This window comes from Palaemon carinicauda, chromosome 3 (genome assembly GCF_036898095.1).
Source record: "Palaemon carinicauda isolate YSFRI2023 chromosome 3, ASM3689809v2, whole genome shotgun sequence".
Classification (NCBI taxonomy): domain Eukaryota; kingdom Metazoa; phylum Arthropoda; class Malacostraca; order Decapoda; family Palaemonidae; genus Palaemon; species Palaemon carinicauda.
The window spans coordinates 60,736,318-60,808,406 of record NC_090727.1 but is presented as its reverse complement, the minus strand read 5'-3'; the positions used below and the strand labels follow the sequence as shown (position 1 = coordinate 60,808,406).

The window sequence follows — 72,089 nt, the reverse complement described above, 5'->3', positions numbered from 1 at the left end:
GATTCACCATCGTCCTGAAAGAAGTGAGGGGATTAGTGATGAAGGAGAAGACCGTTCTCAATAAGTAATGCATACATAAATCCGGATCAAATTCAATCATCGCCCAAGTATACCAAATAGAAACATTAGAACCAACTTAACTCATGGGTCAGGAGTAGGGAGGACAGCTCGTAGCAGATCATGCATGACTCCGGGAACCATACTATGTAGGCGGACCTTCTGTAATAGAAAGGAGACATAAGTCTGGATGTTCCTTGAAACTCTGGTTAGTGATCCCATTCACAGGCTGGGATCAACCAAATCAGTATAACTAAAAATAATGGCTATTTTTATGCATATATTTGATTATAAATATGAAGTATAAACTAGAAATAACGGTTATATTTATGCATATATTTAATTATAAATATGTATAAATATGTACAAATATGGATAAATATCCATACTACATCGTGTTCAAAATAGAAATAAATTTCTACTCAGTACTTGGGATCGAACGCTAGCCCCTTCTAATGAAAAGCCAGGTCGAAACCAACCATGCCATGAGAGGCTATCTACTGTTCCTTGAGACTCCGGTCAGTGAACAGATGAATCAATAGTGTACTAATATCCAGTAACCACGTAACATGTAATTATAAACCTCATCGGTAAAATAATGTTAACCCCGGTTCTGAACGTCTGAGTCAGGGGTGGCCAACCTATGACTCATGCGCCAACAGTGTCGCATTGTGCGATTACAAGCGGAGCACTATACCCCATAGATAGTAAATTGAATGACATTTCTTTAAAATTGCTAAATATGTTCATATATTTTCATTAGGACTTTCAAGAATAACTAATGAATATTATCAACGCAAATTCAAAGTGTCATTAAAGTAAGTACAGTTTACTTTGTATTCATGTTAAATCCTTTCCTTTACACCTAAAACAAAAGATTGGGCACCCGTGGTCTGAGTGGTCTCTGTTGCCACCGGAGACCCTGTGACAAAGGTCCGTCATAGTGAAAACGTGAACATCAGAGGTAAGATAATATTAACCTCAATGCTGACATCTGTGTGATATCCGGTTAAGCCGGAGATTCGATAAAAAGGACCGTAATAATGAAAGGTGATTATTCATGAAAAGGGGTTCGTACCCTGGTTCTGATCGTCTGATTGATCTCTGCTTGTACCGGAGATCCGGTAACAAAGGTCCGTCACCGTGAAATCGTGACCCTCATCGGTACGATAACATTCCTCCATACTGAATGCCTGTGTTATCTCCAGTGAAGCCGGAGATTCGATGAAAAAAGGGCCGTTATAATGTAATTGGGATCAATCATGACAAAGGTTCGTGTGCAAAAGGCCTCAGCCGGAGTCTGAGTGGCGGATTTCACCGTTGCACTCCAAATATCTGACTAGTTCTCACCCAATGAGTATCCATTATAGCGGAGTATAACTCAAGGCGGAGCTAAGGGTGTCGTCATAAAGCGACCCCAAATAATGACTCATACACTAACGTAACCTATTAATAGTGCTAGCTCTATTAACAGTAACCACATCAATAAATCGTGAATATCATTAAACGTAATATCATCCACTCGGAGAATAAGAGAAGGCATGAATAACTTGTGATCGTATAAAACGGAAAACGGGAAATCCACCTCCTCTACTCGAGCTTAATAAAGAAAACGAGAGAAGGGGTAACTCGTTTCTGTAGAAACAGAATACGAGCACTCTATGCTCACGCTCTCAAGGTTACATAATAAAAACCAAAATCACACAATAATATGAGAAGAATAATGATAAAATTGTAATAACCAAGAACGAAGAATAACGACAACGTAACAATTAAACATAAAGATATAGTCTAAATCAAGCACCTTCCTGAGGCGTGAACATAACTATAACAAAGACTATATCGATATTCTTCGTCCAAATTGGACTTGCTAGCAAATAAATACCATAGTAACAAACAATAATAAATAATGATAATAATATTGGTCATAAAACGTAAGTGATATAACCTAGATGACAGAGTACCAGAAGGGCAATATCAACTTGAAAAACTACCGAATCGAACAAAACCAAAATGGCTGCCGATACCGAAGACGGCCAAGCCTCTTCCAAAATTAAAATCCACATTACTGGAACGAGAACAAATGCCTGGTACTGAAAAAACTGTCAAAACAAACTATGGTACTTAACATTGGTGAAGGTGAAGTAGCAACGTCAGTCATGTTGAATTAACGACAATCACTTCCGAAACACACCTAACAAAATAAAAACAACTTAGCGGGCAAGTCCAAAACAGAAGGATGACCTGGAGAGCGCGAGTAGTAGGTGTCGATAGGGTAGCCCAACTGTATTCTCTATGGCCTGTCACGGCCCTCCCCTTTGATGAAAGGATTATCTAAATGGAAGACAGCCTGTGAATAGTGGTTTACACACGCCCTTGTTAGATATACGACACCAACAAGGTGCTCGCGCGAGGGTTGTAACCTCTGCATTCCATGCTTTTATCTTTCTCTAGTATATTTGGTAGATTTATATTAGAAAAGGACTTTCACCGGCCGTCACAGATCGACCCAGAAATTGTATATTTGTCTTTTCTCTCAAGACAGATACAAGGTAGTAGGTTGGCCAGGGCACCAGCCATCCATTGAGATACTACCGCTAGGGAGTTACGGGGTCCTTTGACTGGCCAGACAGTACTACATTGAATCTTTCTCTCTGGTTACGGTGCACTTTCCCTTTGACTACACATAGACCGAATAATCTGGCCTATTTACAGATTTTCCCGTCTTCATATACCTGACAACGTTGAGTTTATCAAACAATTTTTCTTCACTCAAGGGGTTAACTACTGCACTTTAATTGTTCAGTGGCAACTTTCCTCTTGGTAAGGGTAGAAGAGAATCTCTGACTATGGTAAGCAGCTCTTGTAGAAGAACACCAAAAGCAAACCATTGTTCTCTTACAATTAGAAATACAAAGAGAACACTTACAACCTATATTTAATAATGTACTAACCATACTGTATTTTTATCATGTAAATTACTTTTAAAAAATTGATTTAGATGAAAGAAAAACCTATTTTTGGGAAGGTACTGTGTTAAAAAATTGATTTAGATGAAAGAAAAACCTATTTTTGGGAAGGTACTGTGCGGTCACCAAGGATTTCATGTAAAATTCTAGAACAGAGAATCCAATACAACATAAAAATATTATCTCCTCTGTTCTAGAACTTCACAGCACATTAACCCCAAAAATGGTATATTGACCTCGGAGCAATATTTCTGTAGCTTTTACCTTTGCTACACGTTACATTTAAGTGATGGTAAAATTGAACAATTTTATAATGAGCAAAAAGCCAAACCAATATATAATTTATCAATTTGTGACACTACCTCAACTGTAAGATTGCTGCATAACATTACATAAAATGTGCAACTGTAAGTTTATGTATATTCCCAACATTTTAGGAATCTGTAGCTCACTAAACAGGATGAAAATTATTTTTCCGTTAACTCAGAAGATTGATAAACATGTATCTGTAAATTGACAACATAGTAATACACTTTATTGATGATATTCAGTTGCAATATTTTGTGCCCAAACTGTTATTGATAAAAACTTAATGGATAATCTGATTTTAATGTTATCTACAAAATCTATGAAAATATTATATAAACAAATTCTGATACTGTATATTTTTTTCTGTACACATCACTAAAGTTCTCTATTGACTTTTCAAAGACTGTTTCCTTTTTATGACCCCTCTTTAACACGTATATCATCTTTCCAGGTTGTTTAAGAAACTCAAAGTTTATCCATATATTGTACTCCCTATTCGCATTACACACATATGCCATATCCGTACAGGGAAAAGCATCTACAGTGCCTACTTTGGCACATTATAGACACTATTAATGACACTTTATATCATTCCTTCAATCCACAGCTGCGTTTACGTCCTTCCGTAAAGTTGTAATTATTGGCTCCCTTTATACTCTATCTAAATTTCTTTAACTTTACCTTGGCCAAATTTTATCCTCATCTGAAGAACAAATCTTTTGGGAAAACCCTGGAGTAAAGGAATGTAACTCTATTGTCTCATTAGTATATATAGTTCTCTTTACTAAGGATAATACAATCGTCATTTGTTGTCAACTGTTTATATATTCTCTTATCTATTTGCTCATTTGGTACAATCCCTTTAAAAACTTGTGTTTCATATCTAAAGCAAGGTTGACTCGTTCGTTTTTAGCGTATCGTTTGATTACATGCTCATCTAACATTGGAAATATTTAATCGTAATCTGAAGACCTCTGTGATGTACATCCTAATCAGTAATGCATTTCAGATTTTTATGAGATCATTTTTAATTTTTAAATATTTAACTTAGCCGGTGAATATATAATAGCTGCAACTCTGCGGCTCGACAGAAAACACACTCAAACAACTCGCGAGCGATCGCTATGAAGGTTGCGGGTGTGCCCACCAGCGCCAACTGGCGGCCAGATACCACTCTTGTATGTAAACAAAACCTTCAATTCTTCTCTGTCGACGTTGACGACAAGACGTATCAATACTCGCTGTAGAACCTGGAGTTTTCTCAACATATTTGGCGAAGTACTTCATTTTGGCTTGAGCTTTCGCAGTGCAGGTGTTTTATCTTCATCTTAAATCTTGAACTCGTTTTTGGATAGATTTAATTTTTGATAACAAAGAGAGTATGGACTTTCTTTGACTTTTAAATGGCCGACCCTTCCCTTAGACGGAAGTGTGTTTAGGCTTTTAGCAATTATCTTATCACGTTATAAATTAATTATAGATTTTCCTCTATATATTTTATATCTCACCGCCTTTATTAGGCCTCTTCGATTAACTTTCCATTTATAATAAACATCAAAATAAATTTTAATGATTTGTTTATATGCGACCTTTCCTGAGAGTAGGCGGTCCTAACTTGGAAACCGAAGTAAACAATGTTGAGCCCTTTCAATCGTAAATAGCTTTTAAAGAGCTAATGATTTAAAACTTTTTAAATGAATATTTTTTAATAGATATTTTATGAAAGATTTTCTTTGAATAGTCTTCGTACTGTTTCAAAGATGAACTAACGTTTAGTTTGTTTATGCTACGCAGTTTGCGCTCTATCGTTACGATAGAGAGAGAGAGTATCACGGTTTCACTTTGCAGAAAGAGTAAATCGATTCTGACGTTTTGTTCATTCTTCTTTCAAAGCTTAAATGTTTTAAATTCTATTTTAAAGGAACTTTTTAATTGAAAAACCTTTCAGTTTTTTTTTTTCCTTTGGTCAAATAACATGTTTTTTTGACGAAACGTAAGTGGGCTCTTCTCTTAGGTGCGAAATCAAGAGAGAGAGAGAGAGAGAGAGATAGAGACGGAGGGAGAGAGAGGAGAGAAAACGTTCCGTTCAAGCGGGTAACGTTGTTCTCGAGTTACTCTCGTCCCTAGTCTCTGTACGGGGAGAAAGGATAAAACGTTTTTAGTTTTTTATTTTCGTCCCCAGGCAATGTACGGTGAGAGATTGAAAACGTAGTTTTGAATGAACTAGTGTTTAGTCTCTTCCCCAGCCACTGAATTTTTTATCTTAAAATATGTTTACTGTTTTTTGCTGGTATTAATGTGCTTGCATTATATGACTGATTTCGCAATTACAACCTTTTGATGAGGGTAGAATTGCGTGCTTCAGGTAGAAATCAGTTTTATTCATACCTGATGTGAATTGTTAAAAGATTCGATTTCAGTGAAATAAGTGCAAAACAGAAAATCGTAGTGATAAAGTGATATTGCGCAGTGTTATCACTGTTGCGACCGAGGGTCCGTCTGTTCGTGCCTGTCGTTCGCCTTGTCCGGGACCTCTTGCAAGCTCTCAAGCCCAGGGGAGAAGTAATGTCGTACGACTTCTGGGTTCGAGAGGCCTTGATCAGCGAACAGACGTTCCCTCTATGGTATCGGGTGTATCTTACCAAGATCACCCCTACCATAAGGCGAGAGAGACGATTTTCTCCTCGTCATCCGAAGGCTTTTCGCATAAGAAACCGTGAAACAAGGTTTCGAGGCCCTTTAAGCGAAAGTCAGTCCTTTCAGGACAGGTCCAGCGTCCTGGTTGTAGCCATTAGGACAGCTCTGACCCTATGCAGTCATCGGAAGACTGCTCGCCGCCTAACAAAAGCGTAACACAGACTCCGAGAGTCTTTTTGTAGGCAAGGTTTTGCGGTCACAGACGTTACCCTTGTCTCTTACCGCAACCATTCCCGTTGATCCTAAATGGGTTGTACGGCAAGACATGCAGAATAAACTTGCCTCCCTTATGGAAGACTATTCTGCCGATAGGTCCGTTGAGCCTAGCCGTTTATCTCATCGAGATCCTGGCTTTCAGCCACCCTAACGTTTCTTTGTGCGTCCTGTTGACGTTGGCGTAGCTAAGTCACGTCAGTCAGGTTGTTTCGAACCACACTCGATGCGTTCTCGTGTGGATTTTCAGCCACATTTGGACGTTAGGCCACTTGCTGATGCTCCTGTTGACGTTCAGGACGTTCGCTAACAATCGGAGTTGACTTGTTTTGACGCTGAGCGTCAACCTCCGCATTCTAGAGTTGTTTTGACTGCTCAGTCTAGGCGGTCAAAGCAGTCTCGAGTGGACGCTGTGAGTCCTCACGCACCTGTTGTTGTTGACAGTTCACAGACTGTCAAGCAGTTACATGACATTGCGTCCTGGTCTCTCGCACCTGTTGTTGTTGACAGTTCACAGACTGTCAAGCAGTTACATGACGTTGCGTCCTGGTCCGCTACTAATGCACCAGTGCGTGTGGACTCTGCTTGTAAAGCATTGCCACCACGGTAGGTCTCTCCCTTGCTTGAGACTCAGCTATTATCGGACAAGGTTCCTTCAGATGAGGATGTTGCTGTTCCCCCTCCTACTGATATTCCCTTGAGGACTCTGTCAGACGGAGAGGAGCCTAAAGCTGCTTAGCCCTCTATGGACTTTAAATAAATCATGCTGATTTTTAAGGATCTTTGTCCGGATCTTTTTGTAACTGCTGCTCCTCGTTCGCCTAAACGTCAGAGCTTACACTAGGCCTAGCTACTTCGAAGCCGTTGTTTTATAAGCTAGTGCTCTCTCGCTCTCCTAGAGAGCTTTACGTTTGCTAGGCGACTGGTTTATCACCAGGAGGAGTTTGGGGGATACAGCCTTTGCTTTCCCTTCTTTTAAACTGGCTTATAGAGCGAGAGTCTGATATGACACGAGAGAAGTTCTCGGCTTGGGAGTTCCTGCCTCTGCCCAGATAGACTTCTCAAACCTCATAGACTCTCCCTGGCGCCTGGCCATGAGACGCTCCTAGATTTTACAGGTCAACTTCACAGATGTTTTCGAGCCTTTGAAGTTTTGCTGTACAATTATGTCATGCATAAACAAGGCTTTCAGGGATGGCTCCAATGATCTGACAGCCACGTTCTCTGCAGGAACAAGTCCCTCAGGGATGGCTCCATGATTTGGCAGCCATGTTCACTGCAGGAGTACGTAAGAGGCAAGTGCGCTCAATGTGTTCATTGTCAAGACAAACTTCACGATGAAGTCTACCAGGCTGTCTTGACAGCATTTATGGAAGGCGACTGGATGGTCTCTCTCGACCTTCAGGAGGCATACTTCCACATTCCTATACACCCGGATTCCCAACCGTTTCTGAGGTTTGTTTACAGGAATGTGGGGTACCAGTTTCGAGCCCTGTGCTTTGGCCTCAGTCCTGCGCCTCTCGTGTTTACGAGGCTCATGAGGAATGTGGCAAGATCCCTCCATCTATCGGGGATCCGAGCCTCCATGTACTTGGACGACTGGCTTCTCAGAGCATCGTCCAGCCTTCGCTGTCTGCAGGATCTACATTGGATGTTGAGTCTGGCCAGGGAGTTGGGACTTGTGGTCAACCTAAAAGTCCCAACTGATCCCATCCCAGATTATTCTATTTCTGGGCTCGAACCTGTGCCGCCCAGTGAATAAGCTCCATTTAGCACTTATTCTTAGGTAATTTACTGCTAAATATACCAGAGAAAAAATGTAAAGGAGTGCTAGGTTAACTAGCTCGCTCACCTATTGGTGTCGGTATAAAATTGGGCGTATAATCCAGAGGTCCCGCACTATTTAGATTCATCCACGACAGAAACCCCAATAGAGGAGAGCCGTTCAACCTCACTCGGTACTACTAACACTGCATCCGCTCAGAACCCAACTCCTTTTAGCACGTCTTGTGTTGTAACCCGCTTTTTTGTTGTGCTCTCGTTTTTCCACTTATTTTCATTGGATTATGGCTTCTTCGTCGGTTTCCCAGGAGACACCGTCTAAGTTAAGTACCAAACTTGGTTTTGCTGTGTTTTGAGCAACCTAGATCGTTTAATATTTGAATTATAGGAGTTTATTCTCTTCGTTCATATCGATCTTGCTTGATTCCACTTACAGTTGGTACTCCTGTTTTGAGAGCTTTTAGTTTCACTCGCGGTGTTACTATATGTATTATTTTTATTATTTTTATTATTAAATTTTATTTGTTATTGTGGATATTCTTTATTTAGCGTTTAGAACCCTCGTGGTTCACTTTTTGGGCCGATATCATTTACGTATCGTTATGGCTGCCGACCTTCGTTGCTAGGCGGCAATGTTATTTTTTAAGCCATCAGGTGTGTCTTTTGTGATTTAATTATTATGTTGCATGCCTTGCCCAAAAAATTTTTATGTGTTTATTTTATATTATCAACGCTATCACTATTATAATGAATATTGTGCTATTACTCCGTTTGATCTGTCTGGTTGGGGATCGTCAGTTGGTAGCCCTGCTGCTCCGTATCACGTGATCCTCCCCCATGCTCCCCCTCTCGCTAGGTGGGCGGCTAGGCTTCTCTCCCCCCCTCCCCTAGGGGACCGTTGCCTTCCCTCCTTTTAGAGGGGGTAGTTCAGTGTTTATGGACTTTGTCCTCCGGGTGTCCCGGCGGGTTCGTCTCTGTCTAGTCTGGTTGGCCACCGGTCAACAGAGTTGGATCCCGGTGCACCCTATTTTATATTCACTTATCACACTGGTTTATGTTATATGAAACCCTCTGGGTTCGGTTGGCGGTTCTTATCTACAGTTCCGCCCCCCCTATTAATTTATAACAGTTCCTATGATTATATATAATGATTATATGACAGATCACTATCCCGGAGTTCCTATACGAATTGGTTTTGGATACTTTTATTTCCCGGCCCGGGGCTTAGCCTCGCCCCGGGAAATCAGACACCATGTGTCTTAATTTCTTGTTGTTGCATCCTTTTTTATGCTCCCGGCTCGACCGGAATGGATGGCTATACTTTAGTCTTAAGCTAGACTTATGTTTAGGCCCGGGTCCTCAGGACCCGCCCCTACTTAAGAATATTACAGTTAAGCTCTAATCTTGTGTTAGGCTTATGTTAGGCCCGGGTCCTCCGGACCCGCCCCTACTTAAGAGAATTACAGTTTCTCATATACTATTCTTTTTATAGATGGTGCATTGTCAGACGACGGCCTGTGCAGCTGTTCTACATCAGCCCTGCGGCCATACCGTCTGTCGGTCTCACGCCCTCTGCGGAGTGCAGCTGGAGGATGTCGTGGTATGGCACCCGGATAACTGTGTGGTCTGTTTTGACCTCGTTACCACCCTTGGATCTGACTCGGTGAGTCCCGTTGGCTATGTTGCCTTCTTATTTATCTTACCTTTTTTGGCATACATACACTATTTAGTAAGATATCTATGGTCTTGAAGGACCACTGGGAGTCTCCCCTTTTTAATTCCCACTATTATTTCAGGCATCCCCGGAGCAAAAGTCTGCGGCTCGGGCCACACTGAAAGTGTGGGTTGGTGGTTTTGCCCGGAACGTGAAGTCCAAGCGGCCGTACGTCCTCTCCGAGGACTACTGTTCCTTGATTTACCCCAACGCCAAGTCTTCAGCCGCTGTGGCTAGGCATGTTGCAGCTCCCATCATTGCCCACATTGATGCCACCATAGCGGGGTTCATTGATCCAGAGCAGGATCCGTCGGACGCCCCCGGAGATCTAGAAGACAATGTTGCCTCCATGAACCTTGACGTGGAACCCATGTTATTGGATGATCCAGATACAGGTAGGGTGGTAAGTGAGGCAGGTGTTTCCGGCGCTGAGATTCCTATCCTCAGCCCCTCTCTTTCTTCTTCATCTGATCGCTCTTCCTTTCATGGTTTTTCTGGGGACCGTGATTCGTCCCAACGATCACACTCGGTTCCCCCCAAGAATAAGTCTAGAACCTTACCTAAAGCTCGTAAGCCTCATAAGGCTTCTCATGGTTCTAAGCAGAATACAAACCTGTCATCTAAGGCCTCTGGCTCCTCCTCTAAGTCTCGCGACCCGGGAGTTCATTCCGCCACTCCTGCTGCTAGCCCGGGCCTTTCCGTATCAGCCATGCTTCGCATCGTGTCGGAGATGCAGGCTAAGTTGGTATCAGAGATGCAGTCTAAGATGGACACGATGTTCTCTAACATCGGTCAGAGACTTGGGGCATTAGAGCAAAGTGCTCCGGAGCGAGTCGAAAGCTCTCTCATCCCGGATGCCTCTAAGCTCCCGCTGTTTGCCAAGAATAACCCTTGGCGTATGGCTCTTCATTCCCCGTTCTCAGACGGAATGTTAACTTTGGAGGGTCTTGGCACTCGTCCCCTAGAGGACTTTGAATTCTTTCCTCCTGGTCTGGCATTTCCATTTCATGGTTATGCCAGGCTTACCGAGGAAGCTTTGGTTCGGTTAGACAAGGTCCCCAAAGAGACAGTCATCTTCCCTAAAGAGCAAGCCCAATCTGTGTGGGCCAGATTCCTGAATGACATCGGCTGCACCAACACCATGTTGACGCCTTATAAGAGCTCCTTCACAATGTTCTTAATGGACAAAAACACCGTGACTCCATGTGTCAATAAGGTAGCAGAGCTTGCCTTCTAATATGCTCTGGAGGAGAAGCCCTTGCCTCCCATCCGAGAGGTGGATCCAATCTCCCTCCTTCTTCCTTCAGGCATTGAGTGTTGGGACAACGTCCATACCACCTTTACCTCTGGCAAGCTAGCAGCAGACTGTGCTTCAGTAATGTTTAGTGAGCGGCTTCCCCGTCTCCCGGAATCCCTCATTAAACAGGAGTATGATTCCCGCCTACGCGTTGGCCGTACTCTGAACTTGGCCACTTCCACGGAGTCGATAGCCTTGACTTACGATACTGAGAGTATTTTTAAGTCTCTCAACAAGGCTACGTTGCAGTCATTATACTATGACCTGTATGACTTCGCTACTGCTAAACGCAGGTGTCGCAAACATGTCCTGGCAGAGGCGACTATTAGGCATGAACCTAATAAGCTCATCCGGTCCTCCTGTTGGGGTCCAAATCTCTTCCCTGAGGTTCTTGTAGAGGAAGTCTTGGCGGAGGCCACTAGAGTCAACCAGAGCCTTAAAGCCCGTTGGGGTTTGACTCCTAAACGTAAATATGACCCTGCAAATTACCAAGCCCGGGGTAGGAAGAAGCTCCGTCCATATACCTCCACCCAGTTCAGGCAACAGCAGAGTGGTTCGTCCAATTTCCGGCTGCCTCTTCCCCCATCTCCTGTTGCCCCTGCACAGCCTTCCACCTCTCAGGCTCCTTCGGACGACTATGTCACCGTTCTGCTCCCTAAGAGCCAGCTTTCCGGTGCCTCCGCCACTTCTCCTGCCTTTAACCAGTCTTATGAGGCTCATAGCTCTTCCCAGAGTTATGGTAGAGGTAGAGGCTACCACCGTGGTTCTAACCAGAACAAAGGCAGGGGAAGAGCCTTTCGCAGGGGAAAGAACTTCCGAGGCGGACGTGGAGGCAACTCCTCAAACCAATACTGAGGTGCAGCAGGTAGGGGGGAGGCTCTATGCCTTCCGCAACAAATGGAGGTTCAGTCCCTGGGCTTTCAGTATCATCTCCAAGGGACTGGGGTGGAGTTGGATTCAAGGACCTCCTCCTCCGAACAAATTTCATCAATATTCCACTCCGGACCTGGTCGAATTTGTCCAGGATCTTTTACAAAAGAACGCCATACAAGAAACGAAACACCTGAAGTTTCAAGGTCGGCTGTTCAGTGTCCCGAAGAAGGATTCAGACAAGAGAAGAGTGATTCTAGACCTATCCCTTCTCAACTTGTCCATTCAATGCGACAAGTTTCGAATGCTTACCGTCTCGCAGGTGCGGACCTTACTTCCCCGTGGGGCCGTCACCACCTCTATCGCTCTTACAGACGCCTATTATCACGTCCCGATAGCGAGACACTTCCGTCCGTATCTAGGCTTTCGCTTAGGGGACAAAAGTTACTCCTTCAAGGTGATGCCTTTCGGGCTCAACATCGCCCCAAGGATCTTCACAAAGTTAGCAGAAGTCGCTGTTCAGGAACTCAGAAATCAAGGGATTCAAGTAGTAGCCTATCTGGACGACTGGCTCATTTGGTCAGACACCTCCCAAAATTGCCTAAAAGCCACTCACAAAGTCATCCATTATCTTCAATCTCTAGGCTTCCAGATCAACTTCAAGAAGTCCCGTCTTCTTCCAAAATCGAAGTTCCAATGGCTCGGCCTGCAATGGGATCTTATATCTCATACTCTGTGTCTTCTCAAACCCAAGAGGTTAGAGATTGCAAGGAACACCAAACGCTTTCTCAAAGACAAAGTAAGTTCCAGACGACTCCAAGAGAGGATTCTGGGGTCCCTTCAGTTTGCCTCAGTGACGGATCTTCTTCTGAAGGCAAAATTGAAAGATATCAATCGTGTCTGGCGTTCGAGGGCAAACCGGAAGCTCCGGGACAGGAAAGTCCGCCTTCCTCCCATTCTACGGGAAAGACTTCTTCCTTGGACAAGAGCAAACAGTCTGTCAAAGTCAGTTCCCCTTCGATTTCCGCCTCCGAAGTTATTCATTCACAAGGACGCATCCTTATCAGGTTGGGGCGGCTATTCTCAGCTCAGGAAAGTTCAAGGTCTTTGGTCCCCCTTGTTCTGCCAATTTCACATCAATGTGCTGGAGGCCATGGCAGTTCTTCTAACCCTGAAACGTCTCGCTCTTCCCAAGAGACAACACCTTCGTCTGGTCCTCGACAGCGAAGTGGTGGTCCGCTGCCTCAACAGAGGCGGGTCAAAGTCAGGGCCTCTGAACCATGTTCTAGTAGCCATATTCTCCCTAGCAGCCTTGAACCGTTGGCATCTTTCAGCTGTCCACCTGGCGGGAGTCCGGAATGTAGTGGCAGACGCCCTGTCCCGGACCTCCCCTCTAGAATCGGAATGGTCACTCGATCTAAAGTCATTTCGGTGGATTCTCTCTCAGGTTCCCGGTCTCCAAGTGGACCTCTTCGCCACGGAGTCCAACCACAAATTGAGAGTATATGTGGCTCCCAATCTAGACCCTCAGGCTTACGCCACAGACGCCATGTCTCAGAATTGGGACATCTGGGAAAAGATTTATCTCTTTCCCCCGGTGAATCTTTTGCTGAAAGTTCTAGACAAGCTGAGATCCTTCAAGGGACAAGTAGCCTTGGTTGCACCCAACTGGCCCAAGAGCAACTGGTATCCTCTCCTGCGAGAGTTGAGACTATACCCTCACCCGATACCCAATCCGGTTCGGTCTCAGATAGTACAAACACGCGTTGTGTACGCTTTCTCAAACATTCAGAGCGCCCTAACTTTATGGACTTTATGAAGTTTGCGGCCATGCATGGTGCCAATATTGATCCTCAAAACACCCTGTTCCTAGAATCGGATAAACGGGATTCCACCATCCGCCAGTATGACTCTGCAGTTAAAAAGTTGGCAAAATTTTTGATAGACTCAGACGTGAACTGTATGAACTTGAACCTTACAGTCACTTTCTTTAGATCTTTATTAGAATCAGGTCTGGCAGCCAATACTATCACCACTATTAAATCTGCTTTGAAAAAGATCTTCCTAGTGGGTTTTAACATAGACTTAACCGACTCTTTGTTAGCTTCAATTCCGAAAGCCTGTGCCAGACTGAAACCGGTTACTCGTCCTACCCCGGTGACCTGGTTCCTTAATGATGTACTCAAATTGGCTTCTGATACCCTTAACAGTTCTTGCGATTACATTCCCCTTCTCAGGAAAACACTTTTCCTGGTGAGCTTGGCTTCCGGGGCAAGAATTTCTGAACTGGCAGCCTTGTCGAGAGACCCGGGTCATATTGAGTTCCTGCCTTCGGGAGAGGTCCTTCTTTCACCTAACAAATTCTTTTTGGCTAAGAACGAAGACCCTCAGAACAGATGGTCCTCCTGGAAAATTGTTCCCCTCACGCAAGATCCGTCTCTGTGCCCTGTTACTACTCTTAGGTCTTATTTATCCCGGACCTCCTCTAACTCCTCGGGGCCTCTATTTGTTAGAGAACAAGGCGGTACCATTACTATTAAAGGGATCAGGCAACAAATTTTGTATTTTATTAAACAAGCTAGCCCTGACTCTTTTCCTCTTGCACATGATATCAGAGCGGTTGCTACTTCGGTGAACTTTTTTCACCACATGAATTTTACGGACCTTTCCAGGTATACAGGGTGGAAATCACCGTCAGTGTTCAAGAAACACTACCTTAAACATTTGGAAGCCCTAAAATTTTCTACAGTAGCTGCAGGGAGCGTAGTTACTCCAAGGTAACTCACAGGTTAATGCCTTGTCTCTTTATCTCTCCCTCTTACCTGCCTCATTTATACCCTATTGTATTCGTTGGTCTCGCACCTGAATACTGTTATTATATTTGTAAATTTTTAAAACTCCTGAGTATCTGTATATATTATCACTCACGGCATTATTATACCTACCTTATTTGTCAATTGTCTACCAAGTGGATTTATGTTCATATTTAAGATACCCTTATAATTGTTTTTTGGTACTCATCTCTGATTAAAGCATCCTGTATTTCCCTTACGCTTATGTTTTTTCCTTTATTTTGCAAGTTTGGTGACATTTCTCTTGTATAGATTCACTGGGCGGCACAGGTTCGAGCCCAGAAAAGGGATTTTGACGTAGGAAAAATCTATTTCTGGGCGAGGGACCTGTGCCGCCCAGTGAACCCTCCCAGCTCCTCTCCCTTGGAGTCCCCAAACTTTGGGTGCTAAGGAGTTGGGTTCTGAGCGGATGCAGTGTTAGTAGTACCGAGTGAGGTTGAACGGCTCTCCTCTATTGGGGTTTCTGTCGTGGATGAATCTAAATAGTGCGGGACCTCTGGATTATACGCCCAATTTTATACCGACACCAATAGGTGAGCGAGCTAGTTAACCTAGCACTCCTTTACATTTTTTCTCTGGTATATTTAGCAGTAAATTACCTAAGAATAAGTGCTAAATGGAGCTTATTCACTGGGCGGCACAGGTCCCTCGCCCAGAAATAGAGTTTTCCTACGTCAAAATCCCTTTTTTGGGGATGGAGATTCGCAGTCAAGCCCTGCTCGAAGTCCAACTAATGCTGAAAAGAAAACGTTTATTCAGTCAGGAGTTGGAACAGTCTCGTAGGGACTCTCTCATCCCTGGAGCAGTTTGTCTCACTAGGGAGACTACCCCTTCTGCCTCTCCGGTTCCATCTAGCCTCTCACTGGAACTAGGACAAGACATTAGAGACGGTATCATTCCCAGTCTCCGAACCAATAAAGGCATGCCTGAAATGGTGGGACAGCAATATCAGTCTGAGAGAGGGACTATCCCTAGCAGTCAAGAACCCAAACCACGTGTTGTCCTCAGACGCGTCGGGTTGGGGTTGGGGTGCGACCCTGGACGGTCGGGAATGCTCGGGTCTGTGGACCTCAAGTCAGAAGAGCATGCACATCAACGGCAAGGAGCTATTAGCAGTCCACTTGGCCTTGATGATATTAGAAAGCGTCTTCGAAACTAAGTGGTAGAGGTCAACTCAGACAACTCCACAACTTTGGCGTACATCTCCAAGCAAGGAGGCACACACTCCTTCACGCTGCTCGAGATCGCAAGGGACCTTCTCTTATGGTCTAGAATTCGAGGCATCTCCCTGTTGACGAGATTCATCCAGGGGGACTTGAACGTCTTGGCAGACTGTCTCAGTCGGAGGGGTCAGGTGATACCCACGGAATGGACCCTCCACAAGGACGTGGGCAAGAGTCTTTGGGCTTCTTGGGGTCAACCAACCATAGACCTCTTTGCCTCCTCGTTGACCAAAAGGTTACCAATCTTTTACTCTCCAGTCCTAGATACAGAAGCAATCTACATAGACGCGTTTCTACTGGATTGGTCTTTTATGGACTTATATGCATTCCCACCATTCAAGATAGTCAACAAGGTACTGCAGAAGTTCGCCTCTCATGGAGGGACAAGGTTGGCGTTGGTTGCTCCCCTCTGGCCCGCGAGAGAGTGGTTCACCGAGGTACTTCAATGGCTGGTAGACTTTCCAAGAAGTCTTCCTCTAAGGGTAGATATGTTACGTCAGCCCCACGTAAAGAATGTCCATCAAAGCCTCCCCGCTCTTCGTCTGACTTCCTTCACACTATCGAAAGACTCTCAAGAGCTAGAGGTTTTTCGAAGGAGGCAGTCAGTGCGATTGCAAGAGCTAGGAGAGCTTCTACCATTAGAGTATACCAGTCGAAGTGAGAAGTCTTTCGAGACTGGTGCAAGTCAGCATCTGTGTCCTCGTCCAGTACCTCTGTAGCCCAAATCGCAGATTTTCTTTTACATCTGAGAAAGGTTCGCTCCCTTTCAGCTCCCACGATTAAGGGCTACAGGAGCATGTTGGCTTCGGTCTTTCGACATAGAGGCTTAGATCTTTCCAACAATAAAGATCTCCAAGATCTCCTTAAGTCTTTCGAGACCTCTAAGGAACGTCGTTTGGCAACTCCTGGATGGAACTTAGACGTGGTCCTAAGGTTCCTCATGTCAGACAGGTTTGAGCCATTACATTCAGCCTCCCTGAAGGATCTCACCCTCAAGACACTTTTCCCAGTGTGCTTGGCTTTGGCTAAAAGGGTCAGTGAACTTCATGCCTTCAGTAAGAACATCGGCTTTTCTACAGAAAAAGCCACATGTTCACTTCAACTTGGTTTCCTGGCCAAGAATGAACTGCCTTCTCGTCCTTGGCCTAAATCTTTTGATATTCCTTGCTTATCAGAGATCGTAGGCAACGAACTGGAAAGAGTATTATGTCCTGTTAGAGCTCCTAAGTTCGATTTAGCTCGTACTAAGTCATTACGAGGGAAATCTGAGGCATTATGGTGCTCAGTTAAGAAACCTTCATTGCCTATGTCAAAGAATTCTTTGTCATATTTTATCAGATTTTTTTAATACGAGAAGCTCATTCTCACTTGAATGAGAAAGACCGATGTTTGCTTAAGGTTAAGATACACGACTTTTTGGAGAAACAAGTCAGTGTTCGCGTCATTTTACTTAAAAGATGTCCAGACTCTTTACGAGGACTGCTACACACTGGGTCCATTCGTTGCAGCGAGTGCAGTAGTGGGTGAGGGTTCTACCACTACACTTCCCTAATTCCAATATCCTTTTAATCTGTCTCTTGAAATGTTTTTAATATTGTTTTATGGGTTGTTCGGAAGGCTAAGAAGCCTTTCGCATCCTGATTGATTTGGCGGGTGGTCAAAGTCATTTCTTGAGAGCGCCCAGATTAGGGGTTTGATGAGGTCCTGTTGTATGGGTTGCAGCCCTTGATACTTCAGCTCCTGGGAGTCTGTCAGCATCCTAAGAGGATCGCTGGGCTCCGCGAGGAAGACAGACTTACAAGGCAGAGTAATCGTCTAAGTCAATTTCCTTACCAGGTACCTATTTATTTTGGTTTTGTTATATTGATAACTGTCAAAATGAAAAAACTCTTAGCTTTTACGCTGTAAACATAATTAACTCTGGTCTCTACCCACCTCCTTGGGTGTGAATCAGCTATTATATATTCACCGGCTAAGTTAAATATTTAAAAATGATATTTTAATTATAAAATAAATTTTTGAATATACTTACCCGGTGAATATATAAATTAAATGACCCTCCCTTCCTCCCCAATAGAGACACAGCGGGACGAGAAGAATTGAAGGTTTTGTTTACATACAAGAGTGGTATCTGGCCGACAGTTGGCGCTGGTGGGCACACCCGCAACCTTCATAGCGATCGCTCGCGAGTTTTTTGAGTGTGTTTTCTGTCGAGCCGCAGAGTTGCAGCTATTATATATTCACCGGGTAAGTATATTCAAAAATTTATTTTATAATTAAAATATCATTTTTCAGAATCTGCTGTTGTGTGCAACTCAGTCGATATTCTTGTGTGACTCATCCGGAGCTCAAAAGGCCTCCCCTACATTAGGCAGTGGTCAACAACTTCCTGCTGATCCTAAGATTAACCCACCATCGTTCACTTTCATCCAGGGTTGGCAGTTCCTAGCCTTAGCCATTTCCCTCTTTGTGCCGAAAAATAATAAGCTCCTGTGGTATCTAAAACTCCACTTACAGAGAAATGCAGACACAAAGTGAGTACTTTCAAATGTAACTTTCAGTTTGGCTGCAGTGGGTTTTTGTTTGAGATCCAAAATATTACAATTTATTACTCAGTACAGTACTGCGTTCTATTTTCAGAGTTTGTATATTCTCGTAAACACAGATATAAAATGTATTTTGTGAACAGTGCAAACCATAGCTTATTTTTGTTCAAGAATAATGAAAAAATAATAAGTAAAGAAATACTGTAAATATTTGTGTAAGGTAAACTATTGTTTCATTAAAGTCAGTTCCTGTGTTTGACCAAAAATGTATATATATACTGTACTGTACACCGTTTTTATTCTCTACCAAGGAAGTAATGATTATCTAAATTAGGAATTTAGTCCTTATTTTACGTGATGTAGCCACAGTTAAAAAATATTAATTACAAACTTTATAATCATATTAAAATTAATAATTTGCCTATTCAGTAAAATACTGTAGTCTTTTGGCAAATTACTGAATAAAAATGTTCCTCTGTTATGCATTATTGATCACAGATCCTTTGCCTTATTTTACCCCTTTATTCATTGATACCGCTTTATTTTCCCTGAGATTATGTTTTCAATTTAATAACTTCTAGTTATTCTTTCGTTATCTTGACTAATTACCCTCGGTATATTAACAGGTCTGAAGTTGGAAAATATGCTGCATATTGTCAGCGAGCTCTAGAAAGAACCCTGGAGCTCGGAGGGCGAGAGGCAAAGCCTTCCCGAATGGAGGTTCTGTCTATTTTACTAAAAAGTCCCTATCATCATTCATTGCCTCATGCTATACCTGTCCACTTCATCAATGGCACCTACCAGGTAAGAAAGAGCGGAATTATTACAATAGAAATATGCCTTGAAAATATCATAGATCATTAACCGCCTTCGTTATCGTGTAATCCAATCCTTATTTTCAATTCTAGGTTATTGGTTTTGATGGGTCTACTACTATTGACGAATTTCTTACTTCTCTAAATCAAGAAATTGGGTGTCGGGATGTTCACCAATCTGGGTTTGCTCTCTTTTCTGACGATCCTATTGAAAAAGACCTAGAACACTGTCTTAATCATAATGCAAAGGTTTGTATTCTTGTTTGTGGTGTTTTATTTTTTCTATATAAGAAAAAGTGTGTTATCCAACAAATTACAAATCAAAACAAACAATTTTGAAAATTACAGTACAGTAGTTAGTGAAAATTCTCTTGGTCCTTTTATACTGTACATACTGTAACTTCCTGGAAGGATATAGTATAGTACTGTATGTCTTGCAGTCATTTCCCTCGTGTTATGATGTAGTAGCTAAAGAGCATTAAAATTATGGAAATAAAATATAATGAATGTAATGAGAAGTTACATGTCAGTCAATATTAAGTTATGAAGATCCTTTTCATTCTATCTTGCAGTGAATGAGATTTTTAAACACTTGAGAAGCTTTCAACTTGACAAAAGGATTAAGAGCTATTTCTTACGTTCAAGTTCTTTGGGAATCAACTAGAGTTCTATCACCTATTTTTATGCATGTGTTACTTCTTTTCCCACCTTCAATCGCTTTCTATCTAAAAAAAAAAAAAAATATCTTCATCAGGTTTTGTAGTTTGGTAATTAATGTATTTAAGTAATATTTCAGTAAAGGGTGTCTTTTTCATCTTACTTCATTATCTTTCTCTTAATTATCCTTAAAGATTTGGACAAGATAAAAACGTGAATATAATGACTTACTTATTTGTTTCTAACTTCAAGCTGATTTTGTCCTGCCCATACTGATTTTTCAATATTTAACTTAGCCGGTGATTATATAAGCTGCAACTCTGTTGCTCGACAGAAAACTCTACGTTAAAAATCCGCCAGCGATCGCTATGCAGGTAGGGGGTGTACTTCAACAGCGCCATCTGTCGTGCAGGTACTCAGTACTCAATGTAAACAAAGAACTCAATTTTCTCTCTGTCGGGCCACCGGCAAGACCTACTAATTCGCTGTTGCTAACTGGATTTGTTTTCACAACTATTGGTGAAGTACACTATTCTAGTTTTGAGCTTTCGCTATGCAGGTGTTTTATCTTCATCTCAAAACTTGAACTCGTTTTGGATAGATTTAATTATGGTGACAAAGAGAGTATGGACTTTCTTTCACTTTTAAATGGCCGACCCTTCCCTTAGACGGAAGTGTGTTTAGGCTTTTAGTAATTATCTTATCACGTTATAGATTTTCCTCTATATATTTTATATCTCTCCGCCTTTATTAGGCTTCTTCGATTAACTTTCCATTTTATAAACATATAAAAGGGATTTTGACGTAGGAAAAATCTATTTCTGGGCGAGGGACCTGTGCCGCCCAGTGAATAAGCTCCATTTAAGCACTTATTCTTAGGTAATTTACTGCTAAATATACCAGAGAAAAAATGTAAAGGAGTGCTAGGTTAACTAGCTCGCTCACCTAATGGTGTCGGTATAAAATTGGGCGTATAATCCAGAGGTCCCGCACTATTTAGATTAATCCACGACAGAGAACCCCAATAGAGGAGAGCCGTTCAACCTCACTCGGTACTACTACAATGCATCCGCTCAGAACCCAACTCCTTAGCACCCAAAGTTTGGGGACTCCAAGGGAGAGGAGCTGGGAGGGTTCACTGGGCGGCACAGGTCCCTCGCCCAGAAATAGATTTTTCCTACGTCAAAATCCCTTTTCTGGGCTCGAACCTGTGCCGCCCAGTGAATCTATACAAGAGAAAAATGTCACCAAACTTGCAAAATAAAGGAAAAAACATAAGCGTAAGAGAAATACAGGATGCTTTAATCAGAGATGAGTACCAAAAAACAATTATAAGGGTATCTTAAATATGAACATAAATCCAATAAGGTAGGTATAATAATGCCGTGAGTGATAATATATACAGATACTCAGGAGCATAAAAATTTACAAATATAATAACAGTATTCAGGTGCGAGACCAACGAATACAATAGGGTATAAATGAGGCAGGTAAGAGGGAGAGATAAAGAGTCAAGGCATTAACCTGTGAGTTACTCGGGAGTAACTACGCTCCCTGCGGCTACTGTAGAAAATTTTAGGGCTTCCAAATGTTTAAGGTAGTGTTTCTTGAACACTGACGGTGATCTCCACCCTGTATACCTGGAAAGGTCTGTAAAATTCATGTGGTGAAAGAAGTTCACCGAGGTGGCAACCGCCCTGATATCATGTGCAAGAGGAAAAGAGTCAGGGTTAGCTTGTTTAATAAAATACAAAATTTGTTGCCTGATCCCTTTAATAGTAATGGTACCGCCTTGTTCTCTAACGAATAGAGGCCCCGAGGAGTTAGAGGAGGTCCGGGATAGATAAGACCTAAGAGTAGTGACAGGGCACAGCGACGGATCTTGCGTGAGGGGAACAATTTTCCAGGAGGTCCATCTGTTTTGAGGGTCTTCATTCTTAGCCAAAAAGAATTTGTTAGGAGAAAGAAGGACCTCTCCTGAAGGCAGAAAGTCAATATGACCCGGGTCTCTCGACAAGGCTGCCAATTCAGAAATTCTTGCCCCGGAAGCCAAGCTCACTAGGAAAAGTGTTTTCCTGAGAAGGGGCATGTAATCACAAGAACTGTTAATGGTATCAGAAGCCAATTTGAGTACGTCATTAAGGAACCAGGTCACCGGGGTAGGACGAGTAACCGGTTTCAGTCTGGCACAAGCTTTCGGAATTGAAGCTAACAAAGAGTCGGTTAAGTCTATGTTAAAACCCACTAGGAAGATCTTTTTCAGAGCCGATTTAATAGTGGTGATAGTATTGGCTGCCAGACCTGATTCTAATAAAGATCTAAAGAAAGTGACTGTAAGGTTCAAGTTCATACAGTTCACGTCTGAGTCTATTAAAAATTTTGCCAACTTTTTAACTGCAGAGTCATACTGACGGATGGTGGAATCCCGTTTATCTGATTCTAGGAACAAGGTGTTTTGAGGATCAATATTGGCACCATGCATAGCCGCAAACTTCATAAAGTCCATAAAGTTAGGGCGCTCTGAATGTTTGAGAAAGCGTACACAACGCGTGTTTGTACTATCTGAGACAGAACCGGATTGGGTATCGGGTGAGGGTATAGTCTCAACTCCCGCAGGAGAGGATACCAGTTGCTCTTGGGCCAGTTGGGTGCGACCAAGGCTACTTGTCCCTTGAAGGATCTCAGTTTGTCTAGAACTTTCAGCAAAAGATTCACCGGGGGAAAGAGATAAATCTTTTCCCAGTTGTCCCAATTCTGTGACATGGCGTCTGTGGCGTAAGCCTGAGGGTCTAGATTGGGAGCCACATATACTCTCAATTTGTGGTTGGATTCCGTGGCGAAGAGGTCCACTTGGAGGCCGGGAACCTGAGAGAGAGAATCCACCGAAATGACTTTAGATCGAATGACCATTCCGATTCTAGAGGGGAGGTCCGGGACAGGGCGTCTGCCACTACATTCCGGACTCCCGCCAGGTGGACCAGACGAAGGTGTTGTTTCTTGGGAAGAGCGAGACGTTTCAGGGTTAGAAGAACTGCCATGGCCTCTAGCACATTGATGTGAAAATGGCGGAACAAGGGAGTCCAAAGACCTTGAACTTTCTTGAGCTGAGAATAGCCGCCCCAACCTGATAGGGATGCGTCTGTGTGAATGATTAATTCCGGGGGCGGAAATTGAAGGGGAACTGACTTTGACAGACTGTTTGCTCTTGTCCAAGGAAGAAGTCTTTCCCGTAGAATGGGAGGAAGGCGGACTTTCCTGTCCCGGAGCTTCCGGTTCGCCCTCGAACGCCAGACACGATTGATATCTTTCAATTTTGCCTTCAGAAGAAGATCCGTCACTGAGGCAAACTGAAGGGACCCCAGAATCTTCTCTTGAAGCCGTCTGGAACTTACTTTGTCTTTGAGAAAACGTTTGGTGTTCCTTGCAATCTCTAACCTCTTGGGTCTGGGAAGACACAGAGTATGAGATATAAGATCCCATTGCAGGCCGAGCCATTGGAACTTCGATTTTGGAAGAAGACGGGACTTCTTGAAGTTGATCTGGAAGCCTAGAGATTGAAGATAATGGATGACTTTGTGAGTGGCTTTTAGGCAATTTTGGGAGGTGTCTGACCAAATGAGCCAGTCGTCCAGATAGGCTACTACTTGAATCCCTTGATTCCTGAGTTCCTGAACAGCGACTTCTGCTAGCTTTGTGAAGATCCTTGGGGCAATGTTGAGCCCGAAAGGCATCACCTTGAAGGAGTAACTTTTGTCCCCTAAGCGAAAGCCTAGGTACGGACGGAAGTGTCTCGCTATCGGGACGTGATAGTAGGCGTCTGTAAGATCGATAGAGGTGGTGACGGCCCCACGGGGAAGTAAGGTCCGCACCTGCGAGACGGTAAGCATTCGAAACTTGTCGCATTGAATGGACAAGTTGAGAAGGGATAGATCTAGAATCACTCTTCTCTTGTCTGAATCCTTCTTCGGGACACTGAACAGCCGACCTTGAAACTTCAGATGTTTCGTTTCTTGTATGGCATTCTTTTGTAAAAGATCCTGGACAAATTCGACCAGGTCTGGGGTGGAATGTTGACGAAATTTGTTCGGAGGAGGAGGTCCTTGAATCCAACTCCACCCTAGTCCCTTGGAGATGATACTGAACGCCCAGGGACTGAACCTCCATTTGTTGCGGAAGGCATAGAGCCTCCCCCCTACCTGCTGCACCTCAGTATTGGTTTGAGGAGTTGCCTCCACGTCCGCCTCGGAAGTTCTTTCCTCTGCGAAAGGCTCTTCCCCTGCCTTTGTTCTGGTTAGAGCCACGGTGGTAGCCTCTACCTCTACCATAACTCTGGGAAGAGCTATGAGCCTCGTAGGACTGGTTAAAGGCAGGGGAAGTGGCGGAGGCACCAGAAAGCTGGCTCTTAGGTAGCAGAACGGTGACATAGTCATCCGAAGGAGCCCGAGAGGTGGAGGGCTGCGCAGGGGCAACAGAAGATGGAGGAAGAGGCAGCCGGAAGTTGGATGAAGCACTCTGTTGTTGCCTGAACTGGGTGGAGGTATATGGTCTAAGCTTCTTCCTACCCCGGGCTTGATAATTTGCGGGGTCATACTTGCGTTTAGGGGTCAAACCCCAACGGGCTTTAAGGCTCTGATTAACCCTAGTGGCCTCCGCCAAGACTTCCTCTACGAGATCCTCGGGGAAGAGATTTGAACCCCAACAGGAGGACCGGATGAGTTTATTAGGTTCATGCCTAATCGTCGCCTCAGCTAGAACATGCTTGCGACATCTGCGTTTAGCAGTAGCAAAGTCATACAAATCATAATATAACGACTGTAACGTAGCCTTGTTGAGAGACTTAAAAATACTCTCCGTATCGTAAGTCAAGGCTATCGACTCCGTGGATGTGGCCAGGTTTAGAGTACGGCCCACACGTAGGCGGGAATCATATTCCTGTTTAATGAGAGATTCCGGGAGACGGGGAAGCTTCTCACTAAACAAGACTGAGGCACAGTCTGCTGCAAGCTTGCCGGAGGTAAAGGTGGTATGGACGTTGTCCCAACACTCAATACCTGAGGGAAGAAGGAGGGAGATTGGATCCACCTCTCGGATTGGAGGCAAGGGCTTCTCCTCCAGAGCATATTGAAAGGCAAGCTCTGCCACCTTATTGACGCATGGAGTCAAGGTGGTCTTGTCCATTAAGAACATCGTAAAGGAGCTTTTATGAGGCGTCAGCATGGTGTTAGTGCAGCCGATGTCATTCAAAAATCTGGCCCAAACAGATTGGGCTTGCTCCTTCGGGAAGATGACCGTCTCTTTGGGGACCTTGTCTAAACGGACTAAAGCTTCCTCGGTAAGTCTGGCATAACCATGAAATGGAAATGCCAGACCCGGAGGAAAGAATTCAAAGTCCTCTAGAGGACGAGTGCCAAGGCCCTCCAGAGTCAACATTCCGTCTGAGAACGGGGAATGAAGAGCCATCCGCCAGGGGTTGTTCTTGGCAAACGGCGGGAGCTTAGAGGCATCCGGTATGAGAGAGCTTTGGACTCTCTCCGGAGCTCCTTGCTCTAAAGCCCCAATTCTCTGACCGAAGTTAGAGAACATCGTGTCCATCCTCGACTGCATCTCCGAAACCAACTTTTCCTGCATCTCCGACACGATGCGGAGCATAGCTGATTCGGAAAGGCCCGGGCTAGCAGCAGGAGGGGCGGAAGGAACTCCCGGGTCGTGAGACTTAGAGGAGGAACCAGAGGTCTTTGAAGACGGGTTCGTACCATGTTTAGAGCCATGAGAAGTCTTATGAGGCTTGCGAGCTTTGGGTAAGGTCCTTGAAGTAGACTTATCCTTAGGGGGAACCGGGTATGAACGTTGAGACGAATCACGGTCCCCAGAAAATCCAAGAAAGGAAGAGCGATCAGAAGAAGAAGAAAGAGCGGGGCTGAGGATAGGAATCTCAGCGCCGGACACACCTGCCTCACTTACCACCCTACCTGTATCCGGCTCGTCTAGCAACATCGGTTCGACGTCCAGGTTCATGGAGGCAACATTGTCCTCCAGACCTCCGGGGGCGTCCGATGGATCTTGCTCTGGGTCGATGAGACCCGTTATAGTGGCATCAATGTGGGCAATGATGGGAGCTGCCACATGCCTAGCCACAGCAGCTGAAGACTTGGCGTTGGGGTAAACCATGGTGCAGTAGTCCTCAGATAGGACGTACGGCCGCTTAGACTTTACATTCCGGGCAAACCCACCAATCCACACCTTCAGTGTGGCCCGAGCCGCAGACTTTTGCTCCGGGGATGCCTGAAATAATAGGGGGAATTATAAAAGGGAGACTCCCAATGGTCCTTCAAGACCATAGATATCTTACTAATAGTAAATAAAATAAGAAGGCAATATAGCCAACGGGACTCACCGAGTCAGATCCAAGGGTAGTGATGAGGTCGAAGCAAATCACACAGTTATCCGGGTGCCATACCACAACGTCTTCCAGTTGAACCCCACAAGGGGCGTGAGATCGGCAGACGGAGTGGCCACAAGGCTGGTGCAGAACAGCTGCACAGGCCGGCGTCAGACAATGCACCGGGCCTAACATAGGTCTAACACAAGATTAGACTGTAAAAAATAAAAAATAAAAAATAATTTTTTTTTTTTTTTTTTTTTTTTTTTTCTTTTAGGGGCGGGTCCGGAGGACCCGGGCCTAACATAGGTCTAACGCAAGGTTAGAGCTTAACTGTAATATTCTTACATAGGGGCGGGACCGGGGGTCCCGGGCCTAAATATAAGTCTAACTTGAAACTAAAGTATAGCCATCCATTCCGGTCAAGCCGGGAGCATAAAAAAGGATGCAATAACAAGGAATTAAGACACATAGTGTCTGATTTCCCGGGGTGGGGTAGACCCCGGGCCGGGAAATAAAGGTATATTCAATACCAATTCCTTTTTAGAGACTCCGGGGTAGTGATCTGTCATATATAATCATCATAGGAAATGTTATAAAATAATAGGGGGGCGGAACTGTAACTAAGAACTGCCAATCGAACCCGGAGGGTTTCGTATAACATAAGCCAGAATGAAAAGTGAATATAAAATAGGGTGCACCGGGATCCAACTCTGTTGACCGGTGGCCAACCAGACTAGACAGAGACTAAACCGCCGGGCCACCCGGAGGACAAAGTCCATAAACACTTAACTACCCCCTTTAAAGGGAGGGAAGGCAACGGTCCCTTAGTGGAGGGGGGAAGAAGCCTAGCCTCCCACCTAGCTAGAGGGGGAGCGTGGGGGAGGATCACGTGATACGAGGCAGCAGGGCTACCAACTGACGATCCCCAACAGACAGATCAAACGGAGTAATGGCACAAATATTCATTATAATAATAATAATAGCGTTAAATATATGAATAAACACATAGAAAATTTTTGGGCAAGGCATGCAACATAAATAATTAAATCACAAAAGACACACCTGATGGCTAAAATAACATTGCCGCCTTAGCACGGTCGGCAGCAATAGCGATACGTAAATGATATCGGCCCAAAAATTGAACCACGAGGATTCTAAACGCTAAATAATGAATATTCACAATAACAAATAATATTTGATAATAAAAATAATACACATAGTAACACCGCAAGTGAAAATTAAAAGCTCTCAAAAACAGGAGTACCAACTGTAGTGAAATCAAGCAAGATCGGTATGAACGAAGAGAATAACTCCTATAATATAAATATTAAACGATCTAGATTGCTCAAAACACAGTAAAACCCAGCTTGGTACTTAACTTAGACGGTGTCTCCTGGGAAACCGACGAAGAAGCCATAATTCACTAGAAAATATCCAAAAATCGAGAGCACAAGAAAAATGCGGGTTACTGCACAAGTCGTGCTAAACGGAGTTGGGTTCTGAGCGGATGCATTGTAGTAGTACCGAGTGAGGTTGAACGGCTCTCCTCTATTGGGGTTCTCTGTCGTGGATTAATCTAAATAGTGCGGGACCTCTGGATTATACGCCCAATTTTATACCGACACCATTAGGTGAGCGAGCTAGTTAACCTAGCACTCCTTTACATTTTTTCTCTGGTATATTTAGCAGTAAATTACCTAAGAATAAGTGCTTAAATGGAGCTTATTCACTGGGCGGCACAGGTTCGAGCCCAGAAAATAATTTTTAATGCTTTGTTTATATAGACCTTTCCTGAGAATAGGCGGTCCTAACTTGGAAACCGAAGTTAATCAACATTGAGCCCTTTATATCGTCTTTAGCTTTTAAAGGATTTAAAACTTTTTAAATGTAATATTTTATGAAAGAATTTCTTTGATAGTCTTCGTACTGTTTTCAAAGATGAACTAACGTTTAGTTTATTTATGCTACGCAGTTGTTGACGTTCAGGACGTTCAACATGTGCTCTATCGTTACGATAGAGAGAGAGTGTATCACGGTTTCACTTTGCAGTAAGAGTAAATCGATTCTGACGTTTTGTTCATTCTTTCTTAGCTTAAATGTTTTAAATTCTAATTTAAAGGAACTTTTTATTTGAAAAACCTTTCAGTTTTTCCTTTAGTCAAATAACATGTTTTTTTGACGATATATAATTGGGCTCTTCTCTTAGGTGCGAAATCAAGAGAGAAAGAGAGAGAGAGATAGAGACGGAGGGAGAGAGAGGAGAGAAAACGTTCCGTTCAAGCGGGTAACGTTGTTCTCGTGTTACCCTCGTCCCTAGTCTCTGTACGGGGAGGAAGGATAAAACGTTTTTAGGTTTTTATTCTCGTCCCCAGGCTATGTGCGGTGAGAGATTGAAAACGTAGTTATATGAACTAGTGTTTAGTCTCTTTCCCAGCCACTGATTTTTCTTTTTATCTTAAAATATGTTTTCTGTTTTTTGCTGGTATTATGAGCTTGCATTATACGACTAATTTTGCAATTACTACCTTTTAATGAAGGGTAGAATTGCGTGTTTCAGGTAGAAATAAGTGCAAAACAGAAAATCGAAGTTATAAAGTGATATGCGCAAAGTGTTACAGTGTTGCGTCCGAGGTGCAAAGTGTTACAGTGTTGCGTCCGAGGGTTCGTCTGTTCGTGCCTGTTGTTCACCTAGTCCGGGACCTCTTGCAAGCTCCCAAGCCCAGGGGAGAAGTAATGTCAAAAGACTTATGGGTTCGAGAGGCCTTGACCAACGAACAGACGTTTTCCCTCTATGGTATCGGGTGTTTCTTACCAAGATCTCCCCAACCATAAGACGAGAGAGACGTTGTTTCTCCTCGCCATCCGTAGGCTTTTCGCATAAGAAACCTGTCACAAGGTTTCGAAGCCCTTAAGCGAAAGTCAGTCCTTTCAGGACAGGTCCAGCGTCCTGGTTACAGCCATTAGGACAGCTCTGACCCTATGCAGTCATCGGATAACTGCTCGCCGCCTAACAAAAGCGTAACACAGACTCTGGAAGGGGTTGTATGGCACAACATGCAGTATATGCTTGCCTCCCTTATGGAAGACTATTCTGTCGATTAGTCCGTTGAGTCTAGCCGTTTATCTCATCGATATCCTGGCTTTCAGCCAACCTAACGTTCCTTTGTGCTTACTGTTGACGTTGGCGTAGCTTAGTCACGTCAGTCAGGTTGTTTAGAACCACACTCGATGCGGTCTCGTGTGGTTTTCCAGCCGCATTTGGACGTTAGGCCACTGGCTGATGCTCCTGTTGACGTTCTAGACGTTCACTAACAATCGGAGTTGACTTGTTTTGACGCTGTGCGTCAACCTCCGCATTCTAGAGTTGTTTTGACTGCTCAGTCTAGGCAGTCAAAGCAGTCTCGAGTGGACGCTGTACGTCCTCACGCACCTGTTGTGGTTGACAGTTCAGTTGTTGACAGTTCACAGACTGTCAAGCAGTTACATGACGTTGCGTTCTGGTCCGCTACTAATGCACCAGTGAGAGACTCAGCTTTTATCGGACAAGGTTCCTGTAGATGAGGAAGTTGCTGTTCTCCCTCCTACTGATATTCCCTTGAGGACTCTGTCAGATGGAGAGGAGCCTTAAGCTGCTTAGCCTCCTATGGACTTTAATTAAATCATGATGATTTTTTTTTAAGGATCTTCGTCCGGATCTTGTAACTGCTGCTCCTTGTTCGCCTAAACGTCAGAACTTACACTAGGCCTAGCTACTTCGAAGCCGTTGTTTTTAAGCTAGTGCTCTCTCGCTCTCCTAGAGAGCGTTACGTTGGGTAGGCGACTGGTTTTTCACCAGGAGGAGTTTGGGGGATACAGCCTTTGCTTTCCCTTCTTTTAAACTGGTTTATAGAGCGAGAGTCTGATATGACACGAGAGAAGTTCTCGGCTTGGGAGTTCATGCCTCTGCCCAGATAGACTTCTCAATTCTGGTAGACTCTCCCTGGCGCCTAGGCAGGAGACGCTCCAAGTTGTTTACAGGTCAACTTCTCAGCTGTTGTCGAGCCTTTGAAGTTTTGCTGTACTATTATGTCACGCATAACAAGGCTTTCAGGGATGGTAAACGGTTCCGCCTCAGTCGCTAACCCCGTCTGTTGCCACACCTGCTCCCGTAGACCCTAAATGGGCTTTGCTGCAAGACATGCAGTCCAAACTTGCGTCCTTGATAGAGGACTTAAATGCGGAGAAGAACCTTCTGGCCAACAACCTTCCATCCGGTCGGTTGTGCGCCCTGTTGACGCTGAGGTAACCTACTCGCGTCTGCCAGTTGAGGTGGTTCCTCCACCGATGCGACCCAGTGTGGGTTGCCAGCCGCACGTTGACGTTAAGCGACGCTCGGAGGTGGTTGTTGACGTTCAGGACGTTCAACAACCAGCAGAGGTGACTTGTTGTGACGCAGTGCGTCAACCTCAGCAACCCGGTAGGGTGTTGACTGCACAACCCAGACGGTCTAGACAGTTTCGGGTTGACGCTGTGCTTCCTCGCGCACCCATGGTTGTTGACAGTTCACAGACTGTGCAGCAGTTCCATGATATTGCGTCCGGCTCCGTCACGCATCCACCAGTGCGACCGGATTCAGCGAGTCAGACGTTGCCCACTCCGTTGCCGTTTCCTCATCAGTTTCGGATGAGGAACCCTCTGATGAGGACGTTGCTGAACAAGACGATCAGCCCCCAGCCCTGCTATCCATCCAGAAGATGCTGAAGAAGGAAAGCTGCTCAGTCAGGCTGTGGATGAGTCTGGTAGGGACGCTGTCATCCGTGGATCAATTTGTGTCACTAGGAAGACTACACCTCCGTCCTCTTCTATACCATCTAGCTTTTCACTGGAAAAAGTACAAGACGCTAGAAGCGGTCTCGATCCCGGTTTCCGAAAAGATAAAGTCTTGTCTGACTTGGTGATATGACTATATCGACCTAAGAGAGGGTCTTCCCCTGACTGTTCAGACTCCCAACCACGTTCTCTTCTCGGACGCATCGGACGTAGGCTGGGGTGCGACATTAGATGGACGGGAATGCTCGGGATTATGGAACTCGAGTCAAAGGACAATGCATTTCAACTGCAAGGAGGTACTGGCAGTACGTCTGGCCTGGAAAAGCTTCAGGTCTCTCCTTCAAGGCAAAGTGGTGGAGGTGAACTCGGACAACACCACGGCTTTGGCGTACATCTCCAAGCAAGGAGGGACCTACTCTCTGACGTTGTACGAGATCGCAAGGGACCTCCTCACCTGGTCAAAAGGTCTAAACATATCACTAGTAACGAGGTTCATCCAAGGCAACTTGAATGTCATGGCAGATTGTCTCATTCGGAAGGGACAAATAATTCCAACAGAATGGACCCTCCACAAGGATGTATGCAAGAGACTTTGGGCCACCTGGGGCCAGCCAACCATAGATCTCTTCGCAACCTCGATGACCAAGAGGCTCCCAATATTTTGCTCACCAATCCCGGACCCAGCAGCAGTTCATATAGATGCCTTTCTCCTAGATTGGTCACATCTAGATCTATATGCATTCCCTCCGTTCAAGATTGTCAACAAGGTACTGCAGAAGTTCGCCTCTCACGAAGGGACAAGGTTGACGCTAGTTGCTTCCCTCTGGCCCGCGAGAGAATGGTTCACCGAGGTACTTCGATGGCTAGTAGACGTTCCCAGAACACTTCCCCTAAGGGTGGACCTTCTACGTCAGCCACACGTAAAGAAGGTACATCAAGGCCTCCACGCTCTTCGTCTGACTGCCTTCAGACTATCGAAAGACTCTCGAGAGCTAGAGGCTTTTCGAAGGAGGCAGCCAGAGCGATTGCTAGAGCAAGGAGAACATCCACCCTTAGAGTCTACCAATCGAAGTGGGAAATCTTCCGAAACTGGTGCAAGTCAGTATCCGTATCCTCGACCAGTACCTCTGTAACTCAAATAGCTGACTTCCTCTTATATCTGAGGAAAGAACGATCTCTTTCAGCTCCCACTATCAAGGGTTACAGAAGCATGTTGGCATCAGTCTTCCGTCACAGAGGCTTAGATCTTTCCAACAATAAAGATCTACAGGACCTCCTTAAGTCTTTTGAGACCACGAAGGAGCGTCGTTTGGTTACACCTGGTTGGAATTTAGACGTGGTACTAAGATTCCTTATGTCAGACAGGTTCGAACCGCTACAATCAGCCTCCCTGAAAGATCTCACCTTAAAGACTCTTTTCCTGGTATGCTTAGCCACAGCTAAAAGAGTCAGTGAGATTCATGCCTTCAGCAAGAACATCGGATTCTCATCCGAAACGGCTACATGTTCTACAACTTGGTTTTCTAGCCAAAAACGAGCTGCCTTCTCGGCCTTGGCCAATATCGTTCGATATTCCAAACTTATCGTATGGTTGGAAATGAACTAGAAAGAGTCTTATGCCCTGTAAGAGCTCTTAAGTTCTATTTAAAACGAACTAAACCTTTACGAGGCCCATCTGAAGCTTTATGGTGTTCAGTTAAGAAACCATCTTTGCCTATGTCAAAGAATGCTTTATCCTATTTTATCAGACTGTTAATACGAGAAGCTCATTCCCATCTGAATGAGGAAGACCAAGCTTTGCTGAAGGTAAGGACACACGAAGTTAGAGCTGTCGCAACTTCCGTGGCCTTTAAACAAAATAGATCTCTGCAAAGTATAATCGACGCAACCTATTGGAAAAGCAAGTCAGTGTTCGCGTCTTTTTATCTTAAGAATGTCCAGTCTCTTTACGAGAACTGCTACACTCTGGGACCATTCGTAGCAACGAGTGCAGTAGTGGGTGAGGGCTCAACCACTACAATTCCCTAATTCCATAACCTTTTTAATCTTTCTCTTGAAATGTTTTATTATTGTTTTTGGGTTGTCCGGAAGGCTAAGAAGCCTTTCGCATCCTACTTGATTTGGCGGGTGGTCAAAGTCATTTCTTGAGAAGCGCCTAGATTAGAGGTTTTGATGAGGTCCTGTTGTATGGGTTGCAACCCTTGATACTTCAGCTCCTAGGGGTCGCTCAGCATCCTAAGAGGATCGCGAGGCTCCGTAAGGAAGACATACTTAAAAAGGCAGAGTAATTGTTCAAGTCGACTTCCTTACCAGGTACTTATTTATTTTAAGTTTGTTATTTTGATAACTGCTAAAATGAAATAAAAAATCCTTAGCTCATAATAATGTAAACATTTATTGCTGGTCTCTACCCACCCCCCTGGGTGTGAATCAGCTTATATAATCACCGGCTAAGTTAAATATTGAAAAATGTTATTTTTATAATAAAATAAATTTTTGAATATACTTACCCGGTGATTATATATTAAAGGACCCTCCCTTCCTCCCCAATAGAGACGCAGTGGACCGAGGAGAAAATTGAGTTCTTTTTTTACATTGAGTACTGAGTACCTGCACGACAGATGGCGCTGTTGAAGTACACCCCCTACCTGCATAGCGATCGCTGGCGGATTTTTAACGTAGAGTTTTCTGTCGAGCAACAGAGTTGCAGCTTATATAATCACCGGGTAAGTATATTCAAAAATTTATTTTATTATAAAAATAACATATTTCCAGATGCTTAGAATAATGAAATGCGTAAAATAGCACAAGGAAGCCACAGTTGGGTGGCAGAAAGACTGCATTCTCTGAAGAAACTGCCTATTTTAGTGTTGCATTGGCTGTTATTGTGGGGAAGTGCTAGTTTCTTCACATGATTATTTCTAACCAAATCAAGAGAAAGTTTGATGTATTTAAAGTTTATTATGATAATGATTACTATATAATGAATTATGCATACCTTCAATTTTAGAATTATGTTAATTATGGCATAGTTTATGAATGGTACATATTATTTTCTGGTTGTGGACACTGAAATTGGATTCTCTTTAATGCTTAGGAGACTGAAAGGATTTATCAATAATATACCCTGTAAAAAGTATCCAAAAAAAACAAAACAGTTAATGGAAAAAGAAATATGATTTTGGATAAATTATAGAGATAATTAATTAATTCTGTTGATATGATTGCTCACATTCATATATAGTGTGAAGTTGGATTAATTAATGTGTCCACGGTCAATAGTCGAATGCAGAATTTCTACTTTCTGCCATGTTGTAGACTGTCATTGCATTAAGACCCTTTTTATTTGCAAATTTTCTTTTTCAATATTAAACTTACCCGATAATCATGTAGCTGTCAACTCCGTTGCCCGACAGAATTCTATGGAGGGATACGCCAGCTATCACAATACTAGAAGGGGGTGTACTTACCAGCGCCACCTGTGGCCAGGTACTCAATCATTTGTTGTTGACACCTCCTCAATTATTCCTCTGTCGTGCTTCCGGCTAGACGTTCTGGGATACGCTTATGGTCTTCGAGTTTATTCACGGATATTTGGTGAAGTATTCTCTCAGATTAACGGCTGTCGCTTTACTGGAATCCTTTTTATATTAGCTAGATAGCTTTTATATAATTCTGATATAACGGTTAACGAATTTTGCTTGTTTTTGGATCACCCTTTGGCTAACTCTTTGAAACAAGATGTCTGACGTTTCGCAAGCCCCCTCCCATAGACGATGTAGGTCTTGCAATAGGCGTATTCCGAAGGCCTCGGTAGATCCTCACACCGCTTGTTCTGACTGTAGGGACAGGCCCTGTCTTTTAGAAAATCGGTGTGAGGAATGCGCCGGACTTTCGGAATTGGAATTTGTCCGTCTTTTAAAATATTCATCTAAGTTAGAGAGAGGTAGAGTTAGGAGAAGTTCTTCTCACTCTTCTATGTTTTCCTCACCTCATGATCCCCTACCTTTTCCTACCCCTGTAGTGGCTACTCCCGAACCTACTGTGTGCCCTCCGCCTGATATGTCAATTGTTTTGCGTGCTATTCAGGCTTTAGGCGATAAAGTAGAATCAGTGGTAAGTGACCATAAGTCTCTGATGGCCGAGGTTAAAGAACTGAAGGTCAAGAGTGCAGTGGGTGGAAATAGTGCCAGTGCTGTGACGAGTGCTAGTGTCGGTGCAGTGCCAAGTGCTAGTGGTGCCAGTGTGGTGCGTGAGGATTTTTCTGTGCGAGCCAGTCGTCCTCCCAGTCCGGGACCTCTTGCAAGCTCCCATGCCCAGGGGAGAAGCAATGTCGAAGGGCTTAAGGGTTCGACAGGCCTTGTTAGGCGCACAGAACTATCCTCGGTGGTTGCGGGCGTGTCTTCCTTAGACCGTCACTCCCACCTGCAGACGATTGAGCCCGTCTTATTCTCGTCCGCTGATCAACTAGCAGGGAAGAAACGTTGGTCTCAGGTCTCGAGACCGCTTAAACGTAGAGTCCAGTCCGCGAGTGCTCAGCCAGGTTGCAGTCATTGGCTCAGCTCTGACTCGCCTCAGTCATCTGTCGACTGTACTCCGCCCAAGAGGAGTAAGGTTCTGCCAAAACAGAGCCCGACTGTGACTGTACCTCAGTCTGTTATCGTTTCTGCCGATCCCAAGTGGACCCTGCTTCAGTCCATGCAAGCTCAGCTTTCGGACTTGATGCGTGAGTGTCGGGCTGAGAGTGTTGCACCTCCTCCTCCGCCTACACTCCCTCCGCCTGTTCTCGCTCCGCCTGTGCTCGCCCAGCCTGCACTTGCTCCGCCTGGTCGCAGCACCATCTGCCAGGCGTACGATGTTGAGCCACTTTCGGAGTTCGCTGTTCCCAGTGGTGTTCAGCCTCAGCCTTCTTTAAGGCAACCCTTGCTTTGGGATCAGGAGAGTTATTCCACTCTTCCTCCGCCTCCCCTTGCTGCTCCACCAGTGGTGCAACTCTCGGTTGGGGTACAACAACCTCTCCCCTCCGTGAGTCTGTCTGCTCAACCATCGCTGCAGCGAGCTCAACCCTCCTCAAGGCAAGCTCCTCTACACCCTGGACTTGCGCCTCAGGAGCCTCAGCTTGCGAGAACTTTACCTTGTTCTGCGCAGCCTCAACCTCATCATGCTCCGCTCATCTCACAGGAACAGGAACGGACTACTCCGCCTCCGTCCTCCGCTCAGCTTGTGCAATCCTTGGGTTCAACCTCTCTTGCTAGGAGTCAACCTCCTTCACCCATGCGCCTGCCTTCTGCTTCGTCTGTTGTTCAGCCTTTGCAGTCTGAGCCTCAGGTTTTCCCTCAACAGTTACTGGAAGAGGAAACCTCTGTTATTGTTCCTACCCGTTCTGACTCTGCGGTTCAGCATTCTGGTCCGATCGCTTCGCTACCCTCTGCTGATGAGGTGTCGGATGATGAGGAGGCACACCTTGATCCCTCATCAGACGTGGACGAATCTAAGCTTTCTCCATTGTCGATTGATTTTCGTAAGGTCTTGGCTCTACTCAGGGAGATTTACCCAGACCACTTCGTCTCTGCTATTCCCCGCTCTCCACCATCTGAGTTTTCGCTGGGCGTACAACAAGCTAAGTCCAACTATACTAAGCTTGTCCTAGCTAGATCCTCCAAGAGGGCTTTAAGGATCTTAGGGGAGTGGCTGCAGTCTAAACAACACCTTGGCAAGACTTCCTTCATGTTCCCTCCAACGAAGCTCGCTTCGAAAGGTTGCGTTTGGTATGCCACAGGGGAAGCACCAGGCTTGGGAGTACCTGCCTCTGCCCAGGCTGACTTCTCAAGTCTGGTGGACTCGCCTCGGAGAACTGCTATGAGACGCTCGAAGGTTTGTTGGACCTTCTCAGACCTGGATCATTTTCTGAAAGGGTTGTTCAGAGCATTTGAAATGTTCAACTTTCTCGACTGGTGCCTGGGAGCCCTCAGCAAGAAAACCTCTCCTGCGGACAAAGATTCTGCCATGCTAATAATGTCCTGCATGGATAAGGCCATCAGAGATGGATCGGGTGAGCTAGCGTCGTTATTTGTATCAGGGGTGTTGAAGAAAAGGGAACAACTGTGTACCTTCCTTTCCGCCAGCATTACACCTTGCCAACGGTCACAACTCCTTTTTGCTCCACTCTCAAAGTTCCTCTTTCCCGAGGAGCTAGTTAAGGACTTGTCGGCTGCCCTGATACAAAAGGACACGCACGATCTTGTAGCCTCATCGGCTCGTAAGTCTAAGGTTGCCACCTCAGTCCCCAAGACTTATCGCTCCCCAGTTGCTGATACCCCGGCTACGAGGTTCATACCGCCCTTTCGTGGTAGAGCCCCCAGCCGAGGAAGCTCCCGTCCAGACTCTCACAGGAGCAAGTCTAGGAAAGGATCCAGGACATCTAAGGGAAAGAACTGACTCTCAGATTCTCCAGACAACAGTAGGAGCCAGACTCAAGATCTTCTGGCGAGCCTGGGAGAAGAGAGGTGCAGACGCACAGTCTGTCAGTTGGCTGAGGTACGGTTACAGGATTCCATTCTGCCTCAAACCACCTCTGACCACATCGCCCATCAACCTCTCTCCCAACTACAAAGAAGAGGACAAGAGGCTAGCATTGCAACAGGAGGTGTCGCTACTTGTGCAGAAGAAGGCAGTGGTTATAGTCCGGGACCATCAATCCCCGGGCTTCTACAACCGTCTCTTTCTTGTGGCCAAGAAGACAGGAGGTTGGAGACCGGTGCTGGACGTCAGCTCTCTCAACGAGTATGTCACCAAGCAGACGTTCACGATGGAGACGACCAAGTCGGTCTTAGCAGCGGTCAGACAGGAGGACTGGATGGTCTCGTTGGACTTGAAAGATGCATACTTTCACGTTCCCATTCATCCAGACTCCCAACCTTTCCTGAGATTCGTTTTCGGAAAGGTTGTCTATCAGTTCCAAGCCCTGTGTTTTGGCCTAAGCACAGCTCCTATGGTCTTTACTCATCTGATGAGGAATGTAGCGAAATTCCTACACTTATCGAACATCAGAGCCTCCCTCTACCTAGACGACTGGCTGTTGAGAGCCTCCACGAGTCGTCGTTGTCTGGAGAACCTCAATTGGACTTTAGATTTAATCAGAGACCTAGGTCTATTAGTCAATATAGAGAAATCTCAACTCATTCCCTCCCAATCCATTGTGTACCTGGGAATGGAGATTCAGAGTCAGGATTTTCGGGCTTTTCCATCGGCCCCCAGGATAAACCAAGCCCTAGAGTGCATCATGAGCATGCTGAAGAGGAGCAATTGCTCAGTGAGACATTGGATGAGTCTCACAGGGACCCTCTCATCACTGGCCCTGTTTGTCGAGCTAGGGAGACTCCACCTCCGCCCTCTTCAATTCCATCTTGCTGCTCATTGGGACAAGGGCTCGACTCTAGAAGCAGTCTCTATCCCTATCAACCAAGAGATGAAGACCACTCTCCTGTGGTGGAAGCACAATCTCCTTCTCAAGGAGGGTCTATCATTGGCCATCCAGACCCCCAATCTTCATCTCTTCTCAGATGCATCGGACTCGGGCTGGGGTGCGACCTTGGACGGACGGGAATGCTCAGGAGTATGGAACAAGGAACAAGGATTACTCCACATCAACTGCAAGGAACTGTTAGCAGTTCATCTAGCCCTGTTGAACTTCAAGTCCCTCCTGCTAGGCAAAGTGGTGGAGGTGAATTCAGACAACACCACAGCCTTGGCTTACATCTCCAAGCAAGGAGGGACCCATTCGAGGAGCCTTTACGAGATCGCAAGGGACCTCCTCATTTGGTCAAGAGGTCTAAACCTCACTCTGGTCACGAGGTTCATCCAGGGCGATATGAATGTTTCAGCGGATCGCCTCAGCAGAAGGAATCAGGTCATTCCCACGGAATGGACCCTCCACAAGAGTGTGTGCAACAGACTTTGGACCTTGTGGGGTCAACCTACCATAGATCTGTTTGCCACCTCCATAACCAAGAGACTTCCGCTTTATTGTTCCCCTGTTCCAGACCCTGCAGCGGTTCATGTGGATGCTTTTCTTCTGAACTGGTCCCATCTCGACCTGTACGCATTCCCTCCGTTCAAGATATAAACAAAGTTCTGCAGAAATTCGTCTCGCACGAAGGGACACGGCTGACGCTGGTTGCTCCCCTTTGGCCTGCAAGAGAATGGTACACAGAGGTACTTCAATGGCTAGTCGACTTCCCCAGGACTCTACCTCTAAGAGTGGACCTTCTACGTCAACCACACGTAGACAGGTTGCATCCAAACCTCCACGCTCTTCGGCTGACTGCCTTCAGACTGTCGAAAGATTCGCTAGAGCTAGAGGCTTTTCGAAGGAGGCAGCCAGTGCGATTGCCAGAGCTAGAAGAATTTCCACTCGTAGAGTCTACCAGTCTAAGTGGGAGGTCTTCCGAAGCTGGTGTAGAGCCAATTCAATATCCTCTACCAATACCTCTGTGATCCAAATAGCTGACTTCCTTCTTCATCTTAGGAATGAGAGATCCCTTTCAACACCTACGATTAAAGGATATAGGAGCATGTTGGCCTCAGTTCTCCGCCACAGGGGTTTGGACCTGTCTTCCAACAAGGACCTTCAAGACATTCTCAAGTCTTTTGAGACGTCTAAAGAACGTCGTCTTTCCACTCCAGGCTGGAATCTAGACGTAGTCTTAAGGTTCCTTATGACATCTAGGTTCGAACCTCTCCAGTCAGCTTCCTTCAAGGATCTTACCCTCAAGACTGCTTTTCTCGTTTGCCTTGCAACAGCTAAGAGAGTCAGTGAGGTTCATGCCTTCAGCAAGAACATTGGTTTCACAACCGAATCTGCAACATGTTCTTTTCAGCTTGGATTCCTAGCAAAGAACGAGCTTCCTTCACGTCCTTGGCCTAGATCGTTCGAAATACCTAGCCTCTCCAACATGGTAGGTAACGAACTAGAGAGAGTTCTTTGCCCTGTCAGAGCTCTCAAATATTATCTGAAGAGGTCTAAACCTATTCGAGGACAGTCAGAAGCCTTATGGTGTGCCATCAAGAAACCCTCGAGACCCATGTCCAAGAATGGGCTTTCGTACTATATAAGGCTTCTGATCAGAGAAGCACATTCTCACTTAAAGGAGGAAGACCTTGCATTGCTGAAGGTAAGGACCCACGAAGTAAGAGCTGTAGCTACTTCGTTGGCCTTTAATAAAAACCGTTCTCTGCAGAGCATAATGGATGCAACCTATTGGAGGAGCAAGTCAGTGTTTGCATCATTTTATCTGAAAGATGTCCAGTCTCTTTACGAGAACTGCTACACCCTGGGACCATTCGTAGCAGCGAGTGCAGTAGTAGGTGAGGGCTCAGCCACTACATTCCCTTAATCCCATAACCTTTTTTAACCTTTCTCTTGAATACTTTTATTGTTGTTTTTTATGGTTGTTACGGTAGGCTAAGAAGCCTTCCGCATCCTTGGATTTGGCGGGTGGTCTATTCATTCTTGAGAAGCGCCTGGGTTAAAGGTTTGGTAGAGGTCCTTTAGTAGGGGTTGCAACCCCGTGTACTTTGGCACCTTTGGGTTGATTCAGCCTCCAAGAGGAACGCTGCGCTCAGTAAGGAAGACGAACTTTAAATAAAGAGGCAGAGTAACGGTTCTATTCGACTTCCTTACCAGGTACTTATTATTTCATTGTTATTTGAGATAACTGTTATATGAAATATGGGATACTTAGCTATCCTTTAATCTTGTACACTGGTTTTCACCCACCTCCCTGGGTGTGAATCAGCTACATGATTATCGGGTAAGTTTAATATTGAAAAATGTTATTTTTATTAATAAAATAAATTTTTGAATATACTTACCCGATAATCATGATTTAATCGACCCTCCCTTTCCTCCCCAGAGAGAACCAGTGGACCGAGGAATAATTGAGGAGGTGTCAACAACAAATGATTGAGTACCTGGCCACAGGTGGCGCTGGTAAGTACACCCCCTTCTAGTATTGTGATAGCTGGCGTATCCCTCCATAGAATTCTGTCGGGCAACGGAGTTGACAGCTACATGATTATCGGGTAAGTATATTCAAAAATTTATTTTATTAATAAAAATAACATTTTTCCAATAAATTATTTATTATATTCAAACCTTAACCCTTTTACCCCCAGGCTATTTGGAACTTTCCAACCCTTAACCCCCAGGGGTTATTTTTTATTCAAGCACATTTTGCAGTATATTTTTTTCAAATTGCTCTAACAGCCTTAATTTTCATCATAGAGAGGTCAGGTTGGTCTCATTCTCTTGGAAAATGCCTGAAATTTCTCAAAAAATTATGAAAGAAAAAAAAAATTGTAAATAGCATTTTTTTGCAAGGACGTACCGGTACGTCCATGGGGGTAAAGGGATGGGTTTTGTGAAACGTACCAGTACGTCCTTTTGGGGGTAAAAAGGTTAATTTTCTAATTATGAAACAAAATATATGTAATAATGATAAGAAAAATAGATTTACATAAAATGTAATGATAAATCACAGTAAAGGGAAGTAAAATGTGTATATTCACTGGCTGGTAAAAAATTGAGCCATTTCTCATTCTCACTCACTCAAAGAAACAATTTTTAAATTACATCTCTGTGATGTTATTTCCAAGTGGGAAACTGCTCTTAGAAAAAAAGGCTCTGGCAAATTTGAAAATACCAAAGTCATCCGTTTACTTTATAAGTAAGTATAGTAGAAGTTATGTAAATATAGTATTTTACTGTTAATATATGATAATTATATTTTTTCTATGAGCCTGCATGATGATCATATTGCTTCTATCTTGAAGCTTGTCTTATATCAACCTTGACACCAAAACAAAAAAATTTCCTCCTTCTTCACTAGTACATTCCGGCCGAAATTCCAACGCTATGGAATCTTTCCCAACAGATCCCTGTAGGAGGAAGATTTTCCCACTTTAATCAGGTTTGGGGAAAGCTTTCATCCCAAATCGTGTGTGCTATCCTTGTTCAAAGGGGACTATCTAATTCCTCTGTCTACCAACCCCCCTCTGCACAAGGAAGCAATATTTTTTCCAAGTTATCTAGCAAATTCGGTTAAAGCCTCTTAAGAGGTCTTGAATCCAACATAGGGTTTTTACAACAGGTTATTGGAGCTAGTTATGGATGTTTTAATTCTAAATAAGTTTACAGTTCTCACCAATTTTTCAATGGAAATGCCCTTAGCAGTCTTCTGGTACAGAAAGAAAATAGGGTAATTTTGATAGACTTCACAGTTGCATTTTTTTTCACAATCTTATTCATCTGAATTTGAGGAAACTTCTTCAGTTTGTGAATGATTTCAAGGTTTACCCATTCATTGCCTATCATTCAGTCACAAGACTGCGCCACAAGTTTATACCTGGGTCATGGCTCCCATCTCTATATGGATAAGACTTCTGGTTAACAGTTTCTTTTACACCTGGATGACTGGCTGTTTTTAATGCTTTGTTGGAAAGAGTTTTGGATAAACAAGTGTGATTATTCAGGTCACTGGAAAGTTTGGGAATCCTGGTCAATTTGGAAAAGTCTCTTCTGATTCCAGACTCGGAGGATTCTATATTTTGGAATGATAATAACATCGCTGCTATTCTTCTTGTTCAGCTAATAATCTACTTATTAACTCAGATTATCTATCTTATTTTTTAAATCCTGCATTCAATATTCCCTCTTTAGAATAGAAGTTAGTTTTATGTCAGAGAATAGATTTATTTTGTCCTTTTTGAGAACTGTTAATTGTTATTTGGACAAGACTACAAACATAAGAATAATGTTCCTAATATGTTATGTGGGGTAGAGATTCTAAGTTATCCCGTGTCCAAAATTCTGTCCTTGTTAAAAGCTTGGTCATATAGGCTCACCACTAGGAATTGGATCCAAATCAGATGAAACACGAAGGTAATTTTAAGATTAATTTTTCCTTTGTAATACAGTGTTGAGTAATGTATCTAGGTAAGTAATTTGGATGGTGGGGTCGTATATGGGAATGAAATATGAAGAATCAACTTAGAACACACTTTATTGGAAGACTTTTTTACCAAGGTACTATACTCAATTTTTTTTTAATGAGGCACATTTGCACTGACTCGCAGCGGTGCCCTTTTAGCTTGGAAAAGTTTCCTGCTAGCTGATTGGTTAGAATCATCCTGTCCAACCAATCAGCGATCAGGAAACTTTTCCGAGCTAAAAGGGCACCCCTGCAGGTCAGTGCAAATCTGCCTCACTAAAAAGAATTGACTATAGACTATAGTGAGAGTAAGGTGTTAGACAAGTTGATTAATTTTGGATTTTAAATTTCTTATCTCTATCCTTCATTGACCCAGTTCCATGAAAGTGTGGAAGTCAGCAATATAAACATCAGGGGTCTTCATAGAAATAAACAATTTCAATCGTAAGATTTATTATTTTATTTACCTGGTGTTCATATGCATACCCATCAACCTCCCCACTGACTTGTGACGTCTAGAGGATAGACAGTTGGTTTCAATTTCGGGACTAAAAGACTAGGCAGCTACTATATATCCACTCTCAGTTTATCGTCATTAATGACTAGATTGTCATCGTGCTGTACTGAAGGCCTAAGCCTATTGATTGGAAAGAAAACAGATTTTCAGCTTTGGGGTAAATGCTGATTTAAATGAAGCTTTGAAAGAGAAGCAATATGAACATCAGGTGAGTATACAAATAACAAATTTCATTAATAAAATTCCATTTTCAATATTAAACTTAGCCGGTGATCATATAAGCTGCAACTCTGTTGCTCGACAGAAAAACCTACGGTCAAAATACGCCAGCGATCGCTATGCAGGTGGGGGTGTACATCAACAGCGCCATCTGTCGAGCAGGTACTTAGTACTCCAAGCAAACAAAGAACCAATTTTCTCTCTGTCGGGCTACCGGCAAGACCTACTAATACGCTGTTACTAACTGGATTTGTTTTCACAACTATTTGGTGAAGTACACTATTATAGTTTTGAGCTTTCGCTATGCAGGGGTTTTATCTTCATCTCAAAACTTGAACTCGTTTTGGATAGATTTAATTATGGTGACAAAGAGAGTATGGACTCTCTTTCACTTTTAAATGGCCGACCCTTCCCTTAGACGGAAGTGTGTTTAGGTTTTTAGTAATTTTGCTTAACACGTTAAAGATCTATATATTTTATATCTCTCCGCCTTTATTAGGCCTCTTCAATTAACTTTCCATTTATTATAAACATATAAAAATAAATTTTTATGTTTTGTTTATATGCGACCTTTCCTGATAGTAGGCGGTCCTAACTTGAAACCGAAGTTAATCAACGTTGAGCCCGTTATATCGTATTTAGCCTTTAAAGAATTTAAAACTTTTTAAATTTAATGTTTTATGAAAGAATTTTTTTGATAGTCTTTGTACTGTTTTCAAAGATGAACTAACGTTTAGTTTTTTAGACTACGCAGTTGTTGACGTTCAGGACCTTCAACATGCGCTCTATCGTTACGATAGAGAGAGAGTGTATCACGGTTTCACTTTGCAGTAAGAGTAAATCGATTCTGACGTTTCGTTCATTCTTTCTTAGCTTAAATGTTTTAAATTCTAAATTAAAGGAACTTTTTATTTGGAAAACCTTTCAGTTTTTTCCTTTGGTCAAATAACATGTTTTTTGACGATATATAATTGGGCTCTTCTCTTAGGTGCGAAATCAAGAGAGAAAGAGAGAGAGAGATAGAGACGGAGGGAGAGAGAGGAGAAAAAAACGTTCCGTTCAAGCGGGTAACGTTGTTCTCGCGTTACTCTCCTCCCTAGTCGCTGTACGGGGAAGAAGGTAAAACGTTTCTAGGGTTTTATTCTTGTCCCCAGGCTATGTGCGGTGAGAGATTGTAAACGTAGTTTATTTGAACTAGTGTTTAGTCTCTTTCCCAGCCACTGAATTCCTTATCTTTATATATGTTTTCTGTTTTTTGCTAGTATTAATGAGCTTGCATTATACGACTGTTTTCGCAATTACTACCTTTTAATGAAGGGTAGAATTGCGTGTTTCAGGTAGAAATCAGTAAAATTTTCGATTTCAGTGAAATAAGTGCAAAACAGAAAATCGAAGTGATAAAGTGATATGCGCAAAGTGTTACAGTGTTGCGTCCGAGGGTTCGTCTGTTCGTGCCTGTCGTTCACCTAGTCCGGGACCTCTTACAAGCTCCCAAGCCCAGGGGAGAAGTAATGTCGAACGACTTATGGGTTCGTCAGGCCTTGATCAACGAACAGACGTTTCCCTCCGTGGTTTCGGGCGTATCTACCCAAGATCGCCCCACCCACACAAAGACGAGAGAGCCCATTTATTTCTCGTCTGCGGAAGAGGTTTCTCGTAAGAAACCATGGACCAAGGTCTCGCAGCTTATTAAGCGCAAGTCGGTCCCTTCCGCGCAAATCCAACGGCTCAGTTGTAGCCACTGGGTCAGTTCGGACTCGCTGCAGTCTTCCGACGACTGCTCACCTCCTAAGAGAGGCAAAGCGGTACCGCATCAGGCAGTCACACCGTCTGTTGCCGCACCTGCTCCTGTAGACCCTAAGTGGTCTTTGCTGCAGACCATGCAGTCTCAGTTAACGTCATTGATGCGGGACTTTCGTGCGGAGAAGGTTGACACTGCACCAACCTCTAGCCTACAACCAACACGGTTGTGCGTCCTGTGGACGCTGAGGCAACCTTCTGCCGCACTCCAGCTGAGAGTCCCGCCACCCATGCGTTCCAGTGTACCCTGCCAGCCGCATGTTGACGTTCAGTAACGCACGGAACCTTCCGTTGATGTTCGCGAGGTACAACAACAGTCTAAGTTGTTTTGTTTTGACGCGGTGCGTCAACCTCCGCATTCTAGAGTTGTTTTGACTGCTCAGTATAGACAGTCAAAGCAGTCTCGAGTGAACACTGTATGTCCTCACGCACCTGTTGTGGTTGACAGTTCAGTTGTTGACAGTTCACAGACTGTCAAGCAGTTACATGACGTTGCCTTCTGGTCTGCTACTAATGCACCAGTGAGAGACTCACTGAGATAACCTAGCTTTTATCGGACAAGGTTCCTGTAGATGAGAAAGTGCTGTTCTCCCTCCTACTGATATTCCCTTGAGGACTCTGTCATTTGGAGAGGAGCCTTAAGCTGCTTAGCCTCCTATGGACTTTAATTAAATCATGATGATTTTTTAAGGATCGTCCGGATCTGGTAACTGCTGCTCCTCTTTCGCCTAAACGTCAGAACTTACACTAGGCCTAGCTACTTCGAAGCCGTTGTTTTTAAGCTAGTGCTCTCTCGCTCTCCTAGAGAGCGTTACGTTGGCTAGGCGACTGGTTTTTGCACCAGGAGGAGTTTTAGGGATACAGCCTTTGATTTCCCTTCTTTTAAACTGGCTTATAGAGCGAGAGTCTGATAGGACACGAGAGAAGTTCTCGGCTTGGGAGTTCTTGCCTCTGCCCAGATAGACTTCTCAATCCTGGTAGACTCGCCCTGGCGCCTAGCCAGGAGACGCTCCAAGTTGTTTTCAGGTCAACTTCTCAACTTTTGTCGAGCCTTTGAAGTTTTGCTGTACTATTTTGTCACACATAACAAGGCTTTCAGGGATGGTAAATGGTTCCGCCTCAGTCGCTAACCCCGTCTGTTGCCACACCTGCTCCCGTAGACCCTAAATGGGCTTTGCTGCAAGACATGCAGTCCAAGCTTGCGTCCTTGATAGAGGACTTAAATGCGGAGAAGAACCTTCTGGCCAACAACCTTCCAACCGGTTGGCTGTGCGCCCTGTTGACGCTGAGGTAACCTACTCACGTCTGCCAGTTGAGGTGGTTCCTCCTTCTGGCCAACAACCTTCCAACCGGTCGGTTGTGCGCCCTGTTGACGCTGAGGTAACCTACTCGCGTCTGCCAGTTGAGGTGGTTCCTCCACCGATGCGACCCAGTGTGGGTTGCCAGTCGCACGTTGACGTTAAGCGACGCTCGGAGGTGGTTGTTGACGTTCAGGACGTTCAACAACCAGCGAAGGTGACTTGTTGTGACGCAGTGCGTCAACCTCAGCAACCCGGTAGGGTGTTGATTGCACAACCCAGACAATCTAGACAGTTTCGGGTTGACGCTGTACTTCCTCGCGCACCCATGGTTGTTGACAGTTCACAGACTGTGCAGCAGTGCCATGATATTGCGTCCGGCTCCGTCACGCATCCACCAGTGCGACCGGATTCAGCGAGTCAGACGTTGCCCACTCCGTTGCCGTTTCCCCATCAGTTTCGGATGAGGAACCCTCTGATGAGTACGTTGCTGAACAAGACGATCAGCCCCAACCCTGCTATCCATCCAGAAGATGCTGAAGAAGGAACGCTGCCCAGTCAGGCTGTGGATGAGTCTGGTAGGGACACTGTCATCCGTGGATCAATTTGTGTCACTAGGAAGACTACACCTCCGTCCTCTTCTATACCATCTAGCTTTTCACTGGAAAAAGGACAAGACGCTAGAAGCGGTCTCGGTCCCGGTTTCCGGAAAGTTAAAGTCTTGTCTGACTTGGTGAAAGGACTTTATCAACCTTAGAGAGGGTCTTCCCCTGACTGTTCAGACTCCCAACCACGTTCTCTTCTCGGACGCATCGGACGTAGGCTGGGGTGCGACATTAGACGGCAGGGAATGCTCGGGATTATGGAACTCGAGTCAAAGGACAATGCATTTCAACTGCAAGGAGCTTCTGGCAGTACGTCTGACCTGGAAAAGCTTCAGGTCTCTCCTTCAAGGCAAAGTGGTGGAGGTGAACTCGGACAACACCACGGCTTTGGCGTACATCTCCAAGCAAGGAGGGACCTACCCTCTGACATTGTACGAGATCGCAAGGGACCTCCTCACCTGGTCAAAAGGTCTAGACATATCACTAGTAACGAGGTTCATCCAAGGCAACTTGAATGTCATGGCAGATTGTCTCATTCGGAAGGGACAAATAATTCCAACAGAATGGACCCTCCACAAGGATGTATGCAAGAGACTTTGGGCCACCTGGGGCCAGCCAACCATAGATCTCTTCGCAACCTCGATGACCAAGAGGCTCCCAATATTTTGCTCACCAATCCCGGACCCAGCAGCAGTTCATATAGATGCCTTTCTACTAGATTGGTCACATCTAGATCTATATGCATTCCCTCCGTTCAAGATTGTCAACAAGGTACTGCAGAAGTTCGCCTCTCACGAAGGGACAAGGTTGACGCTAGTTGCTTCCCTCTGGCCCGCGAGAGAATGGCTCACCGAGGTACTTCGATGGCTAGTAGACGTTCCCAGAACACTTCCCCTAAGGGTGGACCTTCTACGTCAGCCACGCGTAAAGAAGGTACACCAAGGCCTCCACGCTCTTCGTCTGACTGCCTTCAGACTATCGAAAGACTCTCGAGAGCTAGAGGCTTTTCGAAGGAGGCAGCCAGAGCGATTGCTAGAGCAATGAGAACATCCACCCTTAGAGTCTACCAATCAAAGTGGGAAATCTTCCGAAACTGGTGCAAGTCAGTATCCGTATCCTCGACCAGTACCTCTGTAACTCAAATAGCTGACTTCCTCTTATATCTGAGGAAAGAACGATCTCTTTCAGCTCCCACTATCAAGGGTTACAGAAGCATGTTGGCATCAGTCTTCCGTCACAGAGGCTTAGATCTTTCCAACAATAAAGATCTACAGGACCTCCTTAAGTCTTTTGAGACCACAAAGGAGCGTCGTTTGGTTACACCTGGTTGGAATTTAGACGTGGTACTAAGATTCCTTATGTCAGACAGGTTCGAACCGCTACAATCAGCCTCCCTGAAAGATCTCACCTTAAAGACTCTTTTCCTGATATGCTTAGCCACAGCTAAAAGAGTCAGTGAGATTCATGCCTTCAGCAAGAACATCGGATTCTCATCCGAAACGGCTACATGTTCTACAACTTGGTTTTCTAGCCAAACACGAGCTGCCTTCTCGGCCTTGACCAATATCGTTCGATATTCCAAACTTATCGTATGGTTGGAAATGAACTAGAAAGAGTCTTATGTACTGTAAGAGCTCTTAAGTTCTATTTAAAAACCTTTACGAGGCCCGTCTGAAGCTTTATGGTGTTCAGTTAAGAATCCATCTTTGCCTATGTCAAAGAATGCTTTATCCTATTTTATCAGACTGTTAATACGAGAAGCTCATTCCCATCTGAATGAGGAAGACCAAGCTTTGCTGAAGGTAAGGACACACGAAGTTAGAGCTGTCGCAACTTCCGTGGCCTTTAAACAAAATAGATCTCTGCAAAGTATAATCGACGCAACCTATTGGAAAAGCAAATCAGTGTTCGCGTCTTTTTATCTTAAGAATGTCCAGTCTCTTTACGAGAACTGCTACACTCTGGGACCATTCGTAGCAACGAGTGCAGTAGTGGGTGAGGGCTCAACCACTACAATTCCCTAATTCCATAACCTTTTTAATCTTTCTCTTGAAATGTTTTATTATTGTTTTTGGGTTGTCCGGAAGGCTAAGAAGCCTTTCGCATCCTACTTGATTTGGCGGGTGGTCAAAGTCATTTCTTGAGAAGCGCCTAGATTAGAGGTTTTGATGAGGTCCTGTTGTATGGGTTGCAACCCTTGATACTTCAGATCCTAGGGGTCGCTCAGCATCCTAAGAGGATCGCGAGGCTCCGTAAGGAAGACGTACTTAAAAAGGCAGAGTAATTGTTCAAGTCGACTTCCTTACCAGGTACTTATTTATTTTATGTTTGTTATTTTGAATAACTGCTAAAATGAAATACAAAATACTTAGCTCATAATAATGTAAACATGTAATGCTGGTCTCTACCCACCCCCCGGGTGTGAATCAGCTTATATGATCACCGGCTAAGTTTAATATTGAAAAATGTTATTTTTATTAATAAAATAAATTTTTGAATATACTTACCCGGTGATCATATATTAAAGGACCCTCCCTTCCTCCCCAATAGAGACCCAGTGGACCGAGGAGAAAATTGGTTCTTTGTTTGCTTGGAGAACTAAGTACCTGCACGACAGATGGCGCTGTTGATGTACACCCCCACCTGCATAGCGATCGCTGGCGTATTTTGACCGTAGGTTTTTCTGTCGAGCAACAGAGTTGCAGCTTATATGATCACCTGGTAAGTATATTCAAAAATTTATTTTATTAATAAAAATAACATATTTTGATCAAGTTTGAAGGAAATGTTGCTACTTTACAACATACTGTACACTGCCAGACAGGTCTCTGATAAACACACAAAAGTATTTATTCTTACTAGCACCCAAGTTTTATGAATATAGATTTTAATGACATGCATTGAAAACTTTTTTTTATGGTTTTATGGAATTTCAGATGAAGAGGGTTGTAGATCTTTTTCATTGGAGTAGTGTTGGGATAAGTTTATTACAGTATTATAATATTACTTTATAGGTGCTGCTAACATGAATGGTGTAGGCTGTTATAATACAGTATTGTATTTTATAAATTTATACAATTAAGCAAAGGGTCTATTGTATTTCAAATACCCATATGTACTAGAATATATATTTGAACATTTTAAACAAATTTCAGATTGATATATGGGAGAGGTCAACAGCGAGAGATCAAGAGGTTCAGGATCATCTGGACCTTCAGCAGCTCATATTCAAGAAGCTTTGACAAAATTCTACCCTACAAGATATAGGGAAGACCCCAACGAGGAAGAGCAAAAGTAACATAATCTTTTTACTCTTTATTTTTAATTGGCAAAGTTACTTCAACACAGTAGTAAAATTGTTATGATTATTAAAGAGTCTTTAGTGATATAGAAAGCTGTCATATCATTCAGAAATACAATTACTGTCTGTGAAGCTTCTGCACACGCCTTAAGGCATTGTCTTTGATGTTAAAGGCCGGTGATGCATTAGGTACATGTTATGTTGTACTCATGTGTGGATGTTCTATGCTGAAGAACTTCAGCCAATGAAATCAGTTATCAAATTAGTGTGGAGTTGCTTTTGGTACCACTTTTTTTTTTATTCATAAAATAGTTACTGCTAAGAGGGCCTACCACTTAGTGTACATTTCCCTTTATAAAGAATATATACTTTACATTGTTATACTACATAGGTCTTATACACTGCACTTTGCCCTGAGCTCCATAGATTTTTGCCTTTTACTTTTCATCTGTTCACTTTGTTCCCTTTTCACCTGGCCATAAAACTCTTTAATTTTACCTAGCTTCTTTAGGTAATTTCCATGAAAAGTACCTCAGTAAGCTAGTTAAAATACTTTATAGTCATATCAATTTGCAGTCTTTTAATGTGGGAGAATACTTTCTTTCCAACAAGCTTGTTGAACTTTAGATCATTTTTTTTTTAACACCTAAAGCCCTCCCCCACTGTGGACCAACCAACGCTATTGTTGTCACACTGCTAGGCAGTAACTGTGCCTGATTATCAACATTAACCCAATCTCCTCAACTCATCTTATCTACATTGTTTATAAGAAAATGTTAACCTACATCTCTCTCCCAACATTTTATTACCATAAGAGAGTTATTGGGTCCTTTGACTCGCCAGATAGTGCTACGTACATTGTATCCTTCTCTAGTTACTTGGGTTCGTAGTTATTACCTATGTGAATCCCAATAAGTACAGGTATTGAAATATTGAATTTAGTTAGAAAAGTTCTTTTTATGTTAGTGATATTATAATGTGCTAGATACTATTTGGTGCATTGTTGTTTAGATATTTAAAAAGAGTGAAATATGAATATAGTTGCCCTTCCTGTTTTCTTTCCCACCCTTCATAAGAGGATTGACCTTTCTGTCAATTCTTGGGCATTTTATAATGGCTCTTAGGGTACCTTATTTCTCAAATTCCCTTATATAGGCAAATTCATTGTATTACTGTACTGTATATATTCCAAAGTTAATTAATAATACTATTGTGTATAACATACTGTATAAAAGTATGAAGATATTAAAGAAAACAATAGAAATAAAGTAAGAGGGACGAAAGAGAATTTGAGCAGTCATCATCAATTTAGTATATTTAATTCAAAAAGATTTATTATACTCTATATACGATGTCTATATTTTTTCAGATCTCTTTTGGATAGTTTACAAGAAAAATGGGTGGGTCTTAGAGGAAGAACTCAAAGCGATTGCGTGAGAATTTACTTAACTTGCACTCGAAAGTGGCCGTTCTATGGTGCAACACTATTTCCTGCAGCCACTCCAACAACAGATGGTCCTCCAACCCCTGTGTGGGTTGCTGTCAGTGAGGATGCTATAACCCTCCTAGATCATGCGAGTATGGCGTCTGTGGGCAGGTAAGAGAGCCACCGAGAAATATTTTGAACAATATTGGTTTTTCTAATAATTTTTTTTCTCTAGTTTTATTCATTTCCATTTCATTACGCTTAATTTTGTACGCAAAACTGTTGAAATTTTTTCTACCATTTTATTTAAAAAGAAAACATTGCATCCATTGTGTAAAAAGATAACATTATAGTTGTCAAAATTTCATTAGTTTTATGTAGATTAGTAAATGCATTTCCCCATATATAATAACATTTTTTTCAATATTTAACTTAGCCGGTGATTATATAAGCTGCAACTCTGTTGCTCGACAGAAAACTCTACGTTAAAAATCCGCCAGCGATCGCTATGCAGGTAGGGGGTGTACTTCAACAGCGCCATCTGTCGTGCAGGTACTCAGTACTCAATGTAAACAAAGAACTCAATTTTCTCTCTGTCGGGCTACCGGCAAGACCTACTAATTCGCTGTTGCTAACTGGATTTGTTTTCACAACTATTTGGTGAAGTACACTATTCTAGTTTTGAGCTTTCGCTATGCAGGTGTTTTATCTTCATCTCAAAACTTGAACTCGTTTTGGATAGATTTAATTATGGTGACAAAGAGAGTATGGACTTTCTTTCACTTTTAAATGGCCGACCCTTCCCTTAGACGGAAGTGTGTTTAGGCTTTTAGTAATTATCTTATCACGTTATAGATTTTCCTCTATATATATCTCTCCGCCTTTATTAGGCCTCTTCGATTAACTTTCCATTTTTTATAAACATATAAAATAAATTTTAATGCTTTGTTTATATAGACCTTTCCTGAGAGTAGGCGGTCCTAACTTGGAAACCGAAGTTAATCAACATTGAGCCCTTTATATCGTCTTTAGCTTTTAAAGGATTTAAAATTTTTAAAATTTTTTAAATGTAATATTTTATGAAAGAATTTCTTTGATAGTCTTCGTACTGTTTTCAAAGATGAACTAACGTTTAGTTTTTTATTCTACGCAGTTGTTGACGTTCAGGACGTTCAACATGCGCTCTATCGTTACGATAGAGAGAGAGTGTATCACGGTTTCACTTTGCAGTAAGAGTAAATCGATTCTGACGTTTTGTTCATTCTTTCTTAGCTTAAATGTTTTAAATTCTAATTTAAAGGAACTTTTTATTTGAAAAACCTTTCAGTTTTTTCCTTTAGTCAAATAATATGTTTTTTTGACGATATATAATTGGGCTCTTCTCTTAGGTGCGAAATCAAGAGAGAAAGAGAGAGAGAGATAGAGACGGAGGGAGAGAGAGGAGAGAAAACGTTCCGTTCAAGCGGGTAACGTTGTTCTCGTGTTACTCTCGTCCCTAGTCTCTGTACGGGGAGGAAGGATAAAACGTTTTTAGGTTTTTATTCTCGTCCCCAGGCTATGTGCGGTGAGAGATTGAAAACATAGTTATATGAACTAGTGTTTAGTCTCTTTCCCAGCCACTGATTTTTCTTTTTATCTTAAATATGTTTTCTGTTTTTTGCTGGTATTATGAGCTTGCATTATACGACTAATTTCGCAATTACTACCTTTTAATGAAGGGTAGAATTGCATGTTTCAGGTAGAAATAAGTGCAAAACAGAAAATCGAAGTGATAAAGTGATATGCGCAAAGTGTTACAGTGTTGCGTCCGAGGCGCAAAGTGTTACAGTGTTGCGTCCGAGGGTTCGTCTGTTCGTGCCTGTCGTTCACCTAGTCCGGGACCTCTTGCAAGCTCCCAAGTACAGGGGAGAAGTAATGTCAAACGACTTATGGGTTCGAGAGGCCTTGACCAACGAACAGACGTTTTCCCTCTATGGTATCGGGTGTATCTTACCAAGATCTCCCCTACCATAAGACGAGAGAGACGTTGTTTCTCCTCGCCATCCGTAGGCTTTTCGCATAAGAAACCTGTCACAAGGTTTCGAAGCCCTTAAGCGAAAGTCAGTCCTTTCAGGACAGGTCCAGCGTCCTGGTTACAGCCATTAGGACAGCTCTGACCCTATGCAGTCATCGGATAACTGCTCGCCGCCTAACAAAAGCGTAACACAGACTCCGAAAGTCTTTTTTTGTAGGCAAAGTGTTGCGGTCACAGACGTTAGCCTCGTCTATTACCACAACCATTTCCGTTGATCCTTAAGGGGTTGTATGGCAAACATGCAGTATATGCTTGCCTCCCTTATGGAAGACTATTCTGCCGATTAGTCCGTTGAGTCTAGCCGTTTATCTCATCGATATCCTGGCTTTCAGCCAACCTAACGTTCCTTTGTGCTTACTGTTGACGTTGGCGTAGCTTAGTCACGTCAGTCAGGTTGTTTAGAACCACACTCGATGCGGTCTCGTGTGGTTTTTCAGCCGCATTTGGACGTTAGGCCACTGGCTGATGCTCCTGTTGACGTTCTAGACGTTCACTAACAATCGGAGTTGACTTGTTTTGACGCTGTGCGTCAACCTCCGCATTCTAGAGTTGTTTTGACTGCTCAGTCTAGGCAGTCAAAGCAGTCTCGAGTGGACGCTGTACGTCCTCACGCACCTGTTGTGGTTGACAGTTCAGTTGTTGACAGTTCACAGACTGTCAAGCAGTTACATGACGTTGCGTTCTGGTCCGCTACTAATGCACCAGTGAGAGACTCAGCTTTTATCGGACAAGGTTCCTGTAGATGAGGAAGTTGCTGTTCTCCCTCCTACTGATATTCCCTTGAGGACTCTGTCAGATGGAGAGGAGCCTTAAGCTGCTTAGCCTCCTATGGACTTTAATTAAATCATGATGATTTTTTTAAGGATCTTCGTCCGGATCTTGTAACTGCTGCTCCTCGTTCGCCTAAACGTCAGAGCTTACACTAGGCCTAGCTACTTCGAAGCCGTTGTTTTTAAGCTAGTGCTCTCTCGCTCTCCTAGAGAGCGTTACGTTGGCTAGGCGACTGGTTTTTCACCAGGAGGAGTTTGGGGGATACAGCCTTTGCTTTCCCTTCTTTTAAACTGGTTTATAGAGCGAGAGTCTGATATGACACGAGAGAAGTTCTCGGCTTGGGAGTTCATGCCCCTGCCCAGATAGACTTCTCAATTCTGGTAGAATCTCCCTGGCGCCTAGCCAGGAAACGCTCCAAGTTGTTTACAGGTCAACTTCTCAGAGGGATGGTAAACGGTTCCGCCTCAGTCGCTAACCCCGTCTGTTGCCACACCCGCTCACGTAGACCCTAAATGGGCTTTGCTGCAAGACATGCAGTCCAAGCTTGCGTCCTTGATAGAGGACTTAAATGCGGAGAAGAACCTTCTGGCCAACAACCTTCCAACCGGTCGGTTGTGCGCCCAGTTGACGCTGAGGTAACCTACTCGCGTCTGTCAGTTGAGGTGGTTCCTCCACCGATGCGACCCAGTGTGGGTTGCCAGCCGCACGTTGACGTTAAGCGACGCTCGGAGGTGGTTGTTGACGTTCAGGACGTTCAACAACCAGCAGAGGTGACTTGTTGTGACGCAGTGCGTCAACCTCAGCAACCCGGTAGGGTGTTGACTGCACAACCTAGACGGTCTAGACAGTTTCGGGTTGACGCTGCGCTTCCTCGCGCACCCATGGTTGTTGACAGCTCACAGACTGTGCAGCAGTTCCATGATATTGCGTCCGGCTCCGTCACGCATCCACCAGTGCGACCGGATTCAGCGAGTCAGACGTTGCCCACTCCGTCGCCGTTTCCTCATCAGTTTCGGATGAGGAACCCTCTGATGAGGACGTTGCTGAACAACAAGACGATCAGCCCCCAGCCCTGCTATCCATCCAGAAGATGCTGAAGAAGGAACGCTGCTCAGTCAGGCTGTGGATGAGTCTGGTAGGGACGCTGTCATCCGTGGATCAATTTGTGTCACTAGGAAGACTACACCTCCGTCCTCTTCTATACCATCTAGCTTTTCACTGGAAAAAGGACAAGACGTTAGAAGCGGTCTCGATCCCTGTTTCCGAAAAGATAAAGTCTTGTCTGACTTGGTGAAAGGACAATATCAACCTAAGAGAGGGTCTTCCCCTGACTGTTCAGACTCCCAACCACGTTCTCTTCTCGGACGCATCGGACGTAGGCTGGGGTGCGACATTAGACGGTCGGGAATGCTCGGGAATATGGAACTCGAGTCAAAGGACAATGCATTTCAACTGCAAGGAGCTACTGGCAGTACGTCTGGCCTGGAAAAGCTTCAGGTCTCTCCTTCAAGGCAAAGTGGTGGAGGTGAACTCGGACAACACCACGGCTTTGGCGTACATCTCCAAGCAAGGAGGGACCTACTCTCTGACGTTGTACGAGATCGCAAGGGACCTCCTCACCTGGTCAAAAGGTCTAGACATATCACTAGTAACGAGGTTCATCCAAGGCAACTTGAATGTCATGGCAGATTGTCTCAGTCGGAAGGGACAAATAATTCCAACAGAATGGACCCTCCACAAGGATGTATGCAAGAGACTTTGGGCCACCTGGGGCCAGCCAACCATAGATCTCTTCGCAACCTTGATGACCAAGAGGCTCCCAACATTTTGCTCACCAATCCCGGACCCAGCAGCAGTTCATATAGATGCCTTTCTCCTAGATTGGTCACATCTAGATCTATATGCATTCCCTCCGTTCAAGATTGTCAACAAGGTACTGCAGAAGTTCGCCTCTCACAAAGGGACAAGGTTGACGCTAGTTGCTTCCCTCTGGCCCGCGAGAGAATGGTTCACCGAGGTACTTCGATGGCTAGTAGACGTTCCCAGAACACTTCCCCTAAGGGTGGACCTTCTACGTCAGCCACACGTAAAGAAGGTACACCAAGGCCTCCACGCTCTTCGTCTGACTGCCTTCAGACTATTGAAAGACTCTCGAGAGCTAGAGGCTTTTCGAAGGAGGCAGCCAGAGCGATTGCTAGAGCAAGGAGAACATCCACCCTTAGAGTCTACCAATCGAAGTGGGAAATCTTCCGAGACTGGTGCAAGTCAGTATCCGTATCCTCGACCAGTACCTCTGTAACTCAAATAGCTGACTTCCTCTTATATCTGAGGAAAGAACGATCTCTTTCAGCTCCCACTATCAAGGGTTACAGAAGCATGTTGGCATCAGTCTTCCGTCACAGAGGCTTAGATCTTTCCAACAATAAAGATCTACAGGACCTCCTTAAGTCTTTTGAGACCACGAAGGAGCGTCGTTTGGTTACACCTGGTTGGAATTTAGACGTGGTACTAAGATTCCTTATGTCAGACAGGTTCGAACCGCTACAATCTGCCTCCCTGAAAGATCTCACCTTAAAGACTCTTTTCCTGGTATGCTTAGCCACAGCTAAAAGAGTCAGTGAGATTCATGCCTTCAGCAAGAACATCGGATTCTCATCTGAAACGGCTACATGTTCTCTACAACTTGGTTTTCTAGCCAAAAACGAGCTGCCTTCTCGACCTTGGCCAAAATCGTTCGATATTCCAAACTTATCGTATGGTTGGAAATGAACTAGAAAGAGTCTTATGCCCTGTAAGAGCTCTTAAGTTCTATTTAAAAGGAACTTAACCTTTACGAGGCCCGTCTGAAGCTTTATGGTGTTCAGTTAAGAAACCATCTTTGCCTATGTCAAAGAATGCTTTATCCTATTTTATCAGACTGTTAATACGAGAAGCTCATTCCCATCTGAATGAGGAAGACCAAGCTTTGCTGAAGGTAAGGACACACGAAGTTAGAGCTGTCGCAACTTCCGTGGCCTTTAAATAAAATAGATCTCTGCGAAATATAATCGACGCAACCTATTGGAAAAGCAAGTCAGTGTTCGCGTCTTTTTATCTTAAGAATGTCCAGTCTCTTTACGAGAACTGCTACACTCTGGGACCATTCGTAGCAACGAGTGCAGTAGTGGGTGAGGGCTCAACCACTACAATTCCCTAATTCCATAACCTTTTTAATCTTTCTCTTGAAATGTTTTATTGTTGTTTTTGGGTTGTCCGGAAGGCTAAGAAGCCTTTCGCATCCTACTTGATTTGGCGGGTGGTCAAAGTCATTTCTTGAGAAGCGCCTAGATTAGAGGTTTTGATGAGGTCCTGTTGTATGGGTTGCAACCCTTGATACTTCAGCTCCTAGGGGTCGCTCAGCATCCTAAGAGGATCGCGAGGCTCCGTAAGGAAGACATACTTAAAAAGGCAGAGTAATTGTTCAAGTCGACTTCCTTACCAGGTACTTATTTATTTTAAGTTTGTTATTTTGATAACTGCTAAAATGAAATAAAAAATCCTTAGCTCATAATAATGTAAACATTTATTGCTGGTCTCTACCCACCCCCCTGGGTGTGAATCAGCTTATATAATCACCGGCTAAGTTAAATATTGAAAAATGTTATTTTTATAATAAAATAAATTTTTGAATATACTTACCCGGTGATTATATATTAAAGGACCCTCCCTTCCTCCCCAATAGAGACGCAGTGGACCGAGGAGAAAATTGAGTTCTTTGTTTACATTGAGTACTGAGTACCTGCACGACAGATGGCACTGTTGAAGTACACCCCCTACCTGCATAGCGATCGCTGGCGGATTTTTAATGTAGAGTTTTCTGTCGAGCAACAGAGTTGCAGCTTATATAATCACCGGGTAAGTATATTCAAAAATTTATTTTATTTTAAAAATAACATTTTTATATTGTCAGTACTGTAATGCTAAAAGGGCTTGTTTGTATTTGTACTACTAGGTATGCTTATGGTTCTGTTGTGACATTTGGTGGCTGTCAAGAGGACTTCATGCTAGTTGTGCACACAATGGAGGATGACGGTACTCAGCATCCCCCTGGCACTCACAAACTCCTCCTCTGCATGAACAAACCAAAGGTATGTTTATTGAATGATGATGCTCTATAGCAAGGTTTCTAGTTTAGTATTAGTTATCTTATAAACAAAATTATTACTTATGTAGGTTACATTGCATAGGTATTTCTGTTTTAGTATACTCTACAAGGATAAAGCTTATCATTTTGAATTTATGAATTTAAGCCTTTAAGCCTGGCAATAGGGCTTAGGAGGCCTTCCAACACCCATGTGGCACTGAAAATAAACCACACAGATGCAATATGAACTGAAAGTTTAGTGGTAAAGTAGAATGCTTAAGATTCAGTGCAACCAGGGACTGGAGGGATGCTGCAAAGACCTGTTAGTAATGCCTACTGTGAAACCCCTGAGGTCCTTTGATGATGCTACCCTCCAACAGGTTTTTTAACTTGCTACAGTCTATTAGTAGACAGTAAATTTCCATTTAGATAATGCTCTAGGACATCCATATGACTTGGGTGATTTGCATCCTGATGTGAAAGTTGTGTTTATACACAACTTCACTTTCTTAATCTATGGAGGAAAGTGCTCATGCAACATTTTAAGCATATGCTTAACGAAACACTTTCTCTCAGGAGTTCACCAAGCTAATGTACAAAAGACACTCCTGTTATTCAGGAAGGAATTCAACATTTCTAAATGCAATGAAGAGTATAGCTTCAGCATGGCAGGAAGTAGCAAAGGAATGTATGAATGATGAAGAAATAAAAAGAATTAGTTTAACCCTTTGGCGCTTATGCCCTACAAAAGTCGAGGTGAGGTACAGTGCATATGCCTTAGACTTTTATTTTTTGAATTGGTACGTCCAAACTATAACAGATTAAGGCTTCTGGTTTGTTAAATCTTATTGGGAAAAGATTGAACTTTGCACTAATGTAAAAAAACATAACTGGAATGCTAAAAAATAATAAAAAAAATCTGCGTTGAACATGAAATTTTTGAAAAAAATCATATTCTTTCTTAGAAATTCATGATAAATACAATCATTATGTTTGGGGATTTTTATGATACTCAAATTGTGTAGAATTGCATATTTTTCATGTGAATGCAACCTCTTTCCAATAGATATGTTAGAAAGTAAGGTGTAAATTAATAAAATGATAGGTTTTTTTTTTGAGCAAAAATTTCAGATTTTCTAACCAACTAATATTGATGTTTTTCATTGTTATGTCATTACAAATAAAGATGAGAAAAAATTAAAGGCATCATTGTAGAGGCAATTAAATTTCAAATAAAATTAATAAATACAATATATATATATATATTGTGGGAAAAATACAGAGCAATTTACCATTAGATAACAGAGTAAGTTTTGCAATTTTATTGTAGGTGTTTTTACGATAACATTTTATGTATAGATGCGTTAATGCTTTTATATTGTTTTATATACTGTGTAAAAGTACAAAGAATGTTCTTTCTTATCATTTATGACACATTTATATTGCAGTTATTTATATATGCACTAACCTGCCCAGAAACATTTTTCTACGAGAGCGTAAATTGAAAAAAATAGGTCTTATTGGGAATCAGCATAGGCCTGCCATGCATGCGCTGCTTCTACCCATTTTCTTTTAGGCTTCACATGTCCCTCAACCATCTGCCCACTCGTAGTGTGAGTTTCGTTTTCCTTGAGTAACGTGCGTATTTACGCCGAATTTCCCCCCAAAATAAGTTACGTATGACGAGTCAATTTGTGTCATCGGATCACTTACGGCAATAAATATTTTCACATGTCGTTGCATCATAGGATCACCGGAGGGTTAAGAAACATCGGAGTTAGAAGTTGATGAAGACATTCAACAGCTATTTACTGAGACAAAGGAACTGACATTTGAAGAACTATTTGAACTTGAAAAATATAAGAATAAAGTGTAGACAGGATCAATAATGCTTGGATGTACCAGAAAAAAAAGTTCCCAACAAATAAGTAAAAGGGTATCAAATAGAGATTCAGTAACCAATGGAAATAAAATGAAATCAAAATATAGATTGCTGATTAATAAAAATTAGAGGCCACTAGTATGCCTTTGTGATGCTTGTCCATAATCCACATGAAAAAGACATTCTCCATCTAGATTACTATCTTGTCCCTTTCTTGTCATACCTGTTACTTATTTAGCAGTGGGTACTTGCACTTACGGCAGCATGAATGTTGATTAGATTTTTATGGATGTACTACACGGTGCTCTCATTCATGGGGAACATTCTGCCCACATCTGCAAATGCATATCTTCCATAAAATTTGTTACCTCTACCGTTAGTTTTAAGATATTTACACTCTTTGGCAGATGATGAAGCTCTCTTAGGGACCATGGTAAAAGTTGTATAAAATAATATGACCAGTGAAAAGATGTTAATAACTAGAGAGGTTAACACTATAATTGTTACACTGGAAATGTTGTGTAATTTAAGGTAGGAAAGCAATCAAGAACGTCAAGAAGTACACCAATTGTAACGGACAGGAACCGCAATACATTAATTCAGTGTAGCGAGAAGATCTGTAAAACTCAAATCTGCAAATATTTATATCCTATTATATACTGTGAAGAGGAAGAGCTTTAAAGTCATGCAAACGGACATATCTAAATTTTACTACACCAGAGTTTGATATACTGTATACTAGATACAAGAGGAAGCTTCCCAGTTGTCTGGGTTTAACATCCTATCTTGTATCATTGCTGGTACTCCACAGCAGTCAGAGTCATTCCAGTTGGTTTCTTTCATTAGCACTAAGTAGTTTAAGGCACATTTAAAGGTGGGTTTGTATTTTAGAAAACAAACTTTTGGATACTTATTGGTAAGGTTTTGAGTATGTGCACTTAAGTTTACTTAATTTTCAGATTCTAGAGCTGACATTACTTATCCCGGATTACATGAATGCCTTGGGTCGACATGTACTGAGTACTCCCCAGACAGGTACACTGACCCGCCATGGTTCTAGAAGATCGGCAAGGTCACATCTCACCTCTGTACCTGGACAACCAGATTTGTTGAAAATGACAACAGAAGTTGATAACAAGCTACAGCGCTTAGACGCTAAACGCCGAGCACAGGCTGACTCTTCTGCCGTATGACCCGCGCTAAATACTAGGTCATCCTGAGTAAGGTTCATGCTGGGCCCAACTGCCACGCTGTGATAACATGTTGGATGTAAAGCTCATTTTGAAAATCTTGTTGTGTGAAGATAACACAATGATATTGGAAACAAGTATGTTATTAAGCTGAAATTAGTTTTTCATGAGTAAATATACACATAGATATATATATATATATTTAAAGACTTAAAACGTTGTGTATCTCGCACAAAAATATCAATAACCGTACTATTTGTGGCCGAGCATGAGCTTTGTTTACTAATTTCTAATTGAAATGCTAATCTCTAATATGTTTGGGGATTATTGTTGTGTAGCCTTGACCCCCTCCCCCCTTTGAAAATACCCTATGAGTGGCTAACCAAGAAATTTACGAGATATGTGAAGAAAAATATAGAAATTAATGTCCTTGATTCAGGCATGTGCCTTATGTTGCACTTGAGAATTCATTATAAATTGATTTGTGAATTGATAATCATATTGTAGAAAGTGCAAAATTACAGCTGTGACGATTCAGTTACATGAATTAATTGACAAGCATATATTTTTATTTCACTACAGCATTAGTATAAGTAACATACTACATAAGTCTTTACACAGAAAAAATAGTTGAAGTTTACAAAAGAATCAGCATATTGTCAGACTATATTAGGATATCTTGTGAAGTATATAAAAATATATAAATATATATTTGCAGTATGTTTAGTATCAATAGCTTTTTTATGCATACTTTATTTATATTTTTTACAACTTTTTTTTTTTAAATTCGTATCCTGAGGCTGAAAAAACAGTCGTAGATTACCTAGTTGAACTAACTGTTGTTAAACAATCTAAATACAGTCTTTAATTTATCGAAGTCTGCTTTATGTATTTTTTGTTTTTCAATATTTAACTTAGCCGGTGATTATATAGCTGCAACTCTGTTGCCCGACAGACAAATCTACGGTAAAAACTCGCCAGCGATCGCTACACAGGTTGCGGGTGTGCCCAACAGCGCCATCTGTCGTCCAGATACCCAGTACTCAATGTAAACAAAGACTCAATTTTCTCTCTGTCGAGCTATCGACAAGACGTACTTACTCGCTGTTGCTAAACTGGAGTTTTTTCACAACTAATTGGTGAAGTACTTTATTCTAGTTTTGAGCTTTCGCTATGCAGGTGTTTTATCTTCATCTTAAATCTTGAACTCGTTTTGGATAGATTTAATTATGGTGACAAAGAGAGTATGGACTTTCTTTCACTTTTAAATGGCCGACCCTTCCCTTAGACGGAAGTGTGTTTAGGCTTTTAGTAATTATCTTATCACGTTATAGATTTTCCTCTATATATTTTATATCTCTCCGCCTTTATTAGGCCTCTTCGATTAACTTTCCATTTATTATAAACATATAAAAATAAATTTTAATGTTTTGTTTATATAGACCTTTCCTGAGAGTAGGCGGTCCTAACTTGGAAACCGAAGTTAATCAACGTTGAGCCCTTTATATCGTAATTAGCTTTTAAAGAGCTAAGGATTTAAAACTTTTTAAATGTAATATTTTATGAAAGAATTTCTTTGATAGTCTTCGTACTGTTTTCAAAGATGAACTAACGTTTAGTTTATTTATGCTACGCAGTTGTTGACGTTCAGGACGTTCAACATGCGCTCTATCGTTACGATAGAGAGAGAGTGTATCACGGTTTCACTTTGCAGTAAGAGTAAATCGATTCTGACGTTTTGTTCATTCTTTCTTAGCTTAAATGTTTTAAATTCTATTTTAAAGGAACTTTTTATTTGAAAAACCTTTCAGTTTTTTCCTTTAGTCAAATAACATGTTTTTTTGACGAAATATAATTGGGCTCTTCTCTTAGGTGCGAAATCAAGAGAGAAAGAGAGAGAGAGATAGAGACGGAGGGAGAGAGAGGAGAGAAAACGTTCCGTTCAAGCGGGTAACGTTGTTCTCGGGTTACTCTCGTCCCTAGTCGCTGTACGGGGAGGAAGGATAAAACGTTTTTAGTTTTTTATTCTCGTCCCCAGGCTATGTGCGGTGAGAGATTGAAAACGTAGTTATATGAACTAGTGTTTAGTCTCTTTCCCAGCCACTGATTTTTTTATCTTAAAATATGTTTTCTGTTTTTTGCTGGTATTAATGAGCTTGCATTATACGACTGATTTCGCAATTACTACCTTTTAATGAAGGGTAGAATTGCGTGTTTCAGGTAGAAATCAGTAAAAGTTTCGATTTCAGTGAAATAAGTGCAAAACAGAAAATCGAAGTGATAAAGTGATATGCGCAAAGTGTTACAGTGTTGCGTCCGAGGGTTCGTCTGTTCGTGCCTGTCGTTCACCTAGTCCGGGACCTCTTGCATGCTCCCAAGCCCAGGGGAGAAGTAATGTCAAACGACTTATGGGTTCGAGAGGCCTTGATCAACGAACAGACGTTTTCCCTCTATGGTATCGGGTGTATCTTACCAAGATCTCCCCTACCATAAGACGAGAGAGACGTTGTTTCTCCTCGTCATCCGAAGACTTTTCGCATAAAAAACCTGTCACAAGGTTTCGAAGCCCTTAAGCAAAAGTCAGTCCTTTCAGGACAGGTCCAGCATCCTGGTTACAACCATTAGGACAGCTTTGACCCTATGCAGTCATCGGATAACTGCTCGCCGCCTAACAAAAGCGTAACACAGACTCCGAGAGTCTTTTTTTGTTGGCAAAGTGTTGCGGTCACAGACGTTACCCTCGTCTCTTACCACAACCATTTCCGTTGATCCTTAATGGGTTGTATGGCAAGACATGCAGTATATGCTTGCCTCCCTTATGGAAGACTATTCTGCCGATTAGTCCGTTGAGTCTAGCCGTTTATCTCATCGATATCCTGGCTTTCAGCCAACCTAACGTTCCTTTGTGCTTACTGTTGACGTTGGCGTAACTTAGTCACGTCAGTCAGGTTGTTTAGAACCACACTCGATGCGGTCTCGTGTGGTTTTTCAGCCGCATTTGGACGTTAGGCCACTTGCTGATGCTCCTGTTGACGTTCAAGACGTTCACTAACAATCGGAGTTGACTTGTTTTGACGCTGTGCGTCAACCTCCGCATTCTAGAGTTGTTTTGACTGCTCAGTCTAGGCAGTCAAAGCAGTCTCGAGTGGACGCTATGCGTCCCCACGCACCTGTTGTGGTTGACAGTTCAGTTGTTGACAGTTCACAGACTGTCAAGCAGTTACATGACGTTGCGTTCTGGTCCGCTACTAATGCACCAGTGAGTGTGGACTCTGCTTGTAAAGCATTGCCACCACGGTAGGTCTCTCCCTTGCTTGAGACTCAGCTTTTATCGGACAAGGTTCCTGTAGATGAGGAAGTTGCTGTTCCCCCTCCTACTGATATTCCCTTGAGGACTCTGTCAGATGGAGAGGAGCCTAAAGCTGCTTAGCCTCCTATGGACTTTAATTAAATCATGATGATTTTTTTAAGGATCTTTGTCCGGATCTTTTTGTAACTGCTGCTCCTCGTTCGCCTAAACGTCAGAGCTTACACTAGGCCTAGCTACTTCGAAGCCGTTGTTTTTAAGCTAGTGCTCTCTCGCTCTCCTAGAGAGCTTTACGTTGGCTAGGCGACTGGTTTTTCACCAGGAGGAGTTTGGGGGATACAGCCTTTGCTTTCCCTTCTTTTAAACTGGTTTATAGAGCGAGAGTCTGATATGACACGAGAGAAGTTCTCGGCTTGGGAGTTCATGCCTCTGCCCAGATAGACTTCTCAATTCTCGTAGACTCTCCCTGGCGCCTGGCCAGGAAACGCTCCAAGTTGTTTACAGGTCAACTTCACAGCTGTTTTCGAGCCTTTGAAGTTTTGCTGTACAATTATGTCATGCATAACAAGGCCTTCAGGGATGGTAAGCGGTACCGCCTCAGTCGCTAACCCCGTCTGTTGCCACACCTGCTCCCGTAGACCCTAAATGGGCTTTGCTGCAAGACATGCAGTCCAAGCTTGCGTCCTTGATAGAGGACTTTAATGCGGAGAAGGTTGCTACCGAACCTTCTGGCCAACAACCTCCCAACCGGTCGGTTGTGCGCCCTGTTGACGCTGAGGTAACCTACTCGCTTCTGCCAGTTGAGGTGGTTCCTCCACCGATGCGACCCAGTGTGGGTTGCCAGCCGCACGTTGACGTTAAGCGACGCTCGGAGGTGGTTGTTGACGTTCAGGACGTTCAACAACCAGCAGAGGTGACTTGTTTTGACGCAGTGCGTCAACCTCAGCAACCCGGTAGGGTGTTGACTGCACAACCCAGACGGTCTAGACAGTCTCGGGTTGACGCTGTGCTTCCTCGCGCACCCATGGTTGTTGACAGTTCACAGACTGTGCAGCAGTTCCATGATGTTGCGTCCGGCTCCGTCACGCATCCACCAGTGCGATCGGACTCAGCGAGCCAGACGTTGCCCACTCCGTTGCCGTTTCCTCATCAGTTTTCGGATGAGGAACCCTCTGATGAGGACGTTGCTGAACAACAAGACGATCAGCCCCCAGAATAGATCAAGCCCTGCTATCCATCCAGAAGATGCTGAAGAAGGAACGCTGCTCAGTCAGGCTGTGGATGAGTCTGGTAGGGACGCTGTCATCCGTGGAACAATTTGTGTCACTAGGAAGACTACACCTTCGTCCTCTTCAATACCATCTAGCTTTTCACTGGGAAAAGGACAAGACGCTAGAAGCGGTCTCGATCCCGGTTTCCGAAAAGATAAAGTCTTGTCTGACTTGGTGGAAGGACAATATCAACCTAAGAGAGGGTCTTCCCCTGACTGTTCAGACTCCCAACCACGTTCTCTTCTCGGACGCATCGGACGTGGGCTGGGGCGCGACACTAGACGGTCGGGAATGCTCAGGACTGTGGAACTCGAGTCAGAGGAGCATGCATATCAACTGCAAGGAGCTGTTGGCAGTACATCTGGCCTTGAAAAGCTTCAAGTCTCTCCTTCGAGGCAAAGTGGTGGAAGTTAACTCGGACATCACCACGGCCTTGGCTTACATCTCCAAACAAGGAGGTACCCACTCACTGACGTTGTACGAGATCGCAAGGGACCTGCTCATCTGGTCAAAAGGTCAAGACATCTCCCTAGTAACGAGGTTCATCCAAGGCGACTTGAACGTCATAGCAGATTGTCTCAGTCGGAAAGGGCAAGTAATTCCAACCGAATGGACCCTCCACAAGGATGTGTGCAAGAGACTTTGGGCCACTTGGGGTAAAACCATCCATAGATCTCTTTGCAACCTCGCTGACCAAGAGGCTTCCAATCTATTGCTCTCCAGTCCCGGACCCAGCAGCAATACATATAGATGCTTTCCTCCTAGATTGGTCACATCTGGATCTCTACGCATTCCCACCGTTCAAGATTGTCAACAAGGTACTGCAGAAGTTCGCCTCTCACGAAGGGACAAGGTTGACGTTAGTTGCTTCCCTCTGGCCCGCGAGAGAATGGTTCACCGAGATACTTCGATGGTTAGTAGACGTTCCCAGTAGTCTTCCTCTAAGGGTAGACCTTCTACGTCAGCCACACGTAAAGAAGGTACTCCAAAGCCTCCACGCTCTTCGTCTGACTGCCTTCAGACTATCGAAAGACTCTCGAGAGCTAGAGGCTTTTCGAAGGAAGCAGCCAGTGCGATTGCTAGAGCAAGGAGAGCTTCTTCCATTAGAGTCTACCAATCGAAGTGGGAAGTCTTCCGAGACTGGTGCAAGTCAGTTTCTGTATCCTCGACCAGTACCTCTGTAGCTCAAATAGCTGTTTTTCTCTTATACCTGAGAAAAGGACGATCCCTTTCAGCTCCCACTATCAAGGGCTACAGAAGCATGTTGGCATCGGTCTTCCGGCATAGAGGCTTAGATCTTTCCAAACATAAAGATCTGCAAGACCTCCTTAAGTCTTTTGAGACCACGAAGGAGCGTCGTTTGGCTACCCCTGGATGGAATTTAGACATGGTACTAAGATTCTTCATGTCAGACAGGTTGGAGCCGTTACAATCAGCCTCCCTGAAAGATCTCACTCTTAAGACACTTTTCCTGGTATGCTTAGCCTCGGCTAAAAGAGTCAGTGAGATTCATGCCTTCAGCAAGAACATAGGATTTTCGTTAGAAAAAGCCACTTGTTCGCTACAACTTGGTTTTCTAGCCAAAAATGAGCTGCCTTCTCGGCCTTGGCCTAAATCTTTCGATATCCCCAGCTTATCGGAGATCGTAGGCAATGAACTAGAGAGAGTCTTATGCCCTGTTAGAGCTCTTAAGTTCTATTTAAAGCGTACTAAACCTTTACAAGGCCAATCTGAAGCTTTATGGTGTTCAGTTAAGAAACCATCCTTGCCTTTGTCAAAGAATGCTTGGTCAGACTTTATCAGATTGTTAATACGAGAAGCTCATTCACATCTGAGTGAGGAAGACCGAACTTTGCTTAAGGTGAAGACGCACGAAGTTAGAGCTGTAACAACTTCCGTGGCCTTTAAGCAAAATATATCTCTGCAAAGTATAATGGACTCAACCTATTGGAGAAGCAAGTCAGTGTTCGCGTCATTTTACTTGAAAGATGTCCAGTCTCTTTACAAGAACTGCTACACACTGGGACCATTCGTAGCAGCGAGTGCAGTAGTGGGTGAGGGCTCAACCACTACAATTCCCTAATTCCATACCCTTTTAATCTTTCTCTTGAAATGTTTTTATTGTTGTTTTTTGGGTTGTCCGGAAGGCTAAGAAGCCTTTCGCATCCTGGTTGATTTGGCGGATGGTCAAAGTCATTTCTTGAGAGCGCCTAGATTAGGGGTTTTGATGAGGTCCTGTTGTATGGGTTGCAACCCTTGATACTTCAGATCCTAGGGGTCGATCAGCATCCTAAGAGGATCGCGAGGCTCCGTAAGGAAGACGTACTTAAAAGGCAGAGTAATTGTTCAAGTCGACTTCCTTACCAGGTACCTATTTATTTTGTTTTTGTTATTTTGATAACTTCTAAAATGAAATAAAAACTCTTAGCTCATAAAAGTGTAAACATATATTGCTGGTCTCTACCCACCCCCCTGGGTGTGAATCAGCTATATAATCACCGGCTAAGTTAAATATTGAAAAATGTTATTTTGATAATAAAATAAATTTTTGAATATACTTACCAGGTGATTATAAATTAAAGGACCCTCCCTTCCTCCCCAATAGAGACGCAGTGGGACGAGGAGAAAATTGAGTCTTTGTTTACATTGAGTACTGTGTATCTGGACGACAGATGGCGCTGTTGGGCACACCCGCAACCTGTGTAGCGATCGCTGGCGAGTTTTTACCGTAGAGTTGTCTGTCGGGCAACAGAGTTGCAGCTATATAATCACCGGGTAAGTATATTAAAAAATTTATTTTATTATCAGAATAACATATTCAGAGATATTAGAAAATAGAGAGGGGGTTATATATAAACACATTTAATAATATCTGCACAAATGATAATTTTTGCAACGAAGCTTTTTATTGAGAACTAGCTTTCATCCAAACTGCAGCAATGAAGAACACTACTCTACAGAGCTGTATATTCAGTGCTTTTTTTTTGTTTAAGCACTGTTATGAATGATACATGCAGACTTTCATTGAAGCCATATGTTTTTTAATTGAAGCTATGTGTTTTAAGCTAATGATTTAAGGTGCCATAAGTACTAGTCAGATGTGTGAATGAAGTCTTATACAATAAACACCATATTTGATAAGTGTCTGCCTTCCAGGATGTATGTTAAGTTAGTATGAAATTCATACTGTGTAAATAGGCATACTATGTGGTAACCACATATTATATAGCACTTGCGTCACATTCATTCATTCTACGTACAGTACTGACAAAACATGCGATGTTATTTCGGAATATTGATGTGCAGGTAAGGAACCTGATTCAACACAGAACAAGTGAGTCGTGTCACATGTAAGATTGACTGTAGAAAATTTTTCATGTGGCATTTTAATTTAGATTATATATTTTAGCCTTTGTACATATGCTTTTATTTTGTATTTGCCTTTTTGTGAGTTTTTTATAACATACCCCTTGTGGTGTTGTGAGTGAAATAGGGATTGTTCCCGCTACGCCTTATAGTACTGTACTGCTTCAGAGTGCGTTTATAAAGAAATAATTGAAATATATGCATAGATATTTATTAATAGAAAACAATTCTCAGAAACTAAGCAGGAATTTTTTTGTTTCCTAGTAAGCTCAGTCACAACTGGTGCCTATCATATGATAAAGCTTGGAGACATTGGTACTCAAATTACATTCAATCACAATCTGTTTTAGAATTAGTTCAGTGGTTACTTCCTGATCTTTATAAAACCAAAGAATTTAGTTTAAAGAGATTGGGTGCATTATGCATTTTGCATACTTTCAGAAGGCTTAATCCTGCATATGTTGTAATGAAATGTTAATGGGAAAAGGAAAAAATATGGCTGGATTTCCAACTACTGTACTGTTTTCTTCTTTCGTAAATTTCCTGTTGTACAAAGAATACCAAACTCAATAAAACTAGGTCACAAATATAATGGTGAATATTGCTACTGTATATACCATTTCCATGCAAAATATATTTCTATTTTGTCAAACTCAAGGAAGCTAGGGCCAAATCTATTTATTAGTAAAGGCATGTGGGACTTGAGGCCCAAGACAGTTTTTGGCACAGAAGTCCAGTCTGCTTTTTCTGGAAAAGGATCTGAATCGAGATAACCATTAAGGATACCAAACTTTAAGACAAAAAAACATAACATAATTATAAAACAAGACATAAGTGTAAAAGAAGACCTAGAACTAATGTCTTGATTTGGAGAATTGATTGACTAATTTAAAGTTTTCTGGCATCCTGACATCTAAGGTCATTGATGCTGACTTTCATTGGGGGAAGGTTAATATTGTTTAGTCCAAAAAGCTTCTCCAGGGTTTAAAACACAATTAGCTTTTCTGAGAAAAAGTTGCAATAAGCAAAAATAAGGAATTAATCCCTATAAAATAATGCATTTATGCTGAAACTACACATATAAACGGTACACATAGGCATAGTGATACAAGAAATAGCTATTATATATATAATAAGTATCAATGAATTCTAACAATTGCTTAGAGAACATAAGGGGTGATAGTTTAAATATGGAGGCAATTGACAGGTAAAATAAAGTAGTCACTACTTGGTATCGGAGGCAGCAAGTAAAGCGTATGAAATTACTCGGCAGTTGTGAACTAACAAGCCGTGTAGTTTATGGAAGTTGCTTCAATAAACCTTTTCAAATGCAGATTTAATAATTTTTAAATCCATCAGATATGAATTAGACAATGGATACCACAAAAACTTTCCAGTCATATTCTAGATAACAGCTGTTAAGTAGGAATACTGTATTATACAGTGAATCTGAAATACATCAAGTCTATGCAGCTTGTGATGTATAAGGCAGGTGCTGATTGTAGTAATTAAGAAAAGGCAAAAATGAAATGTTAAGAGGAAGGCCAATGATGCTGATCTGTCACATATAGGAAAGTTGATAGCAAAGGAAAACAATACTAGGTATATTAACCATCATCTGCAATGTATGCAAAATTTTCACTGGCAAACCAAAAATTAAAGCTTCATGTGAAAGAGATATAGAAATAGGGGAAGATACAAGTACAGCCATGTGTAATAATTTTGACAGAAGTAAGAAGTAAGTCAATCGAAAGTAA

At 43.1% G+C, this 72,089-nt stretch overlaps 1 protein-coding gene across 1 annotated transcript; it reads left to right on the top strand.

The window, feature by feature from the left end:
- The first annotated feature begins 18,277 nt into the window (after positions 1–18,277).
- On the top strand, positions 18,278–63,273 carry LOC137638304 (pleckstrin homology domain-containing family H member 1-like). The gene is made up of 7 exons (XM_068370366.1): positions 18,278–18,517; positions 19,156–19,333; positions 19,438–19,593; positions 50,777–50,915; positions 52,292–52,519; positions 59,185–59,320; positions 62,158–63,273. Exons 2-4 carry the CDS (start codon positions 19,244–19,246, stop codon positions 50,861–50,863), a joined length of 333 nt encoding a protein of 110 aa, XP_068226467.1. The 5' UTR covers positions 18,278–18,517; positions 19,156–19,243; the 3' UTR covers positions 50,864–50,915; positions 52,292–52,519; positions 59,185–59,320; positions 62,158–63,273.
- The last annotated feature ends 8,816 nt before the right edge of the window (positions 63,274–72,089 follow it).

Excerpts from the sequence above, each read along its gene's own strand:
- LOC137638304 (XM_068370366.1), top strand. The coding sequence starts at position 19,244 with ATGGAGGTTCTGTCTATTTTACTAAAAAGTCCCTATCATCATTCATTG. Across the intron at positions 19,334-19,437 it reads TCATCAATGGCACCTACCAG|GTTATTGGTTTTGATGGGTC; the intron begins GTAAGAAAGAGC and ends TTTCAATTCTAG. Across the intron at positions 19,594-50,776 it reads GTCTTAATCATAATGCAAAG|ATTGATATATGGGAGAGGTC; the intron begins GTTTGTATTCTT and ends AACAAATTTCAG.